Source organism: Anastrepha ludens, chromosome 6, assembly GCF_028408465.1.
Source record: "Anastrepha ludens isolate Willacy chromosome 6, idAnaLude1.1, whole genome shotgun sequence".
Taxonomy (NCBI): Eukaryota; Metazoa; Arthropoda; class Insecta; order Diptera; family Tephritidae; genus Anastrepha; species Anastrepha ludens.
In genome coordinates, this window is record NC_071502.1 from 33,493,716 (window position 1) to 33,546,688 (window position 52,973).

General features: G+C 40.5%; 2 protein-coding genes across 3 annotated transcripts; one reads left to right on the top strand and one right to left on the bottom strand.

Moving 5' to 3' along the window:
* The first annotated feature begins 3,071 nt into the window (after nt 1–3,071).
* LOC128868058 (uncharacterized) lies at nt 3,072–29,204 on the top strand. Its single transcript, XM_054109787.1, has 6 exons — nt 3,072–3,329; nt 3,474–5,244; nt 12,794–13,060; nt 13,125–13,198; nt 18,548–18,603; nt 18,670–29,204. The coding sequence occupies exons 2-6, from the start codon at nt 3,544–3,546 to the stop codon at nt 28,965–28,967; spliced, it is 12,396 nt and encodes a 4,131-aa protein (XP_053965762.1). The 5' UTR covers nt 3,072–3,329; nt 3,474–3,543; the 3' UTR covers nt 28,968–29,204.
* Nucleotides 29,205–36,329: 7,125 nt separating this feature from the next.
* LOC128868059 (vesicular inhibitory amino acid transporter) lies at nt 36,330–45,548 on the bottom strand. Of its 2 annotated transcripts, none has more exons than XM_054109789.1 (4): nt 45,448–45,548; nt 44,745–44,937; nt 39,357–39,513; nt 36,330–38,301 (listed from the first exon to the last, which is right to left on the bottom strand). In XM_054109789.1, exons 2-4 carry the CDS (start codon nt 44,887–44,889, stop codon nt 37,005–37,007), a joined length of 1,599 nt encoding a protein of 532 aa, XP_053965764.1. In that variant the 5' UTR covers nt 44,890–44,937; nt 45,448–45,548; the 3' UTR covers nt 36,330–37,004. The 2 variants fall into 2 exon arrangements, with proteins under 2 accessions (XP_053965764.1, XP_053965763.1); XM_054109788.1 differs by having other exon boundaries at nt 44,745–45,298.
* Between the last annotated feature and the right edge of the window lie 7,425 nt (nt 45,549–52,973).

The window sequence follows — 52,973 nt, forward strand, 5'->3', positions numbered from 1 at the left end:
ATTATGGATTTAGTTTTGCGCCTGATCGCTGTATACTTTTTTGTTGTTGTTTTTTTTTTTACGAGGAGTAAGCATTGAAAGTCTGACCCCGGACTTTAATCCAAACTAAACCTCCTACCGTCAAAGTACCGATCCCCCTATTGAGTGATCCCGCTGTGTATGTGTGTGTTTTTTAGAGTAGGAAGCATCGAAAGTCTGACCCCGTCAGCCTGGGACTTATAAGCCGAACTAAACATCCTATCGTCAAAGTACCGATCCCCCGGTACTACGCTCAAGTATTTTGTTGGGAGGCGGTTGGAGCAATACATTCAACGTCAACTACTGTCCTGATGCAATACGTGAGAAGTTGCATCTATCTGTTACCACCCACGTAAAATCATTTCAGGAGAGAGCCATTCTTGTCGGATCTGTCAGACCATGTCTCTGTACATACCACAGAGAAGGTAGTTTCTAAAAGTGGTATCGTCAGTTTACCTGCATTTTCACCTCTGTGTAGGCTTCCTGGTTTATGTACTTACTTGGCGTTCGCGCATCCGCCTTGTCTGCTCGCTGTACCGCCGGTGCTGCATTATTTCGGCAGCCATGTGTGGTACTTTGTTCCATGTATCCTAGCTCATCAAAATCAGTGGCACTAGATTCTCGTGCATGACGCTGCAGCCGAGGCTATATTCCAGTTTAGTCTTCAGACTTCTGAGGCCGAGACACACAAAAAGCACATGTTCCCTCAACTGCTGGTGTAGACTGCTCGCAATATGGAATCTCTTCGTATCCAAAGCGGTAAACGTACGCTTTAAAACAGCCGTGATCACTTAAGATTTGGGGCTTCATCTCTCCGTGCATTATCTGGGGAGAAGCTTCAACTTTGGAGAGGAGGCGGTGGTCTATCAGCGCTGGCTTATGGCTTTTCTGTGTGCCAACTGATAGCTTTGAGCTTGATTGGGTTTCATTGTTCGTACTGCATACATCTCTATGGAGGATAGTAAGAGGATAGACTTCACTACTCTTGTCTGCTATCTTGGTCCTCCAATGTTTGTCATTATTCTGGTGTGTGGCGTCGCCCTTGCGCAATTTATTCGGGAGTTGTTCGTGTAATTTCTCCTTCTTATTCTTGCATTCCTGTTTGCCCTTTCACATCTCTCTCTCTCATGCAACTGCAGCAATGTGACGTCATGCACTTTCTGATGGGCGCAATCGAGTTTCCTTCATTCTTGTGTAATCAGTCGTTGTTCAGGCGCAACGAATTAACCGGAGCAAGAGTTGTGTAGACTTTTTTCTTACATCACCAACACGCTCTCAGTTTTGTCGTAAACAAATCGCTGTCACATCCCCTGTTGGGTCGGCAAATCAGTTGATTCCTTCCGCGATGTACAGAATGCAGAGGTTCGGCCAAAATCAGACCGTTAACCGGACCTTGGCGATTTTGTTTCTCCATTTTTCGTCAACAAACCTCTGTCATGACCCCTGTTACGTCTACCAATTTGTTGATACTTTCAAATTTGTTGAGAGCCTCTAAAATCGCTCTAAAATCTTCTCACCATGCAGATAGAACTTACTTTTTCACTTTACAAGAGGCTGGCATTTTCGGTTAAAGAAATAATAGACCTCTTCTATTCGCCATTTCTTTGCTCGCTATCTCTATGCTCGATTAACTTAACGAGAAATTTGCATGCGAAAGCAACAACAAAGTTATCGAGTAAGATTTGCCGCTATCGAGTATGGCTATAGCTCATTAGACCGCACTGCCTTACCAGCACATGCACTTTAAAGTAGATCTCTTCTCGTTGTTCATTGCTTCATCTATTTCACACTTGCTAAGTCTTGGCGAAAAAAAGAGGCTCAATAATTAAAAAAAATATGTTCCCAAACGAAACTTCCCCAAAATATCAATCCCATTAAATAGGTAATAATAAAAGGGCGGCGCATGCATTAGAGACTTAGACCAAAATTCATCTCCGACTGGCGAAGCTCGCGCTTGTCTATGGCGGGATAATAAAGATTATAGATGTTATTGACATCGGAAGAGTGGTGGTGAAATGGTTAAATGACACTAAAAACGCCCTTATACCAAATTGTATTCACTTCTATTGTAGATGTACAACTTTCAAAATTATTTTTCAGAAAATATTTCTTTAGGATATTGAATCGGTGTGACCTATAATTGTGCAAGCCTTGTAAGTGTCAACAAAATTTATTATATCGCTATGGGGTTGGGAATACAATCAAACTACTGGACCTTCTGCTGGTAGGACTTTGAAGATATAATCAGTTGTGAAAGCTTTCCCGTTTTAAATTCTTTTTTTGTGATTTAGTTTAAAACCTTATTCACAATTTTGATAGGTGTTACTACTTAGATATATTAACAGAACTACATTAAACAAAGAAAAAATGTATTATTTAATATGTTAATATATAAAAATATGAAAGTAATTTTAAATTTTGACATTGTCGAATCCACCGAATCATCTACCAAGAAGGGCAAAAAGTCCTAAAAAAAACGGCATCACTGCACCTGATTGCCAAAATATTTATTGCATTATTAAATTTCGTATCATTTGCATGGATGATTTATTGGGGTTAACTTGAGATTGGACACTTTTAGTGTAGGTGATGCAAATGTTATTTGCTAAAAATTAAAGATTTTGGTTACATATTGGCAAGTAATATAAATTACCATAACAGAGAACAGTGAGCAAAAAGCAGCGACGGCAGTATAAAACGCGTTTTAAGATATTCGACAATAGACTGAGGTGTGTAGGCAAAGCTCTGGCAATTCGACGCACAGACAGAGATGCAAACGTTCGTACATTTATAGGTATATTCTTATGTACATATGTTTGTATGCACATGTGTGTATTAGGTGTGTAATCAAGTTGAGCTGCTGCCTACACTTGTTGTTTTCTACCTACATACGTACGTATGTACGTGAGGGGACATAACGATCGTGCTTTTAGACATAGTGTTGCTCGTAACGCAGCACATGTAGGGGAGGGGAATGCAATTTTGAAGCCCACTATGCTTTCTAAACCCGACGCTTTGCGCTGGTTGAGTTGACGAGGTCGAAAGTTGTTCCAGCCACAAATTGAATGATCAGTTCGCTTTGAGCATTGCTACGCGTTGGACGCGATCTTCGGAAAATTGTGATTTCTAAACGAAAAACGAAACGACTGACACACTACCACATTCAACAAGGCATTAACCAGCAAACCAACAATTAAAAAATAGCCATATAAAAAAAGAGAAGAAAAGAGCAAATACAAAAAACGAAGAGCTAAAAAAACATTGAATATTTTTTATAGCGTTAGTTTCAGATTCTGTGCTTGTGTGTTTTGGTATGAATTTACTTGGAATACAAGTTTTTTGCTAGTGTTTTGTGCTATTTTTTATTTATTAAAAAAAAGTTTTATACTAACAAAATTGGCGTGCTCGGTGAATTGTTTTGCGTGAAACTCCTTGAATCGATTTTTTTTTTCCAGAAATATCGACTGCATTCTAATAAATCATTCAGTTAATTTGTTATAAATTCCCCATTAAAACCTTGATAAAATGGTCTCGAAAGGCAGCAAAAAGAAACAGCAGCAAGTAAGTGGTCATAGCAGCAGAGACAGTAAAAATGCTGCCAGCAGCAGCAGTATCACCTCTACCTCCTCGACCACTGTGGTGCGTACGGCTGACACCGGCGCAGAGACAGCGTCAAACAGTAAGACGGTGTTGGAGGCGACTCCTACAACATCGCAGTCGATACAGTTGCCTGCGTGGACGAAAACTTCTCAGCAAGTAAAAAACTCTGAGTCGGCGACAAGCGGCAAATCGACACTGTCAACAACGTACGCAGGTACGCAATCGCAAACACAGTTGTTCAAGAGCAGCAGCAGCAGCAGCCACATTGAATCGAGGTCAGAACAGCAACAGCAACTGCAGCAAGGTGGGCAGCAGGAACAGCTATTTCAGTTAGTCAGCAACACAGGCGGCGGTGATACTGCGCCAATTGTTTCCATAATGACAGACACCTTAAAATCGACGAATGCATCATCCTCATCATCCTCATTTCAACAGAAATCAGAATACTATGAAGAGATATCAGGCGATTTTTCGAATTCCAAAGTTATATCATCCATCGATCTGCTTGAAAGTGATAAAAAGGAGCCGGTTTTCTCAGTGCCGATCGATGTCATTGAGGTAGTTGGAGGCGGTAGTAGCACCAACATTGGCAGTTTCAACACAGCATATTCGTCATCGTCCCAGTCACAAACCGGTGCAATCACCAGCATCAGCAGCTCTAACTTTGCACAAATGCAGTCCACGAGCAGCAGCAGTAAGGTCATTGATGGAGGAATTACGTTTTCCAACATGTCCACTGAAAACTCAAAGTCGTCGTTGTCTACCTCGAAAACAGCAAAGTCGGGCAAAGTCACATCAACTAATGTTGAAATGACATCATCGTCAAACAAGTTTTCAGCAAATGATGTGAACAGCAGTAGCTATACGTCGTACTCGACGACTGATGGTCATGTTATTAATGGTGGTACAACAACACCAGCAATAGAGCCGCCAAACAAAACTTCAACGGTATACACAAAAGACACACAGAAAGCAATCAATGACGACACTTATTCCACCACCTCCGCTGCAATTCAGAGCTACTCAACACAAGCTAATACGTCACAGAGTAGCATAGATAAGAAAATAAAGAGTGACGTCGTTAATAGCAAACAATTAGCGTCCAAAAAGTCAACGAAAACGTCTTCGGAAATTGAGCAAAATATCTCTGAGCAAACAATCGAACAAAGCTCGCTCAAGAAAAGTAAGTCCACGTCAAAGAAAGAGGTGTACGATGTGAAAACTAAAAGATGGACAGAGTTGAACGAAAAAACCGGCATTAGCGCCACGAACAAAAAGCATCCAACTATTGAGCGCTACGTTAGTCGCGAATCGGATGGGACATACAAAATTACGTATAAGAAAAAAATATTCGATCAGCGTGCGAACAAGTGGAAAATCATCGAAGAGAAGACGGTGGACAGTGCTCATGATACACACTACCCTGAAATAGTTGATGATGTCATCAATACAACGACGACCACATACACAACCAAAGTGTATGACACCACAAGTGGGGAGTGGAAAGTTGTTGAAGAGAAATCGTTTGTGGATGCAAAAGCTTTCGTGCCAAACGACATTGTGCGCGAAATCGAAAAAGACAATACTGATGTGGCGAACATAACAACAACGACCGAAGTAACAAAGGTAATTATTACTTATGTATAAGTATGTTCGTATATACAATTTGCGCATTCATTAGGGTACCCCTTGGATTTTTATAAGAAACATTTGGATTTTTGGAAAAATTGTATGGCTATCTATTACTAGATTTCTTTAGATAGATCATTTTCTTTATTATGGTAATATACATAAATATCTTAAAACCTATTTATAATGAATAACGACATCGACTCAAGTGGTCGTCTGTCGGAAAAACACAATTCAATTGGCTTTGAAAAGCAAATTTGTTGCAAATAAAATGCGCAAAGCTGAATTATATTCGTTTACACTGCAGTTCACGAATTTTTCTTTTTTTTGGTTTTAAAGCACTAGTGACAAACCAAACTAGATTATTCCATTCGCCTGAACGAATTCCATTTAATGTATTATTAACTTCATCTTGGTCTACATATGTAAGTAAAATTACCCAAAGCACCGACGCCTGGTTTATTTCAAAGTAGGGCACCTTCCTAAGAAGTGTGCTATGTTTTCTAATTCGTTTAAGTTACAAATAGAGCCGTTTAAATTTGTATGGCCTCCGAGGTAAATAAGAACGCATTTGGTCTTCAAAATCCACGATATTTTATAATTTTGAACCGCATCGTTGAAATAGCTTTTACCAAAATTATGATCTACGATATGCGAGTACTTTTCAAGGTTTTGTCGAGCTAATAATTAAAAGAAGTACATCTATGTTAGTATTCCACAGCCTCCTAACTGATATGTCGTAAATCAGATTTAGGTTTAATTTTCTTTCTAAGTCCTGAACTACTTTTGCTCATAACATTTGTCTTTATAGCAGAATTTCTGGGAATTTATGTGGCAATCCATTAGCATCATACTCAAATAATGTCTTATGAATATGTTTTAGGTGAAGTTGTAAGTAACGGCGGCCGAATTGGTTGGTGCCTGACTACCATTCGGAATTCAGAGAGAACATAGGTTCGAATCTCGGTGAAACACAAAAATTGAAGAAAAAGTTTTTCCGAATAGCGGTCGTCCCTCGAGAGGCAATGGCAAACTGCCGAGTGTATTTCTACCATAAAAAAGCGTAAAAAATATTTCCCGTTCGGAGTCGTCTTGAAACTGTAGGTCCCTCCATTTGTGGAATAACATCAAGACGCACACAGCACATAGGAGGAGGAGCTCGGCCAAACACCCAAACAAGGTTGTACGCGCGAGTTATATATATATATGTAATTAATTCAAAGGACAAATTAGAAAGCCAGTTTCTAAAAGGACACAATAAGACACAAAGTACACAATAGATGGTGTAATAGGTCTATTTATAAGTTCGTGCGGTTTTACAACAGATGGCGTAACTTGATTATTATTCCATCGATCCACATTTCCAAACATTCATTGGAGAGCTACTGTCGTAAGGCACAAACGTCAGTATAAGTTTTTTATTTGAAGCGTAAACAACAATATTTTTACCACACTTGAAAATGTCGAATTTCGTGCCAAATAATGTGTTTTTGCGGGGAATTCTTCTTCATTATTTTAATATGAAGAAAAAAGCAGCCGAAAGTCATCGTATCTTGGTGGAAGTTTATGGTGAGCATGCTCTATCTGAGCGAACGTGCCAGAAGTGGTTTGCACGCTTTAAAAGTGGTGATTTTGGCTTGGAAGACGAAGAACGCGAGGGTGCGCCGCCAAAGTTCATGGATACCGAATTGGAGGAATTGCTCGATCAAGATCCGGCTCAAACGCAAGAAGAGGTTGCAAAAACTTTGGGAGTTGATCAATCAACCATTTCCAAACGTTTAAAAGCCATGGGAATGATCCGAAAGGTAGGCCATTGGGTGCCGTATGAATTGAAGCCAAGAGACGTTGAACGCCGTTTTATGGCATGCGAACAACTGCTTCAACGGCACAAAAGAAAGGGTTTTTTGCATCGAATTGTGACTGGCGATGAAAAGTGGGTCCATTACGACAATCCAAAACGTCGGGCAACGTATGGATACCCTGGCCATGCTTCAACATCGACGTCGGCGCAGAATATTCATGGCCTGAAGGTTATGCTGTGTATCTGGTGGGACCAGCTGGGTGTTGTGTATTATGAGCTACTGAAACCGAATGAAACGATTACGGGGGATGTCTACCGACGACAATTGATGCGTTTGAGCCGAGCACTGCGAGAAAAACGGCCGCAATACGCCGATAGACACGACAAAGTTATTTTGCAACATGACAATGCTCGGCCACATGTTGCACAAGTGGTCAAAACATACTTAGAAACGCTCAAATGGGATGTCCTACCCCACCCGCCGTATAGTCCAGACCTTGCGCCATCCGATTACTATCTCTTCCGATCGATGCAACATGGCCTGGCTGACCAGCACTTCCGTAATTACGATGAAGTCAAAAAATGGATCGATTCGTGGATTGCGGCAAAACCGACCAAATTTTTCACAAAGGGAATCCGTGAATTGCCAGAAAGATGGGAAAAAGTAGTAGTAAGCGATGGACAATATTTTGAATATTAAATTTGTAACCATTTTACGTCAATAAAGTTTCAAATTTCGAAAAAAAACCGCACGAACTTATTCATAGTCCTATTATTTGTAGGCAAGTTCAAAATTCTTTTTAAAAAATACAACTAAGCTTGATTTACTTCATCAAGTAACATCCATTTAGTAGTAATATTTAGTTAGATATCATCGATCCTTGTTCACAAATAAAACACCAAAATAAAGGAAAAGGCAAGGCATAATACACAAATTATTTAAAAAAAAAATATATGCGGTTTGATGTTGTCATACAGTTTTAAGATGCTCGCTCAATATGAGCTTGCTTTGCTCGCTTCGCTTTGCTTTACTTCGAAAGCTTCTAAGGCCAATTAGTAGCTTTGAATCAGGAACAAACACGCAAATGCAAAAACAAAAAAAAAGAATATATTTTGGGAAGAATGGCTTTGAACAAACTAATTATATGTCTCGAAATAATACTCTAGGCCACAGCGGCAGCAAAATATAATATAATAATAATATTATAATAGCCAGGAGCATACACATTTGGCTTCCTTAGGTCTACTTCTTCCTCCCGCAAATCATGGTGTGTATCATAATTTATTCTCACAAATGGAGGCATATACGAGGCATAAAAAATAAAAGACACCCTAATGTACTTATGTATGCATGTATCAATAGGCAGCTTTTTGCCTCAGAGACAAATAAATTCTTACTACTACTTGTTTCAAGAGAATTGTTTCATACCTGTTCACAGAGCAGGTGAGCGTCAACTTGGTTATGCTCTCATAAAGAAGCAAGTTAAAGCTTAATAATAGAGAGCTAAATACAAATACGCGCACTTACTTACATATATAAAATATTGTTATTGTATAAACATTTTCACATTCCATGCAGTGCTGTCGCTTTGATCCGTATACGAGTACTTCAAAAGTGATACGTTTTCTGCGAATTTTTGCCAATTTGCGAAAGTATGGTACTTAATTTTTCGCTCATTTCGCTAGATGCTTAATTTTAGGTATAGCATAAGTTTTGATGTATTTTAAAGAAGCACAAAAAGTGAAAATTCGTGTAATTTGATTTTGATTTTAAAATTTGAAGCAAACATTCAATTCATTAATCCATCGAAATTTTGAAGCAGTTTAGGGTCAAATAAGTCTAACAGAAATGCATTAAACGAACTGTTGTGAGCAGATTGCATACGTTTTTAATTTATTATGCTTACCTCATAGCTTTGCGGCTACAGGGCCCAAATTCGCGAATTTAAATTAAATAAAAATTAATAAAGGAATAAACTTTGAGTTAGAAACTGTTCAAAATATAATGCTTTCAAATTGTATACAAAAACGAGTTTAGTAGTAGTGGAAAAGTAAAGCTTTTTCTTTCGTATAACGAAATTACAGCGGACACAGAAAAGTCGTAGCACCTCTGCACAAAAAAAAAAAATTGCCAAAAATCAGCGGTATTTTGTAGTCACTCAAAAGGTTCACTTTGTTATACTAAAATTCACTTTGTTATAGAAAAATTCTGCATTGAAAGTTGAAAGCTTTGATGAACATTTAAAATATTTAGTAGAAACATAGTTCTTTGTTTATAATTTTGTAGGTCGGTGTGTATTAGAAGAAATCGTAGGGGTAGGAATTAATAGTAGTTTGGGCGAGTAATGATTCTTGCCCCTACGAAATTTGTGCAAAATCTATGTGAAATCGGCACCCAATACTAAAAACAAATATTTATTCAATCGGACTATTTTTTGTGTTTTCCTTGTTGACAAAATAATGAAAAACACGATAATATCGGTGCAAAAATCCAAATCACATTTTTGTTTTTAATTTTGACAGTGTTCTTCAAAATTCATATTTTGATTAGCATAAACAAATTAAGTGATACATTTGATCCATTTTTCGTTTTCTCTATCGCATATTTTTTCTAGCCGTCTCGGCAACACTAATTCCATGTTATATAAGGAATGCCGTTTTGGGCCTTATCTCTCACTTTGTTTGAGCAGAGGGGCCGAAGCCACCGGTATTTAAGCATATTCACATGCTTTCGTGACATACTCGCACATAGTTAAACATATGTATGTATGTAGTCAGGCAAGTAAACGCACACACATCCATATGTACGTTATGTTGTCATACATTTGAGTCACAAAATTGTTTTGGAATGCAGCAGCGGCAATGATAAAATTTTTGAGCATTTTGAGAAGTATTAAAGATGTGTGTAGATTTGTATGTGCATACATACTTGTACTTAAATTTATACTATTCGTTAATACAGGGTGGCACAAAATTAGTCACTCTATCGGAAGATTAGTAATTTTTGGAAATGGCGTCGTACGCCAGTAATATTTGGCACTTGTGAACTAAACAGCTGCAGTACACAAACAGACAAGCAATGGAGCCAAGATAAAGATTTCTATTACACAAAATATTTTTCTTTGAAATAAGGTATGTATTTAAAAACAAAACGATTATTAATTTTGCGCCACCTTGTATAAGGCCGAGCGAAAGGCCTAAAGCCATGTTTCGAAGTCTATTAGGTTAGGTTTGGCAACCGCATCGCACATAGAGACAGTGATGCCACTTAGACCACGAAATGGGTCTTTACGTATTGAACCACCCTGAGCTTTTGACAAAGCATAAAAGCGTGTTGATACCTAAAGTGTATAGATTATCTATATTCATTAAGAAGTAGGATTTTAAAAATCGGTTCCTGCTTCTGGCTAGAGCTGGGTATGTGCAAAAAAGGTGTTGAATTGTTTCCAACTCCTCCTCATTTCTGCAGCTACGACAGAAATCAAGCATGTAAACGCCTAATCTCCTTGCATGATTTCCTATGAAACAATGTCCCGTGAGGGCCCCTTCTAAGGTCCTAATTTGAAGTCTACTCAATTTCATAATATTCTTGGAGAGACGTAGATTTAGCCTTGGCCATGTTTGCCTAGCAATTCTACAGGGATTGGCACTAATCCATCTTTGATTTACAGAACAGATTAGTGCGTCCTTAATAAGAAGCTTATAAGTTGCGAGGGGTACCCTCATAAAATTACTTATGTTTGGCACACAGGTACCTTCTCTTGCAAGTTGGTCAGCCCTACAGTTCCCTGGTGTATCTCTGTGGCAAGGAGACCAGCATAAGATAATACGATATTGTTTGGCCATCTCATTTAGAGATTAGCGACAATGTAAGACGATCCTTGATGTTATTTGGATTGCATCCAGGGCTCATAGTGCAGCCTGGCTGTCTGATAGAATGCAGATATCTGTTGATGATATTCTGTTTATCTCTTACTGTTTTAAGGCTTCATGAATAGCGTTGAGTCGGATAAAACCCCTGACTGCAAGCCACCCAACAGGCACGGGTCGCATGACACCTTGGATTAGGGAAATTTTTTAACAGGGTTTACTCCCTCCGCCCGATCTGTCTTAGCCAATTGTACATCAGACAGGCCTCATGACCTATTTGAGGAACAAGCCGCGCCTATGTCCAATACACAATTGTTTCCAGCCGTCACCGCGTGGAGGAAATAGATCTGACTTCCACAAAACTCAATTACGGCATGAGCCAAGAAGGAACATCCCTTTGGGTAACTAGTGGGACAACGGCCTAAAGAGTATAGGAATTTAAGATTAATTTTAGTCCATCTCAATTTGTTTTAGGCTAATTGCGAAAAACCTAGTTTTCCGTTTGCGTGTGGCCACGAGCAAATTAATAATTAAGAATGACGTTATCCAAGAGGCCAATAGGGCATGGAGAAATGAAGATACATGCGTAACAGCTAGGCTACTATGGCTGCAAATAAATAAGAAAAAGGCGTAGCCTTTCAAGAGAGGGTATCTCAAAGGTTGTGGCTTGTATAACCGGTCATTGGCTATTTAGCAGGCATTCTTTTGAGATTAGGGTTTTTACTCCCATGAATATTGTAGAAGTTGTAGAGATGAGGAGGAGGAAGTAACAGTTGAGCACTTACTTTGCAATTGTCCAGCCTTAGCTAAAATCAGAGTAGGTTTTCTAGGTAAATATTTTTTTCAATTCTCTTACACAACAGTCTGGACCAATCCCGCGCTTCAGAAGGGCCATAAAATGGTTCTACAATGAAAAATAAATTAGGTTCCCGCGACGAACAGTGGTATTACAAGGGACCCGTAAGGTCTAAGTGAGTTGGTCGTACAGACCGACTACCAACATAACCTAAAAAAGGTTGACAGGTTGAAATGAGACTTCACAAACGTTCATATGTAGAGTGTACCAAAATAAGAAAAAAAAAATAAAAATACTTATTGAACTTCCTAGTAATTATCAATTGCCCCTAATATTGATCTTATTTCATCTGTTCATTTTGGCCTTTTTTCCTATTATTTCAAATTGAATTCGTACCAAAGTTCACTCTTTAGTTTATAAAATATACGTCTTTAGCAATAGAACGAATTTGTATTTGAAAAATCGATAAAATTTGGAAAGACTTTTAACTCATAAAATAAATAACTATTTGTGGCGTGCGTCTTGATGTTGTTCCACAAATGGAAGGACCTACAGTTTTAATCCGACTCCGAAGGGTAAAAAGCTTTCATGAGGAGCTTTTTCATAGCAGATCTACACTCGGCGGCTTGCCATTGCCTGCCGAGGGGCGACTACTATTAGGAATATGTTATTTTAATGTTTCATGCTCGGAAATTCGAATCTACGCACTCCCGATTGGTAGTCACCCACCAACTAATACCTTTAGAAGATCCCCAATAATTGCAATATTTCTCATAATCGAATAACTTAATCAAAAGATGGGTGTATGTAAATGTCAGGTCCTACCAATCTCAATATCTTTTGTAACCTCAGATTTTTATAAAATGTTATGTTAACCGTTGAAAGCAGTGTTTAATATAATGGGAGGCCATCTAGAGGTCCAGTGTTCTTTGGAAAACGATAAAAAAATATTTTTTCTTATAGCAATTAAAAAGGCATTAATAGATCCGGATTACAATTACCAATTTCCTAAACTTCTTTAACTCTGCTTTGTTTACTCCAAATACTAATCTTAAGCCTTTCTCGATTTCTTCTTTCAGATATTTGATGCTAGCCTGAATGACTGGCGGGTACTAGACGAAAAAACCCACACTGATGTTATTGAGCGAATAGTTGAAGCGCCTAAAAAGACAATATTTATAGACGAATATGTAGAAATCGAAAAGAATGTGGAAATAACAGAAGACAGTGAAAATATAACCAATGAACGTACTAACACATCAAAAAGGAAGGATGTTGTCACAAATGTTTACGACGAAGTTGATGAGGTTAGGAAAGAGAGGCTGACTTCAAATGACTCAAGAATCGTAAGACTTACATAGAAAACTACTATAGTAACTATATCAAACTACTAACCATTTATTTTAACAGCGTGGAGTCGATCAAAAGGGATCGTTTGGTTCAAAGCATACGGAAATGTGTATTTGCGAAATTTGCACCTGCGGGTAAGTTAAGTTCTTAAGTTTTCTTCTGCATACATTTGTATATAAATATGTACTTCAGCTCACTAATTCAAGTAGCGTAACGAACTGCGGCGGAAGTTGGGTGTTATAAATTATTTACATTCAAATTGGGGCGATTAAATGCATAACTCAGGAGTAAGAATTTTTTTAGAACGCGAATATTTGTATGCTTAGTTGTTCTATTTATATTTATTTATTTATATAGAAACTCTATGCAAAAGCAACAACAAACATAAATATAACAAAAACTATTGTCTTTTTGGCCGTTCATAAATTAAATACTCCTTAATTTGGCTGAAAATAAACAAAGTGCGCCAGTTTTTTCTTACTCCAGTTAGTTTTCGCTAAATAGGGATATTAAAAGAAGTCAAATCCTTCTATGCTTGGTAGGTAGGTAGGTGAGATGGTTAAAGTACCTGTCTAGCATTCCCCAAGTAGCACTAAAGCGCCATTTTGATACTATTATGAGACCTCCAACGGGCAGATATCTAGAACCAGCCAGAGCTGGTTATGTAATGGGAAGATTGATAGGATTTAGGTTGGCGCACTGCCACAGGCTGTCGAAGAACAGAGCACCCAGTGACCTTAACCGCCTGGCTGCCAAACCCGGACATTTACAGAGAAAGTGCTCAACAATCTCCTTTTCTGAAAGGTCTCCACAGCTTCTGCAATGGGGATTAAAGAGTAAACCCAGCTTTTCTGCTTGAGTGCCAATTGTCCAATGATCGGTAAACACAGCTATGAGTCCGTGAATTGAATGGCGAGGAGTCCTCCGAACTTCCTGTGTCCTGCATTTTTTGTACGGGGGCCAAAGGGTTTTCAAAATACCAAACGAAGAAATGGAGCTCCATCCGATTTGTGCTTTCCTGAGAAATAAGTTGTGCAATGCGCCTTTAAAAAGAGTTTAGGGGAATGACGATGGCCGCGTGGGAGACCTCTGAAACCATTTCCGTCAACCCTTTCCTAGCAAACTTCATCAGTGATTTGATTTCCCTCTAGTTTCTATATCCTGGAACTCAGATCAGAGAGATGTTACCTGCACACCCAAGAAATTTAATCTTCTCCTTACACGAGTTAACAAATTTGGATCTGCACCATGGCGTCGTTAGTGCTTTGATCGCAGCTTGATTAGCGAAAAAAAGATTGATATCTGCCTGGCTTCCGTGTTCCCTAAGCGTTCTGCATGCCTGCAGAAGTCTTTACTGCCTAAAAAACACCAACAGTTTTCGGCAGTTTTTAAGGAAATTTATAAATTGTCTATTTTAAGAAAACCCCTGATCCGACTCCCGATTCCATCTTGGAGCCATCAGTGAGGACAGAGGTAACAGCCTCGTTATAATTCTGCCTTCTTGGAAAGATTGCCCTGGCACGCCCCTCAAACACCAGTGTGCGTGTAGAGAGTTCTGTATAAAGTTCACTTCACTTCACTCGTGATTTGATCCCATTAGTAACAATATTTGATGGTTCCATGTGTAGAAGTCCACGCAAGTGGGGAAAGTTACTGATCGCCATTCACTTGGGAGTGGCCAGGACGATTCTTCTACATATGGTCCAAGCAGCTCACAACGTCCGGGATTAGCCCACGTATCCTCTGGTTAGCTTCCGAACACCCGTCCGGGAGTGAGCTAAAGTGAGAAGGCGAAGCATCCCAGCATAGCTGGTTGTGCGCTGGGTTTGGCACCCGCCACTTAAAAAGCCCCCCCAATGAAAACAGCAACAAAGCCTCGGATGAGAACTTCCAACACTGATGACGACCCCTGCAAACGAAATAAGGAATACGATTTGAGGGCATGCACCTGGAATGTCCGGTCCCTTAATGGGGAAGGTGCCTCTGCCCGGCTGGTTGATGTCCTCGTGAGAGTAAAGGCTGACATCACTGCCATCCAAGAGATGCGATGGACGGGGCAAGGTAAGAAAAACATAGGACCTTGCGACGTCTACTACAGCTGCCATGTAAAGGAGCGCAAATTCGGTGTCGGATTTGTTGTGGGAGAGAGACTTCGTCGCCAAGTACTGTCGTTCACTCCGGTGGACGAGCGTCTCGCAATAATCCGCATCAAAGTGCGATTTTTTAACATCTCGCTAATTTGCGCCCACGCCCCGACGGAAGAGAAGGACGATGCGACCAAGGATTCTTTCTATGAGCGCTTGGAACGTTCCTATGAGCGCTGCCCCCGCCACGACATTAAAATCGTGCTTGGCGACTTCAACGCCAGGGTGGGCAAGGAGGGAATTTTTGGTCCCACAGACGGAAAATTCAGCCTGCACAACGAAACATCCGGTAACGGACAGAGGCTGATCGACTTCGCCGGGGCCCGAAACATGGTAGTCTGCAGCACCAGATTCCAGCATAAAAAGATACACCAAGCTACCTGGCTGTCTCCTGATCGAAAAACGCGAAACCAGATCGATCATGTTGTGATAGATGGAAGACACGCTTCTAGTGTATTAGATGGACGTACGATCCGAGGAGCCAACATCGACTCGGATCATTACCTTGTTGCAGCTAAACTGCGCACACGCCTCTGTGCAGCAAAAAACGTACATCTACCTACGCAAAGAATGTTCGACATCGAAAAGCTGCAATCACAACAGACAGCCAGAAGATTCGCCACTCGACTCTCACTCCTGCTCTCGGAGAGCACTGCCCAACACACCGGCATGCGCGAGCAATGGAGCAACATTTCTCGTTCCCTACGTACCGCCGCCGAAGAAGAAATCGGATTCCGGCGAGCCCGAAAAAACAATTGGTACGACGAGGAATGTCATGCTGCCGCCGAAAGAAAAGATGCCGCCTATAGAGCCACGCTGCGATCGGGCGCAACGCGAGCCATGTGAGATCGCTACAGAGAGCTGAAAAAGGAAGAGAGACGTATTATCCGACAGAAGAAACGAGAGGCCGAAATACGTGAGTGCGAGGAGCTTGAGATGCTGGCCAATAGGAACAACGCCCGAAAATTCTACCAGAAAGTTCGGCGGCTTACAGAAGGTTTTAAGACCGGGGCGTTGTCCTGTAAGAACAAAGACGGCGATCTGGTGACTGACGTACAGAGCAATCTTAAATTATGGAGGGAACACTACTCGAACCTGTTAAACGGTGACAGCTGCGCATGTCATAGAGAATGTGAAGATCCCGATACCCCAATCGTTGACGACGGAATTGTCGTTCCGTTACCCGACCATGACGAGGTGAGAATAGCGATAACGCGGCTAAAGAACAACAAAGCCGCGGGCGCCGACGGACTGCCGGCTGAGCTATTCAAACATGGCGGCGAGGAGCTGGTAAGGTGCATGCATCAGCTCCTATGCAAAATATGGTCGGATGAAAGCATGCCTGCCGATTGGAATTTAAGTATGCTCTGCCCAATCCATAAGAAGGGCGATCCTGCAATTTGTGCCAATTACCGCGGGATTAGTCTTCTAAATATCGCCTATAAGGTTCTAGCGAGCGTATTGTGTGAAAGGCTGAAGCCCACCGTCAACCAGCTGATTGGACCTTATCAGTGTGGCTTCAGACCTGGAAAGTCTACCATCGACCAAATATTCACAATACGCCAAATCTTGGAAAAGACCCATGAAAGGAGAATCGACACACCATCTTTTCGTCGACTACAAAGCTGCATTCGACAGTACGGAAAGGAGTTACCTGTATGCCGCTATGTCTGAATTTGGTATCCCCGCAAAACTAATACGGCTATGTAAGATGACGTTGCTCAACACCAGCAGCGCCGTCAGAATTGGGAAGGACCTCTCCGAGCCGTTTGATACCAAACGAGGTTTCAGACAGGGTGACTCGCTGTCGTGTGACTTCTTTAACCTGATGTTGGAGAGCATCGTACGAGCCGCAGAACTTAATCGCTCAGGCACAATATTTTATAAGAGCGTACAATTGTTGGCGTATGCCGATGATATTGATATCATCGGCCTTAACAACCGCGCTGTTAGTTCTGCCTTCTCCAAACTGGATAAAGAGGCAAAGCGAATGGGTTTGGTGGTGAACGAGGACAAAACGAAGTACCTCCTGTCTTCAAACAAACAGTCGGCGCACTCGCGTATCGGCACCCACGTCACTGTAGACAGTTATAATTTCGAGGTTGTAAAAGACTTCGTTTATTTAGGAACCAGCATTAACACCGATAACAATGTCAGCCTTGAAATCCAACGTAGAATCTCTCTTGCCAACAAGTGCTACTTTGGACTAAGTAGGCAACTGAGCAGTAAAGTCCTCTCTCGACGAACAAAACTAACACTCTACAAGACTCTCATCATGCCCGTCCTAACTTATGGCGCAGAAGCTTGGACGATGACAACATCCGATGAAGCGACGCTTGGAGTGTTCGAGAGAAAGATTCTGCGTAAGGTTTTTGGACCTTTGCACGTTGGCAACGGCGAATATCGCAGGCGATGGAACGATGAGCTGTATGAGCTTTACGACGACATAGACATAGCGCAGCGAATAAAGATCCAGCGGCTTCGTTGGCTGGGTCATGTCGTCCGAATGGATTCAAACGCTCCGGCTTTGAAAGTATTCGATGCGGTACCAGCTGGTGGTAGCAGAGGAAGAGGGCGGCCTCCTCTGCGTTGGAAAGATCAGGTGGAGAAGGACTTGGCTTCACTTGGTGTGTCCAATTGGCGCCGGTTAGCACGAGAGAGAAACGACTGGCGCGCTTTGTTAAGCTCGGCCAAAATCGCGTAAGCGGTTATCGCGCCAATTAAGAAGAAGAAGAGTAACAATATTTCATTTTTCCATTTTCCATTAAGTGTGATGTGGTTGAAAAAAAGGACTCTTATTATTGAATCATTCATTCAATGCGAAGCACAATCGTTCAAAAGGCCTCCACGGCTTTTATGGCTGAAACCAATCCGACGAAACCGAGTTTCGAGTACTTCTTCCGCTAAATCAAGTTGTATGCCATATAGCGCGTTGGATATTGCCTTTTAAAGCAATTAAAGCTTATTCACATGGAACAGTGACTTCCAATAACTCTACAAGAAGTAGTCCAATAGTGTTAAATCTGCATATATGTATATCTTTTAATGATGATGATGAAATTGTAGACAATACTGAGAAAATTGGAAGCCCCATGACAGATCATAACATATTAGATATATCCGAAATGCCTTGGAGAACATAAGAAACACAATCATCCAATAAGCGAGTTTGAAATGGCTGCTGTTTTTAGCATTTTTTTTTTGTCATATCTAGAGCTTCAGTCTTCATGAACCGTTAGAAATACTCCCGATACAAACCAAACCAGTTTCTTATGCGAAAATTTTTACTTTAATTGCTTTTACTACACAAATTGAATATTTGTAATTTTTTCATTTCAGTCGCCATCATTGCGCTTCAAGTGTAAAGCAAACAGATACAATCTTGGAAACAATAGGTGAGTCAATCAAATATACAAACAACCTATTGCCTGGAGTTAAGACAACCACTTCAATATTTACAGACTTGTTGGATGAATCTCAAACACGAATACGTTCTAACACTTGGTCTAAAAAAGACCTAGAAGAATCTCGTTTAAAACTATTATATGACCATGTAGGCCCAGCCACTTTAGTGAAACCCGTGGACAATTTAAAACCTGAAGGGGAATTTGTGATTCCCGAGAAAATTCCATTCCAGCCAACAGAGAGAAGAACACTTGTAACTCGAAAAGACAATCTACGTACTGAAGGAGAAATGACCTTTACAGAAGTAGAAGAGTACCAGTATGCAACTAGACCTCAACAAGTTAAACCCATCGACAATCTCAAACCTGAAGGTGAATTTTATGTGCCAGAAAAACCAAAATACCAACCAGTTGAACAGCCCACTCAAGTAAAACATAAAGACAATTTAAAGCCTGAGGGAGACTTTTACACACCTGAAAAAGTCGGCTACCAGCCATCGGAACGCCCAATACAAAAGCGACCAGAAGACAATTTAAAACCGGAGGGCGAATTTACGATACCTGAAAAGACTCCTTACGAGCCAGCAGAGCGGCCGACTCAAACAACAAGACGAGATAATCTTCGAACAGAGGGCGAAATGACATTCGAATCAAAAGAAACATATCAGTTCGTATCTAGACCTGAGCAAGTTAAGCCCACCGATAATCTAAGACCGGAAGGAGAATTTTATACACCAGAGAAACCTGGTTACAAACCGGCAGAACGACCAACTCAGAAAAAACCGGAAGACAATTTGAAACCTGAGGGTGAATTCTATTCCCCAGAGAAATCGAAGTTCCAGCCAGGTGAGCGCCCAACTCAAGTACGGCATGCAGATAACTTGCGACCAGAAGGTGAGTTTTACACTCCCGAAAAAGCAGGATTCACGCCGGCAGAACGCCCAACTCAGAAAAAGCCAGAAGATAATCTTCGACCAGAGGGTGAGTTTTACACTCCCGATAAACCAGGATACAAACCAGCAGAACGCCCAACTCAGAAAAAACCAGAAGATAATCTTCGACCAGAGGGTGAATTTTACTCCCCTGAAAAACCAGGATATAGACCAGCAGAACGACCGACACAGAAGAAACCAGAGGATAATTTGAGACCAGAGGGTGAATTTTATTCTCCAGAGAAACCGAAGTTCCAGCCAGGAGAACGTCCAACTCAAGTTAGGCACGCCGATAACTTGCGACCGGAAGGAGAGTTTTATACTCCGGAAAAACCAGGTTTCAAGCCGGCAGAGCGACCGGCTCAGAAGAAACCAGAAGACAACCTCCGACCAGAGGGTGAATTTTACACTCCCGAGAAACCAGGATTCAAGCCGGCAGAGCGCCCAACTCAGAAAAGGCCACAAGATAATCTTCGACCAGAGGGGGAATTCTATTCTCCAGACAAACCTAAGTTCCAGCCTGGGGAACGGCCAACTCAAGTAAGACACGCAGATAACTTACGACCGGAAGGTGAGTTTTACTCTCCGGAAAAGCCAGGTTTCAAGCCGGCAGAACGACCGACTCAGACGAGGCCGGAAGATAATTTGAGACCGGAGGGCGAATTTTACACTCCCGAGAAACCAGGATTTAGACCAGCAGAACGCCCAACTCAGAAAAAACCGGAGGATAATTTGAGGCCTGAGGGAGAATTTTACTCCCCTGAAAAACCAGGGTATAGGCCAGCAGAACGACCAACACAGAAGAAACCAGAGGATAATTTGAGACCAGAGGGTGAATTTTATTCTCCAGAGAAACCGAAGTTCCAGCCAGGAGAACGTCCAACTCAAGTAAGGCATGCAGATAACTTGCGACCGGAAGGTGAGTTCTACACTCCCGAGAAACCAGGATTCAAGCCGACAGAGCGACCGACTCAGAAGAAGCCAGAAGATAATCTTCGACCAGAGGGAGAATTTTACACTCCCGAGAAACCAGGATTTAGACCAGCAGAACGCCCAACTCAGAAAAGGCCAGAAGATAACTTGAGACCAGAGGGTGAATTCTATTCTCCAGAGAAACCGAAATTCCAGCCTGGTGAGCGGCCGACTCAAGTAAGACACGCAGATAACTTGCGACCGGAAGGTGAGTTTTATACTCCGGAAAAGCCAGGTTTCACGCCGGCAGAGCGACCGACTCAGAAGAAACCAGAAGATAACCTTCGACCAGAGGGAGAATTTTACACTCCCGAGAAACCAGGATTCAAGCCGGCCGAACGCCCAACTCAGAAAAGACCAGAAGATAACTTGAGACCAGAGGGCGAATTCTATTCTCCAGAGAAACCGAAATTCCAGCCTGGTGAGCGGCCGACTCAAGTAAGACACGAAGATAACTTGCGACCGGAAGGTGAGTTTTATACTCCCGAAAAGCCAGGTTTCAAGCCGGCAGAGCGACCGACTCAGAAGAGGCCAGAAGATAATCTTCGACCAGAGGGAGAATTTTACACTCCCGAAAAACCAGGATTTAGACCAGCAGAACGCCCAACTCAGAAAAGGCCAGAAGATAACTTGAGACCAGAGGGTGAATTCTATTCTCCAGAGAAACCGAAATTCCAGCCTGGTGAGCGGCCGACTCAAGTAAGACACGCAGATAACTTGCGACCGGAAGGTGAGTTTTATACTCCGGAAAAGCCAGGTTTCACGCCGGCAGAGCGACCGACTCAGAAGAAACCAGAAGATAACCTTCGACCAGAGGGAGAATTTTACACTCCCGAGAAACCAGGATTCAAGCCGGCCGAACGCCCAACTCAGAAAAGACCAGAAGATAACTTGAGACCAGAGGGCGAATTCTATTCTCCAGAGAAACCGAAATTCCAGCCTGGTGAGCGGCCGACTCAAGTAAGACACGAAGATAACTTGCGACCGGAAGGTGAGTTTTATACTACCGAAAAGCCAGGCTTCAAGCCGGCAGAGCGACCGACTCAGAAGAGGCCAGAAGATAATCTTCGACCAGAGGGAGAATTTTACACTCCCGAAAAACCAGGATTTAGACCAGCAGAACGCCCAACTCAGAAACGACCAGAAGATAACTTGAGACCAGAGGGTGAATTCTATTCTCCAGAGAAACCGAAATTCCAGCCTGGTGAGCGGCCGACTCAAGTAAGACACGCAGATAACTTGCGACCGGAAGGTGAGTTTTATACTCCGGAAAAGCCAGGTTTCACGCCGGCAGAGCGACCGAGTCAGAAGAAACCAGAAGATAACCTTCGACCAGAGGGAGAATTTTACACTCCCGAGAAACCAGGATTCAAGCCGGCCGAACGCCCAACTCAGAAAAGGCCAGAAGATAACTTGAGACCAGAGGGCGAATTCTATTCTCCAGAGAAACCGAAATTCCAGCCTGGTGAGCGGCCGACTCAAGTCAGACACGCAGATAACTTGCGACCGGAAGGTGAGTTTTATACTCCGGAAAAGCCAGGTTTCAAGCCGGCAGAGCGACCAACTCAGAAGAGGCCAGAAGATAATTTGAGACCAGAGGGCGAATTTTACACTCCCGAAAAACCAGGATTTAGACCAGCAGAACGCCCAACTCAGAAAAAGCCAGAAGATAATTTAAGACCAGAGGGTGAATTCATGGTGCCAGAAAAGAGTCCATTTAAACCAGCTGAAAGAACGGAACGAATAATACGGAAAGATAATTTACGATCAGAAGGAGAAATGATTTTCGAAACTAAAGAAGAATATCAATTTGTAGTCAGACCCGATCAAGTTAAGCCTTCCGATAACCTTAAGCCGGAAGGAGAATTTTATACTCCCGAGAAGCCGAAATATCAACCAGCAGAGAAACCATTACAAATCAGGCGGGAAGATAACTTAAAACCAGAAGGCGAATTCTATACTCCTGAGAAACCAGGATATAGGCCAGCAGAACGCCCAACTCAGAAAAAGCCAGAAGATAACCTTCGACCAGAGGGAGAATTTTACACTCCCGAAAAACCAGGATTTAGACCAGCAGAACGCCCAACTCAGAAACGACCAGAAGATAACTTGAGACCAGAGGGTGAATTCTATTCTCCAGAGAAACCGAAATTCCAGCCTGGTGAGCGGCCGACTCAAGTAAGACACGCAGATAACTTGCGACCGGAAGGTGAGTTTTATACTCCGGAAAAGCCAGGTTTCACGCCGGCAGAGCGACCGACTCAGAAGAAACCAGAAGATAACCTTCGACCAGAGGGAGAATTTTACACTCCCGAGAAACCAGGATTCAAGCCGGCCGAACGCCCAACTCAGAAAAGACCAGAAGATAATCTTCGACCAGAAGGGGAATTCTATTCTCCAGACAAACCTAAGTTCCAGCCTGGTGAGCGGCCAACTCAAGTAAGACACGCAGATAACTTACGACCGGAAGGTGAGTTTTACACTCCGGAAAAGCCAGGTTTCAAGCCGGCAGAGCGACCAACTCAGAAGAGGCCAGAAGATAATTTGAGACCAGAGGGCGAATTTTACACTCCCGAAAAACCAGGATTTAGACCAGCAGAACGCCCAACTCAGAAAAAGCCAGAAGATAACCTTCGACCAGAGGGAGAATTTTACACTCCCGAAAAACCAGGATTTAGACCAGCAGAACGCCCAACTCAGAAACGACCAGAAGATAACTTGAGACCAGAGGGCGAATTTTACACTCCCGAAAAACCAGGATTTAGACCAGCAGAACGCCCAACTCAGAAACGACCAGAAGATAACTTGAGACCAGAGGGTGAATTCTATTCTCCAGAGAAACCGAAATTCCAGCCTGGTGAGCGGCCGTCTCAAGTAAGACACGCAGATAACTTGCGACCAGAAGGTGAGTTTTATACTCCGGAAAAGCCAGGATTCAAGCCGGCAGAGCGACCGACTCAGAAGAAGCCGGAAGATAATTTGAGACCAGAGGGCGAATTTTACACTCCCGAAAAACCAGGATATAGACCAGCAGAACGCCCAACTCAGAAAAGGCCAGAAGATAATCTTCGACCAGAGGGAGAATTTTACACTCCTGATAAGACAGGTTTCAAGCCGGCAGAGCGGCCGACTCAGAAGAGGCCAGAAGATAATTTAAGACCAGAGGGAGAATTTTACACTCCCGAAAAACCAGGATATATACCAGCAGACCGTCCAACTCAGAAAAAGCCAGAAGATAATTTAAGACCAGAGGGTGAATTCATGGTGCCAGAAAAGAGTCCGTTTAAACCAGCTGAAAGAACGGAACGAATAATACGGAAAGATAATTTACGATCAGAAGGAGAGATGATTTTCGAAACTAAAAAAGAATATCAATTTGTAGTCAGACCCGATCAAGTTAAGCCCTCCGATAACCTTAAGCCGGAAGGAGAGTTCTATGCTCCCGAGAAGCCGAAATATCAACCAGCAGAGAAACCAATACAAATCAGGCGGGAAGATAACTTAAAACCAGAAGGCGAATTCTATACTCCCGAGAAACCAGGATATAGGCCAGCAGAACGTCCAACTCAGAAAAAGCCAGAAGATAACTTGAGACCAGAGGGTGAATTCATGGTGCCAGAAAAGAGTACGTATAAACCAGCTGAAAGAACGGAACGAATAATACGGAAAGATAATTTACGATCAGAAGGAGAGATGATTTTCGAAACTAAAGAAGAATATCAATTTGTAGTCAGACCCGATCAAGTTAAGCCCTCCGATAACCTTAAGCCGGAAGGAGAGTTCTATACTCCCGAGAAGCCGAAATATCAACCAGCAGAGAAACCAATACAAATCAGGCGGGAGGATAACTTAAAACCAGAGGGCGAATTCTATACTCCTGAGAAACCAGGATATAGGCCAGCAGAACGTCCAACTCAGAAAAAGCCAGAAGACAACTTGAGACCAGAGGGTGAATTCATGGTGCCAGAAAAGAGTTCATTTAAGCCAGCTGAAAGAACGGAACGAATAATACGGAAAGATAATTTACGATCAGAAGGAGAAATGATTTTCGAAACTAAAGAAGAATATCAGTTTGTAGTTAGACCCGATCAAGTTAAGCCCTCCGATAACCTTAAGCCGGAAGGAGAGTTCTATACTCCCGAGAAGCCGAAATATCAACCAGCAGAGAAACCATTACAAATCAGGCGGGAAGATAACTTAAAACCAGAAGGCGAATTCTATACTCCAGAGAAACCAGGATATAGGCCAGCAGAACGCCCAACTCAGAAAAAGCCAGAAGATAACCTTCGACCAGAGGGCGAATTTTACACTCCAGAGAAACCCGGATACAAACCGGCAGAGCGCCCAACCCAGAAAAAGCCGGAGGATAACTTGAGACCAGAAGGCGAATTCTATTCCCCAGAAAAACCGAAGTTCCAGCCAGGGGAGCGCCCAACTCAAGTAAGACACGTAGACAACTTGCGGCCGGAAGGTGAGTTTTACACTCCTGATAAGCCAGGATTCCAGCCGGCAGAGCGACCGACTCAGAAGAAACCAGAAGATAATCTTCGACCAGAGGGCGAATTTTACACTCCTGAGAAACCAGGATATAGACCAGCAGAACGTCCAACTCAGAAGAAGCCAGAAGATAATTTGAGATCAGAGGGTGAATTCTATTCTCCAGAGAAACCGAAGTTCCAGCCAGGCGAGCGCGCAAATCAAGTAAGACACGAAGACAACTTGCGACCGGAAGGTGAGTTTTACACTCCTGATAAGCCAGGATTCATGCCGGCAGAGCGACCGATTCAAAAGAAGCCGGAAGATAACCTTCGACCAGAGGGCGAATTTTACACTCCTGAGAAACCAGGATACAAACCGGCAGAACGACCGACTCAGAAGAAGCCAGAAGATAACCTTCGACCAGAGGGGGAATTCTATTCCCCAGAAAAAGCGAAGTTCCAGCCAGGGGAGCGCCCAACTCAAGTAAGACACGCAGATAACTTGCGACCGGAAGGTGAGTTTTACACTCCTGATAAGGCAGGATTCAAGCCGGCAGAGCGACCGATTCAAAAGAAGCCGGAAGATAATCTTCGACCAGAAGGCGAATTTTACACTCCTGAGAAACCAGGATACAAACCGGCCGAACGCCCAACTCAGAAAAGGCCAGAAGATAATTTGAGACCAGAGGGTGAATTCTATTCTCCAGAGAAACCAAAGTTCCAGCCAGGGGAGCGCCCAACTCAAGTAAGACACGCAGACAACTTGCGACCGGAAGGTGAGTTCTACACTCCTGATAAGCCAGGATTCAAGCCTGCAGAGCGACCGACTCAGAAAAAGCCGGAAGATAACCTTCGACCAGAGGGAGACTTTTACACTCCTGAGAAACAGGGATACAAACCGGCTGAACGCCCTACACAGAAGAAGCCAGAAGATAATTTGAGACCAGAGGGTGAATTCTATTCTCCAGATAAACCGAAGTTCCAGCCAGGCGAGCGCCCAACTCAAGTAAGACACGCAGACAACTTGCGACCGGAAGGTGAGTTTTACACTCCTGATAAGCCAGGATTCAAGCCGGCAGAGCGACCGACTCAGAAGAAGCCGGAAGATAATTTGAGACCAGAGGGAGAATTTTACACTCCTGAGAAACAGGGATACAAACCGGCTGAACGCCCTACACAGAAGAAGCCAGAAGATAATTTGAGACCAGAGGGTGAATTCTATTCTCCAGAGAAACATAAGTTCAGGCCAGGCGAGCGCCCAACTCAAGTAAGACACGCAGACAACTTGCGACCGGAAGGTGAGTTTTACACTCCTGATAAGCCAGGTTTCAAGCCGGCAGAGCGACCGACTCAGAAGAAGCCGGAAGATAACCTTCGACCAGAAGGCGAATTTTACACTCCTGAGAAACCGGGATACATGCCGGGAGAACGCCCTACACAGAAGAAGCCAGAAGATAATTTGAGACCAGAGGGTGAATTCTATTCTCCAGAGAAACATAAGTTCAGGCCAGGCGAGCGCCCAACTCAAGTAAGACACGCAGACAACTTGCGGCCGGAAGGTGAGTTTTACACTCCTGAAAAGCGAGAATATAAGCCGGCTGAACGCCCTACGCAGAAGAAGCCAGAGGATAACCTTAAACCAGAAGGAGAGTTAATTTTGCCAGGGAAAACTGTGTTTAGACCAGCTGAAAAGGTACAGCGCGTTATAAGGAAAGACAATCTTCGAACTGAAGGGGAGTTTATATTTAATGAGAAACAAAGATATGAGTTTGTGAAAAGACCTGATCAAATAAAACCAATAGATAACTTGAAACCGGAAGGAGAATTTTATAAAGTAGAGAAGCCGTCGTACAAGCCAGGTGAACGCCCACTAGTCAAAAAGCCTGAAGATAATTTAAGAATGGAGGGTGAGTTTACCGTACCAGAAAAAGTTTCATTTAAGCCTGCTGAAAAAACAAAACGTATCACGAGAAAAGATAATTTGCATATGGAAGGTGAAATGACATTTTCGGAAACGGAAAAATACGAATATGTCAGTAGGCCTGAACAAATTAAGCCCTCTGATAATCTAAAGCCAGAGGGTGTATTCCATACTCCGAAGAAACCGAAGTTCCAACCTGCCGACAAGTCATCCCCAGTTAAATATGAAGATAATTTGAGACCAGAGGGAGAATTCTACGTCCCAGATAAGCCAGGATACAAACCAGCTGATAAAGTGACACGAGTCATTCATAAAGATAATCTTCGAATGGAGGGCGAGATGACTTTTACAGAAAAGCAAAAACACATAAATGTCAAAAGACCGGAAAAGGTTGTACCGCGAGGCAACCTTAAAGTTGAAGGTGATTTTTACACTAAAGAAAGGCCGAAATATCAGACTTCAGAGCGTCCGAAGCAAGTGAAACCGGAAGATAATCTCAAACCGGAAGGACAAATGTACATTTCATCTACAGACAAGACAGATTCTAAACATATTAAAACTAGTATTGAAAAGGTGGTTGTCAAACGCCCAGTAGACAATCTTAAACTTGAGGGAAATCTTCAAATTTCAAGAAGGGATGACTATAACGAAAAGCAAAGTTCTACATTGGACACTTCCAAAGTTGTGCAGAAGACTTCGAGAACAAAGTACACACATAACAAATCGTCAATATCTCTTGGAGAGGATAATACCATTTTGAAGACAACAAATCAAATGAGCTTTGTATCTGGCAAACAAGCTGTCCCTGCTGATAAATTAAATTCAGAAAAACCTGTTGATGGTTTGGTGGTTGTATCTACGAAAAAGGTGACTACGGTAATAGGAGGTAGGGTCAAAAAAGAACCAGAAACCGAATATGTTAGGCGGCAAGGAAGAGTTAACGTTATTGAAAATATTGCAAAAACCAATAATGTTAAAAATATTGTCAATATTGAAAACAAACATGACGAAGCTATTTCTGTAAAAGAAAATCGTTTCACGAAACAAAACAAATTTACGGATTCCGCTATCCTTAATACTTCCGATCAAAGGTCCTCTTCCAAACAAATTGAAAACAAACATGACGAAGCTGTTTCAGTAAAAGAAAATCGTTTCACGAAACAAAACCAATTTACGGATTCTGCTATCCTTAATACTTCCGATCAAAGGTACTCTTCCACACAAAGCAAATCCACTAAATTAGGAAGCGCATCAGAAAGAATACTATCAACTGCAGTTGGAGAAAATGTCACTGGTCAAACACATTCCACGCAGTGTAAGCTTGGAATGCATGGAGGTACATTAAGCAACTTGAACTCTGTCTCCTCGGTTAAGAATATTTCGGACCAAGCACATTCTACAAATCATCAGTCCACGACTGTTGAAAGTGCATCAACAAAAACTTCATCAAGTTCTTCAGCTGCCTCTGTATCCAAACATTTTCATCATCGCAGAAGCGACTTCACTGCCGACACAAACATTACGAATTCAGTATTTCACAGGAAAAATATTTCAAATGAATCAAATCAATTGGGTAGCTTGACTTCGAATGGTAAAATTCATAGGAAAAGTATTTTGAATTTGCACGAGGAGCCGTCCAGTTCTGTTTTCCCCAGCGAACGTCAAAGTTACAGTAGCATACACAGACAGAATAGAGAGCAAGACAGCAGCTCATTAATGGCGAGTGAACGTCGCCACTACAGCACAATTGGCCAATCACAAAGCAGAGATCAGGCTTCGAAGTCTTGCAGTGTTCACAAAATGTCGTCGACTGGCGGTGGCATCGAGTTTCCCTCATACAGTAAACATTCCGAGAGAAGTGTAACCCGCAGGAATGTGAATCAATCGTCTATTTCTCTAGGAATGGATGGAGCTTCATCCACAACCCTATACCGTAGTGAATATAAAACGGTTCCAACCACAACTTGTGCTATACACAAAATCAAAGAAGGTGCATTCCAACACACAAGAAACACGAACGAACATAAATTTTTTAAAACTGTCAAAAACTAACTACGCTTGCAAATTGTAAAGGCATGCCAAAATACGTATGTATACGTACATAAGTATGTATGTATGTATATAAAAGAATGCAATATTTTTTTCTTACATATCATTGAGGCATATCAATGTTTTATCTCTAATATTATGTGTATGTATATCTATAATAAGCATGCGTAATTGCCACATATATTTAATAAATCTACCATTATATACTATATAATTTTTTAACACATACATATGTACATATATTCGGAGTTTCTATTTATAAAAGTGGGTGAAGTGTGGTGGGTATAATGGGGTGCATTCCAGGCATGCAACTAATATCACAATATGGAACACTGAACTAAAGAAGACCACAAAACAATAACCCAAACGATCTTTAGGACGAAGTGTCGGCCAAAGGGCACACTACAGATACAAAATTGAATAGCAACACATCATAAAAGTACGTTCACATCAAGGCGTATTCTAACTTCGGGACACAGAGAAATCTTTAAGTTGCTATCCGAGCAGTATCCACTGTTTTTGGCACCTAAAGACGACCTGATACCCACAATTTCATTTGGAAGGAAATTTGATGACAGATTTCCATTGCGTCAACAATGGAGCAATCCAAAATGCATTCAGGGAGGTTTGACGGATATTTTCTTTACTGATGGGTCCAAGAATGAAATAAGGTCTGGAGCTGGATGGTACTTAAACGATACTAATAAGTATCACTATGCTATGGGGGAAATGACAACTGTTTTCCAAACGGAAGTTTTTGCCATCCTGAAAGTAGCCGAATCGACAATCGAGAGGAGGTAAAGCGGGAAACAGATTGGAGTTTTCAGTGACAGTCAGGCTGCACTGAAGGCCTTGGAGAACGTGAAGCAAACCTCAAAGATTGTTCAAGAATGTAAGAAGAAGCTTAATTCTGTCGCAAGACAAAACAGGCTAGTATTTACTTATATGGGTTCCAGGATACTCACGTTCGGTTGATGGTATCGGTATCATTACAGGACACAACCATGGGGTCAGCATATGACCACCATTGGAATCATTGAGGACCCAATGTGCTTGTCGTGCTTGGAGGAGGCGGATAACACTGAGCACTTTCTGTGTGAGTGTTCTTTCTGTCTTTGCTAGAGGACGGCTACGCGTTTTGGGTTTCGATGTCGTGAGAATGAGTAATATTCGTTCTCTAAAACTGATATTTACGGATTTGCCAAAGAATCTGGAAAATTTTGCAAGACTAACTATCTCTATCTCTGTCTCTATTCTTTCCTATCTCTTTCTCAGATACTTTTCTCCTTCCCTCCTTGACTATCTACCCTCTTTCCAGTGCATTAAATACAATGGGCTTTTTAGCCTATGTGTTTTAGGAGCAACTAAATCTCCTGGTGCTCGTTGGCTCCACCTCTTCAAATTTAAATTTAAATTTCAAGGCGTATTCATTAAAGGTGGTGGCACTAGACAGACAACAATGTTCTGTACGTGTGGTTGTTAAAGCAAAGTATTGGGAAACTAGAAAACAAATAATGAATTCGTCTTGTTTCATTCTGAGCTGACAGCCATATGGACAGGTCGAAAAAAAAACAAATCAGCTTATTTACCAACACCACCTTTAATAGATTCGCCTTGGCTCACATATGGCAGATTAGCTGCAAAATTGGCAATCAGCTGTCAGGACTGTCAAAAAGTTTTTCTTTATAAAAATTGGTTTGGCGGAATATTTTATTTATTTTGTATTTTTGCTTTGTTTAATTGTTATTAACGATATGAAGAAAATCGAAAGAGAAGTAGTAGATAATTGAATTGCGCAATTTGCTGCTAGTAATAGGCAATTGGAGAGTGGCTCCGGGTGTAAAAGTCCACGCAAGTGGGGAAAGTACTTGATTGCAATTTACTTGGGAGTGGCCAGAATGATTCTCAAGCAGCACACAACTTCCGTGCCACGCCCAAGTATCCTCTGGATAGCTTCCGAACATCCGCTTGAAAATTTTGCCCGAAATGAAAAACCAAACAAAGCCTCTGATGAGAACTGCTTATTCTGATGACGACCCCTGCAAACGAACTGAGCACTATGATTTGAGGGCATGCACCTGAAATGTCCGGTCCCTTAATGGGGCAGGCGCATCTGCAAGGCTGGTTGATGTCCCCGTGAGAGCAAATGCTGACATCACTGCCATTCAAGAAATGCGATGGACGTGGCAAGTGTAGAAGAACATTGGACCTTGCGCTGTCTGTCATGTAAGGGAGTGTAAATTCGGTGTTGGATTTACAGTGGGAGAAAGGCTTCGTTGCCAAGTACTGTCGTTCACTCCGGAGGACGAGCGTCTCGCAATAATCCGCATCAAAGCGCGATTTTTTAACATCTCGCTAATTTGCGCCCACGCCCCGACGGAAGAGAAGGACGATGCGACCAAAGATTCTTTCTATGAGCGCTTGGAACGTTCCTATGAGCGCTGCCCCCGCCACGACATAAAAATCGTGCTTGGCGACTTCAACGCCAGGGTGGGCAAGGAGGGAATTTTTGGACCCACAGACGGAAAATTCAGCCTGCACAACGAAACATCCGGTAATGGACAGAGGCTGATCGACTTCACCGGGGCCCGAAACATGGTAGTCTGCAGCACCAGATTTCAGCATAAAAGGATCCACCGAGCTACCTGGCTGTCCCCTGATCGAGAAACGCGAAGCCAGATCAATCATGTTGCGATAGATGGAAGACACGCTTCTAGTGTATTAGATGTACGTACGATCTGAGGACCCAACATCGACTCGGATCATTAACTCGTTGCAGCCAAATTACGCACACGCCCACGCATCTGTGCAGCAAAAAACGTAGATCTATCTACGCAAAGAATGTTCGACATCGGAAGGCAACAATCGCTACAGACAGCCAGAAGATTCGCCACTCGACTCTCACTCCTGCTCTCAGAGAGTACTGCCCAACAATCCAGCATGCACGAGCAATGGATCAACATTTCTCGCTCTTTACGTCTCGGACTTGGTTTCATTTGGTGCTTCCAACTGGCGCCGGTTAGCGCGGGAAAGAAACGTCTGGCGCGCTTTGTTATACTCGGTCAAAATCGCGTTAGTGACTATGGCTCCAAACAAGAAGATGAAGAATATATAGTTGGAGGAAATCCGTAAACGAGGTCTACTGAGGTTGCAAAAGCACACGCTTGTTTCTGCAATATGAATGCATAATTTATTAAATCTAACGAAAATTTTATTAGAATTATACGAACAAATCTCTTTTATTTGCCGGCGTTCTTTTTATATAGTTTTTACTTCGACATCCTGACGTCTCACATTCATAATAATATAATAATTATCGATAACACAGAAAACACAGGGTTGCACGTAAAAAATTATCTTTATAATCTAAGATTATTCTATAATTGCGGATTTCTTGAGAGAAATACGGTTAAGCTCGAAAAAGTAGATAATCCAGTTAGTTATAGCATCATGAAAATTCAATAGCGATCCCCATACTAATATCGTTGCTTTGGCAGTTCGGCAAATGTATTTCGCTGTGAGCGACCTTTTTGACTGAACTTATACAGTATTAACCATGTTTGTATTATCTGTGACTTGTGCTTAGGGTCGTTGTATTGATAAAAGCGAAAGTCATTTTCAATTTGAAATTTTCGAGCGCTTTGAAAAAAATTTTCTTGCAGAAGTTTTAAGGGGTTACACACGTCCAGTAGCGTCAAAGAGAAACTGTTTTTAGAAGGGATAATAAGAGAAATACATATAAAAAAATTGTATACATTGTTGATAAGTATTTATTTAAACTTCATAAAAAAATTTATTTAAATTTTTCTTTATAAAAATTAGTACATAAAAAATCATGTGACCCAAAGTACAGTGAAAAAAAGTTGCTCCACGGTCTGGATCATAACTCCTATGCGTTTTACGACATAAATGCCACACTTTAATTATGTTTATTAAATTTTTTAATACAAATATCAAAAATCTGGCTCGGCAGACTATAAAGAAAAAACTTTCGAATATTAAAAAAAAACTGCATAAAAAATATTAAAAACTGTATGAGTTATCATGCAGACCCTGCCGGGAAAAGTAGTTTCGAGAAAAACGGGTTGCAACTTTCAAGTGCATTTCCGCTGCCTCAAACGAGGGACTGCTACCTGTGCGCATCAAACTCTCGTCAGGCAGTTACATTTTCTACCATAACTTTGAATCCATGGGGAATTTTTACAATCGACTTCAACAGATATACGCCTAAAACTCTAAAGAATAATAATCTGTAAAAAAATCGATTTTTTTTTTAATTCTGGACGTTTGTAACCCCTTAAATAACCATATTTGCTCATTGTTTCTTTGATAAAGGTCAAACTTCCAACTCCATTTGAAGACACGCATGCCCAAACCATAGCGTCGTCACCCTCGTGTTTGTAGCAGCTCGCATATTTGGGGTTCGACCTCCGGAGTGGACTCGCGCCATATATAAGGTCCGCCATCTGGTCCAAATAAGTTTAATTTTACCTCGTCTGCAAAAAGTACGGTCATCCAAAATGTTGGGGTGAAAAGGTGAAGTCCAAAATAAACAAGACTGAGCTAAAATAGAAATGACAGGTGCTTTGTTCTGATAACTTCGAGTTTATTTATACAAAATAGTCCCCTCTGGCCTTGTTACATTATTTTGCGCTATCTAAAAGCTTTTCGAAAGAGTGTTTCAGGTCATTGTCCGGAATGTCCTTCAGGATTTCGGTACAAGCCTTTTGGATGTTCTCTACGGACGCAAAACGTTTTCCTTTCATGGCAAAATGCAATTTTCCGAATGGGTACAAGTCACAGGGAGCCATATCAGGTGAATACACTTAGTGATTGATGGTTGAAATGCGATTTCTAGTCAAAAAATAAGTCACAAGAGTGGATCGATGAGATGGTGCATAATCATGCAATAAGCGCCAGCTTCCTCCTTCGCGGTATTCAGGGCGAATTCGACAAATGCGATGCCACAAACGCTTCAAAACGCTAAGATAGAAAATTTCATTGACGGTTTGGCCCGTTGGCACGAACTCCTTGTGGACAATTCCCTTGGAATCGTATACTCAAATGAGCATCGACATGATTATTGACGCTCAGTTTCAGTTTCATGTTGGAAACACCAAGTTTCATCACCAGTTACAATGTTGTGAAGGAAGTGCTCGTATTTTCTCGCCTCTTTAATGAGGTCTTTCGAATGTTGAATTCTGAGCAATTTTTGGCCCTCAGTTAACTTGTGCGCAAAGAAACATGCACAGACCTTTCGTAAGCCCAAATAATCAGTTAAAATGCGATAAATCGATGGTTTGGAGATATTCAACATCGATTCCATGAATTTCAACTATGATTTCGATTAATTTTTGAGAATTTACGAACAATTTCGATGGAGTTTTCGCTGTTTACTGATTTTGGGCGGCCCATATGTTTATTGTCATTTATGTCTTCACAACTACCTCTGAAACGTGTAAAGCACTCATGAACTCTGGCACGAGATTGACAATCATCGCCATCAACTTTTTCCACGAATTCAAATGCTTCGGTAAACGTTTTACCGATTTTAAAACAAAATTTGATATTAGCTCTTTGTTCGAAACTCATTTTTGCTCCCTTTCAATTTGCTTCCTTTGTTATTTTTCGAACAGTTTCTGGTAGCTTGGTATTTTTCGAACAGTCTTACCTAAATCCTTTTGGGTCATTCCAGTTAACTTTGGGCGCTTGTTGCTGAACTTTTCTTCACTTAGCGCACTAACCACTGACCCTCTTTCTCTGTGAAAGTTTTATTTAGGGCCAAACGATTTTCATGCGTAAGACGTTCAATAAAGTGGTGAATTATTGACGAACTTAAATGTACAATTTCAGCTATTTTACGATGCGACATTCCTTTTTTGAAATGCTCAAAAACTAACTCAGGTTTTTCTATCGAAGTGCGCGGTCCCATGGTTGAAAAACAAGCGTACATAAAATTTCATATCGTCTTTTTTCAAACGTACTCTACCAACTCGCGCATACTAAAAATACAATTTCACCGGGAATACCAGTACCTTCAAATGCATCATTTAAGCTGCGGCGTGAATTCTCTGCATTACGTTTTTTTTTGTGCATTACAAAAATTCAGTGGACACTTTTTTGTATTTTGTTTTTATATAAAGCAAAATAAATAAGATTGCTATTGAGTTTTTTCATTTCCGTAAAATGTTACAGGGTCCGGCACTCGAAGTGTAACCAATTGAAAAGGCTATAAATTTAGTTTGAACAATTATTTTTATTCAATTCTAAGTAAAAACTAATACAAAATTAAGAATCAATTTACTTTTGCTCGATATGACCACCTTTTGCCTTGACTATGGCCTTCAGACGGTTCAGAAACGAATGTCAAGCTGCCCGAATGTGGCTTGCAGGTATCTTGGCTAACTCGCGGACAATGACTTTTTTCAGCGCCTCGAGGCTGGTGAATCTTTTCGTTCGGGCCTTGCTCTCCAAAATAGCCCAAGGAGGATAGTCCATCGGATTCGCGTCTAGTGAATTTGAGAGCCATTTTGTGGAAGTTATGAAATTTGGAGCATTGTTTTTTAGCCATTCTTGGTTCACTCGAGCTTTGTGAGACGGTGCTGAGTCCTGATGAGGCGTCTATGGTCTGCCACCGAAATATTTGTCTGCCCACGACTTCAAAGCAACCTTCAGAATACTTTCCCGATAATATTTCGCATTTATCTTGGCGCCAGACTCGTTAGAAAACACAATGTTCGGAAACTGACCGCTTTCGGCCAAGCGAAACAACTCCTTCGCTCCCTCTAGTCTGACTTGTTGCTGCTTTGGTGTGAGATCATGCGCCTTTGGTATTTTGAATCTTGTAAGGCTTGACTTTGTATGCATTTTTCAGTATGCGGCGGATGCTACGGTCAGATATTTTCAGTTATTTCACCATTTGATTGGCACTTCGTCGGGGATTTCGCTCAAGTCGCTTCTTCACTTTTTGAACCATTTCACGTGACGTAGCAGTCTTTTGATGACCACCTCCATGATGTTTCGCGATGCTACCAGTATCGTTGTAACGAGTAATAGTACGATTAACAAAAAAACTTTATTTATTTTAAGGTGCTCGAGCTCACGAACAATAGCGGGTTGTGATTTTCCAGCCAAATGTAATGCAATCTCATTATTACGTTTCAATTCCATTACTGATTTTCTTTTTTCGCGTTTACTTTAGCCAACTAAAAGACAGCGGTCTGAAGTTGGTAACACTTCGAGTGCTGGACCCTGCATGAAATATAGAACACTTTGCAAAAAATTCGTATCTGTATCAAATAAGATGTGTGTGTCTGTATGTACGTGTAAGTAAATAAAACAACGCCCTTAAAGCTATATGTTCTAATGTATTTGAACATTAAAAAAATTACCCATACAATATAATACATGTACATGTATGTATATAAGTATCTATCTATTATATTTATTTGATATACAGACGTAAGTATCTTGGAAGACATGTTTCAACATTATTCTTAAACTACGCACAGATATAAGTATGCAAGAGTGTGCACGCGTATTGTCCTTATGTAAATATTATTTATATACTTAATTAAAACGTTTTGGAAGACATTTTTCACATTACACTTTTTCATATTATGAAGTATAGGGTGGATACACCCCACCTGCATATACAGTATAATATTGTAGACTGTTGTTTGTAGAATGCCACGCACATTCTTTTGGAAGACATCATTTTCACTTCATATTTTCAATACTTAAACATCTAAAGTATGCAACAAAATTTGCAAAAATGTATATGAATCAACTGAATCGCATAATATTTGGTATTATAATTACATGAAATACAAAAACGACTGTTATTTATCCTTTTTCTTTAACGCCAAAACTGCCATAATCGTAGACTGTAGTATTTGTTTGTGGTTCCTAACATCCGTATTTGCCTGCTCTGCTTATGTTAAATGATCTACTTATTTGTTCACGTACTTTTGAGCCTACAGAATCTGGATGTGTCGCCGCCATGCGCTCCTGCTACATTTTTCCTTAATAGTTTCCCCTTTAAAATGGTAATCCGATTTGAAAGGCATTGACTAATGCATTGCCAGAATCGTAAATGCCTATTACGCCGAAACCGACACCGAGACCGATGATGAGTTTGTCTTTTATAACTTGCTTTTGGGTCAATAGATGACCCTTCAGTTTCAAATGGAAATAGCACGGCCAAATAAAGCTCAGCATCGTTCCCGTAAAACTGCCAATAAATCCCATCAAAATAGAGAAATGCGGTATGAAAATCGCCATCAAAACTGTGGAAATTATCACGCCTTCTCGAAACACCAGTCCCCAAACTTTTAGTTCCCCATCCAGGTGCCATATTGTGGGATATTTCGTTTTGGGTGGTCCGCGGAAAAAGTTTCGTTCGAGTAGTTCGCATGCAGCATAGTATGGCAATGGGTAGCTCAGCAATGCCTTTATTACCAAAAAGAAATTCACTAATCCCTTAAAACCTTGCGAGTGCAAGTTGTTTGTAATTACTTGTTGTGTGTCATCTTGGAAAGTTAGAAAACAAATATACCCAAAACCGGCTTTGAAAATCGCTGCTGCTATATGCGACCAATCTAACATCCAGCTGAACTTCGAACGATCGGTCATACTTCCTTCGAGAGACGGTAAAAATATCTGGGAAGTATATGAAAAGACAATGACACCTAATGAAATGGGAAAATTCTCCATATCAATGCTCCATCGTACTTTCGACCAACCCCATTCTGTAATCTGTAATATGCAGTAACCTAGAATTACAGCATTGATCACAATGTGAGACATGGTGCACCAGAACGAAAGAGTGGATACCATTTTCAATGATTTCAGAAAGCCCATGGGCAACAAGAATATGCCTACGAACAACATCCAAGATCGCGAATCAAACGAGCCCTGTGGATAAGTGCCTGCCAATAAATCACCACACACAACCACATAAAGAATGCAAGTCATAAGTAGTTCGATCAGTTGCGCGATGCTAACAGCACGAGCGCCTAGTTTTGGGCCAAAACAGACCTTTGCAATCGAAACGTAGCTGTCGCGCACGCGTATCATTTGACCGGTGTTGGGGTCGGGTTCGTATAAGCACTCCACTAGAATTTTTCCCGTATAACAGCAGATGTAAGCAATGCCGACCATTGCTATGATGGCCCAATAACCTCCGTGCAGCACTGAAAACGGCAATGAGACGATAAACATTCCCTGAATGGCATTAGTAACATTCCATGCGGCCTGATATTCGTCGATATTTGTGCCACCGCCACCTTCGCCTTCACACACAAATGAGCTGCCGTCCGAAGCAACACTTGCTTGCCTGAAAGAGAAGAGCAAATTTGAAATTTCGTAAATATATTTTCTATTACATGTAAAAACTAATATATTAAAAATTGCAAAGTTATAATTAAAATCAAAATTCAAAGTACTTTTAAATAAACCCTATTTCAAACTAATAATTTCATGCATGTGTTGGGTTGGGTTCGCAAGTTCGTAGCGTTTTTATCGTTTAAATGCAAAACAATAATTATATCAATAAGTTAAGATTCATTATATACAAATTTTAAAAATCAGCGTATATTATTCAATTTATTAAGGGGCTATATACAGTTAGAATTTTGCAAAAATCTTTTTTTAATGTACATATATTTAAAAATACACACAGAAAAGTTAATATCGTTCCGGTGAATATTTTCGAAGTTACACACAAATTTGAAAAGGCATTTCAAAGTGCTTGAAAGTGATTTTCAAACTTTAAACGCGTTTTTCTCAAAATAGTGTTTTCAAAGTCGGTGACGAACGTTACTCGAAAACGGCTAAACCGATTAGTCTCAAATTTTAACACAAGCTCCTGAAATATATTTTTTAGTAATTAATGGAAGATTTTTTCTCACCGATAAATATTTTTTTATAAGCAATTTAAGGCCGAAATTTGGTAAAAAATCAATTTTTGTTTTTGCGAAACCGCCATTTTGTCAAAAAAAAATTGTCTGCTTCTTTCTTCGATTAATTACTAGATTTAATATTACCTTAACGAAATCTGTTTAATTTTTTAATTTCAGAGGATCCAGTTCAGAGACGTAGTGGTCACCGCAAAACGTCTTTTTTGAGAGGAGCTCCCGGAGATCAGCTGTAGCTCCTTTCCAAATAAATATTTTTACTAAAACTAAGTCTTAAAATAGAGTTAAAGGCAACATAATTTGTGTACAAATTTTTAGATCTTATTGATTATTGCAAAGTTTTCTCAGAAAAAATTCTGGAAAATTCGCTTTTTTTCGGCCTTCTAACTGTATATAACCCCTTAATGTGTAGAGCTGCGCTACAAAACGGATAACCCAATGCATTAGCAATTTATAGTTGTTGCTTTTTAATTACCTAAATCCATCTGTTTGTTGATATCTTCCGTCATATTCGTTTGCAATAAAGGAGGTATTCTGATATTCCTCATTCTTGCATTCGCCATTGTCTGTGTCCATCCATCCATTTGGATTGCGAAAAGGATTCAGTTCGGTCGGGTTTTCAGCAATTTGGGCTAAACAAAAAAATTAATGTAATTAAAATTTTTAAAATTCAAACGAAATGGATTAGATAATTCAAGAATTTACTACCAAATATTTATTTATGCTACTAAAATTTGTAGTATCCGCATTTGGAACGCAGCGCAAATACTTTTTACCGCATAACCCATATTTTACAACAAATCTAAGTTATATGGATTCATGCTGTTTGAATATACGCACTCGTTTCAGTGAAATGTAATTTACAAAATATCGCATAAAAAGCTCCCGGATTCATTATCGTGTTTTAATAAGACCCAACATAAAATTTTACAAAGCTTGATTGATAAATTAGTTTCACATTTTCTTACGAGTATACCCAATGGACAATTTCCTAAATAAAAAAAAGGTGTGTGTGTCAGCTCCGACACCCGACTGGAGTTTACTCCTTAAGAACGATTACCGTGATATTTAAAAATATATTTAATATGCAAAAGGAGTAAATGAAGACCTTTTCTATATTACTGGAAAAATATAAATTTATTTATTCTATTTGCTATAGTAAGCCACCTGGAATGAACAATTTTTTTGGGGTTTTTCTTTTTTAAGCTGTTGTTGCAATGTCCACTTATAATAGCACTACAAATATCAAATAGGTATTTTTGATCCGTACTTAAATCTTTTTCACTGGATATATCTGGTAGTGTGAATATAATTGGTATATAATTGACGAAAGAAAGCTTCTCACAATCCTTCAATTTTTTCTCTATATCACCGTTAAAGCTTTCAGAAGTAGAGCCATCAAAATATTCAAGCAAATGTCTAAGCGGTAGTTCATTGGCGTGGAATTGGCAGATGAACCATTGTAAGGGTTTTTGAAGACAATCTCCTCCAAAGGTTCAGACGATATCACTGGTATATGTAGGTTCTCAACGAACGCACAAGCACTAGATAGGAAACGGAAATAAGCACCAAAATGTGGGCAGTGTTATTTCTGACTAGAAATTAGCAACCACAAGGAAATATATATTTCCTACAAGTTTGCTCCAACAAACCAGCGCGACAAGGTATGCAGTGCCTTTTCTCACTAGAAATTCGCACCCACAAGGAAAATATATTTCCTACGAGTTTGCACCAACAAACAAGCGCCACAAGGTAGGCAGTGCTTTTTCGCACTAGAATATAGAAAAAGGGCAACGCGTCACTTCCGTCAGCGTACACTTCCGGGGATTCACACGATTTTACTACCCATATTTTTCATACCATGGGCCTTATATATCGTTTCTTAAGGAGTAAACTCCAAAAAGTTCTTCTGAAGCTATTCCATATACAATTTTTTCTTAGTTACTTCAATTATTTGGCTGGGTTAGGTTAACTACGTTGATTAAGAGAGGCCTCATCTAGGACAGAACTAGTCTATAGTAAGGCCAAGATATTGTATGGAGGCGTGGACTTTAAATCCCAAACTAAATTAAATTCCCGTTCATTTGGGCCGCCCGTTTGAGTGGAGCATTCATAGAAATGTTATTGAAGGTTCCCTTATGTCAAGGAAAACATACCATATATGTAATAACGGCATATTCACCGGAAGGTAGAGCCTTTCTATCTGCGATATAGCACTATTGAGAGTCATCTCTGTCGACAGTTCAGTCAGAAAAGTAGGCTTCTAGTAGTACTATATTATGAATGTTTTTTGCTGCCTTTGGTCCATTCACCAATTGCCTTTCGGATAACTGAAGGAATCGTCAGAGAGTTCCTTTTATATAAAGAAATCTGTTATCTTTATTAGTTATTTAGTGACTTAAAGATCTCTTTTTTGTGCAACATTTAATCGTCTTTTATATGGAATGTGAAACTAGTCTATGGATGATTTGGGCAACATTTTTATGAGAAACCTGCAAATTTAAATGACAGAAGCAGAAGCTTTCGCTTGTTAGTAATGCTTAAGGAGATTTGGCATTGCTAGCCGAGTGGTGATTACTATTTGTTTTTTTTCGAAAAATCTTAAAGATTACAACCATACCAACGTCTGGTGCCAATGGAATCCCTTTAAATGATGGAGGCCCAATGGTAAGTTTAGTATTTTGTTCATAGTTGCATAGAGAGTGCTGCAGAGTATGAAGGCAGTGTAAAAGGAGTAGTAAAGCGCTTCAACTCAACATTATATTTCAAAATTCAAACGATTCACGCTAAGTGCATGAAAAACAGCAGCAACTCCAGAAATCGTAAAAAAAAATTCAAGATATCGTATTAGAAAATCATCGAGTGACTAGAAGAGATTTCGTAGAAGGTCTAGGCATTTCATGGGGCTGTTTAAGCAATATTTTGACTGAAGTATTGAGTTTAAGAAAGGAAAGGAACAAAAACACATTCGAATGATACTTTCACAGCAACATTTAGAGCGTTTTCGAATGGATAAAGCGGATTTTGTGCATGGACTCATCACTATCGATGAGACTTGTGCCCATCACTATGATCCTAAATCAAAACAAGAAGCTGAAGAGTGGTGCGAACCTGGTTCTTCGGCTCCGAAAAATGTTGGCATCCAGAAATCGGCCAAGAAGTTGTTAGCATCAGTTTTTGCGATGCGATGGAACTATAAATTCTGAATATTATTGTAATCTTTTAGACCAGCTGAATAAAAAATTTCGAGAAAAAATACCCAGTTGGCAAAAGACAAAAATTATTTTCCATCAGGATAATGGACTGCGTCACAAAGCGTTTTGACAATGGCTAAAACCCAATCCGAACTAAAGTTCGGATTGCTGGAGCATCCATCGTTTTCACCAGATTTGGCCCCTAGCGACTTCCATCTGATTCCATACCTATAAAACTTTGTGGAAAGCGTTTTTCATCAAATGATGAGGTCATAACAGCAGCCCTTCCAGATTCTCATTCCAGGGATGGAATTCATAAGCTGGAATCTTGTTGGAACAAGTGCTGTTGTGAAGTTCAGATAGACTATACTGAATAATGAAGGGTATTTCAAACCATAAAATTGTGTTTTTCTTATCGAACCGCAAAACTTATTGAACAATCTAGTACTTTACCAAACCTTTCGGCGCTTTTAATTTAATTATAGTAATTTTAGTAGGTCTCAAGCAGACCTTGTGCCCTAATTTAGTTAAGCGAAAGTTGTGTACCGAGGTTTTCGGAGAAGTGACGGTTGACTAAAGATTAAAAAAAAAAAAAATTTCAGCAAAACTTCAGTCCATAAAGGGTGTTCCTCGTATTGGTGAGAATATTAAAAATAATTTGCCTTTAGAAGTTAAATGTTATGACTTTACTTTCAGAATTTCAAATTGTTTTTCATTTTGCAAAACTTATATTGTGAAGATTTTTTTAATATTTTTACCATCTATTTTTGCTATGCAGCCTTCAAATAAATAAACTTCCATTCATCCGCTTAACATGCTTGCTTCCAATTCTTGACCGCCTTAAGGAATATTGAAAGTGCCACGCTGCTTGTATCTTAATGGTAGGGCTTTACAAATAGCAGCTCGTGCGCTCCCTATAAGCCAACCCTCTATTACAAGGTGCGCTCTCGAGTCACAACCTTATGAAATTAATTGTGTTGTTGGCTTTCTATTTATTTATATGGGTTTATATCTGAACTATATAAATAAACAAAAGTGTATCAAAAACCCGAACTATAATTACACACTCATCTGAGAGGTGTTAACCTCTCACTTCAACAACTAGCTAAATAATTTTATATAAAGCTGCACGCACACGGACTCCTAAGGCAGCTTGTTCAATTTATAAATGCGCGTCTTTTGCAAAAGTCTATGGACTGTCATTGAGATTATTATCGACGAGACATGGCTATCATCCGCCATGAGTGCTGAAAAATCATCTTTTATAAACGACTTAAGTTACATGCAAAAATCGAATACAACGTCAGCAGAGTATTGCGCACGTTTCTCATATCAAGATTAAACGCTCCAATTATCAGTTAATCTTCACCGATGCTCCAAAGCGAATTAAAGTTTTTTTGCTGTCGTGAAAGAAAGTGGAGAGCCTATATCGTACGGACTACTACCTCCGTTCTGCTCAATTTTCAACGCCTAAGCAACAGCAGTTCCCAACGCCATGCAGTATTCGTCAAAATCCAAGTGGAAGTTCTTCAAATGCACAGACGGCATGTCCGGTTTTCAAGTCATAAAAAAACTATTACAATATTGGCACCATAAGAAATAACCTGATTTCTCACCCTCATAAAATCAGAATCATGTGGGTAACAGGACATCAGGCATCAACGACAATACAATCGTTGTTACTGCTGCCACGGATATGAGCATAACTCTTACTATCATATCAAATCTTATATGTAAAAATTATGTTTATCGACTTATAGGGCAGCAGAGGCAAACAAAACTAGTAGCTGACTGGGTTCACTTTAGCCATCGCTGCTCCAGAATTTATCCTAATCGTACTAAACCAAGTTACCTATCATATCTCCCATCTAACTATACTACGCCCCACATTCGCCTACACATTGGTCGCAGTGTAATCAGTAATGCACATCGACTACAAGGAAGGCAACCAAGTCTGTGTCCATTTTGTAATATTCCAGTCAGTTTACTGCACTTATTGTCGTTTTGCCCTGGATTAGATAGGCAAAGACAGTAGCATTTTGACGCCATAATGCACTATCCCTACTAATTACCCCATCCGATTCGAACATTTCCTAAATCTATAAATTTCTAGAGGATTCCGATCTTCTATGACGTAAATAAACCAGGAATTCTTTACCAGCCAGCTGAAAGCCTTCGTTGCTAGAGCTGCGTTTCTTTTTGCTTATTTGACAATTTTATTGGTATTTAAGCTTCTAAAAACTAAAAAATAAATACATTTTATATAATTTACTTGGAGGCTACACGAGTTCGCCATGAGCGATAGGAAAATCTTTTAAGAACAAATCTACTCGCACTCGACAATAACCGAACCTGCCCACATGTGTTTGTGTGTGTGTGTATGTGCGTATATGTTACTGATTTCACGTGCTACGAACTTATTTTATAACTTGACAGAGAGCTTATTTTTTTACACATTTTTATCAATTTCTCAGCAGTCGCACATACATACGTACATAGTATTCGGCTTCGTATTTACGTTGATGTGAGAGAAAATAACTGCAAATTTTATTCATTGGTTAGTGTGTATATGCACTTATAAAGGCATGTGTGTCAAAATATGTTTAGATTAATGTATGTACATATGTATATGTGGCACAATACATACATCTACTTAGGTACATACATACCTTGGTATTGGCCTTCGCCCGCTCCTGCAGGAATCATTCCTTGCGGATGGGAATTGAAATTTTGCTGCGCTGTTGCTCTTGTTGTATTGCTGCCTGGCTGCTCGTAATCCTTTTTCTCCGGAATGTGTTGACGAGCTGTCTGCATGGCCACGTTTAATATATTTTTGATTGGCGGCAATGGTGTTGCCTTTAACTTATTAATGAATGACATTTTGAACAAAAACAATTAATTGGCGAATTGGTGGTTTTGGTGGTGATTGCGATGGTCGCTGCTGATGGTGAAGGTGACGACGGTGACGGTGGCGATAGTGAAAATGTAAAAATACAATTACACTATCAATACGAATTGATGTGTCTATCGATTTTGTGTGATACACAAAAAACACTGCAAATTTTTATTGAGCTCAATTTCAAGGGTAATTCATAAAGATGACCGGAGGTAACTATTCCCACAAATGGACTGGGTGTAGTGATTCCAGTTTGCCAATAAATTTATGTAATCAACTCCAATGCTCATCTCAAGTCTCGATGCATGGATGGGATCTTCATTTCAGCTTCACAAATAAAGCGAAAATGAAAGTAAAAATATGAATTCAGTGAAATAAGCACATATGAGAACTTTTCTGCGTACAATTCATGTGAGTATTAATGTATGCTGTTCAACTGTTTAATTTATGTATATTCACGTTTTTAAAACATTTACTTGCAGTGCTGTCACGACAGTCTTATTTGGCGAAAAAAAATTAAAATGAAACCACTACGAATTTATATAACACAAATCTTATTACAATAACTAACTGCTGTAGGGTCCAAACCGAATTGATGACTTGTGCAGTGCACGAATAAAAAAATTAATTTTGCGCACGCGCCAAAAATTGTATGTATTTGGTAGATCCTGACAATCTGTTGTGTCGGTGACATTTCATGTGGATGCTGTCCGCATCCCGTTTATTTGTGGATTTTCTGTCCTTTCATTGCTACTAAAAAGTGTTTTAATTGAGGCGTTTTGAGGCTTGAAAGTCACTTTCTCCAAAAACTTAGTAAATAACAAAAATGTTTAAATAATTAGTTGATGACAAAAAAGTTTAAATTTTAATGCTTAAAAGATATGAAACTAATGTCATGACTTATATCCATATTTTTTAAATATTCAAGTTCAAAATTTTAAATACATATCTCCAAATAAAATAAAATGTACTTACTCCACTTTAATAGAAAACGGCTCAATTGATTAATTATTTTTACATATAAATATTTACTGAAATATATATTAAAATAATAGTTTGATAAAATGTTATAATATAACACCTTTTTAATTAAAGATTAAAAGATTTAATAAGAGTCTATAATTAAACTTAGGTAGGTAGGTTAATTAAACTTAAATACCACCGTACAGCACTCGGCTGGGTATTGGAATAAACCAATTTTTTAAGAGATTGAGTCGTAAGTACAAATTAATTCTCTCCCTTTCCGAAGTTAGTCTCCGAAATCAAGATACTCGATTTTTGAAATTAGTGCTAATTAACTATAAAAGTTGCTATCTGAGTAGTATCCACTGTGTTTGGCACGTAAAGACTACCTGGAAAATTGATGTCGGAGCAATCCAGAATGCATTCAGGTTTGCTGGATATTTTCCTTACTAATGGGTCCAAGAATGAAATAGGGTCTCAAGGTAAACGAACTTGCCGATGAATTGGCCAACCGTAGATCAGCGCTTCTCCCACAAGGGCCAGAACCAATAATCGGAATCAGTTCCACAGGAATAAAGAAGTGGATTCGGGATTATATATGCAATTTACATAAAGAGCGATGGTCCGGTCTAGAACGCCGCAGAACTGCAAAGTGATTTGTGACAAGTTCGAATAGAAAACTTGTAAACTTTCTACAAAAACTTGGCAGGAAAGACGTTCGCTTGACGGTCGGTATTATTACAGGACACAACCCATGGGGTCAACATATGACCACCATTGGAATCATTGAGGACCCAATGTGACTGTCTTGCTTGGAGGAGGCGGATAGCACTGAGCACTTTCTCTATGAGTGTCCTGCCTTTGCTAGAGCAAGACTACGAGTTTTGGGTTCCAATGTCGAGAGAATGAGTAATATTCGTTCTCTAAAACCGGAGAATATTTACAGATTTACCAACGAATCTGAAAAATTCTCACAGGACTAACTACATACCTCTGTCTCAGTCTCTATTCTTTCCGTCTACCCCCTTTCCAGAGCTCTAAATAAAATGGGCATTTCAGCCTGAGCCAAATCTCTTGGTGGCTCGACCAATTCAAATTTCATTTCAACTAAAAAAGTAATTATATGGAGCCGGGTGAGGTTCAAGAGAAGACAGAAAAACAGGATGTACTGCTTTTCTTCGGATCGTGTACGTGAGAAGATAGTGGATGGCGATTGGAACAAAAAAGAGCGTATGGGAGCGAAAGAGTGAAATGCTTCGTTTCAGAGGCAGGAAGGATTTTGTAATTTTAGGTACTGTTTTTCCTAACACCCTATAATTTTCTTGATTTAGAGTCTATGAAGGTTATATTTATCTCTCATGATAGCTTATGGTCTAGACTTTCCAACAAATGCTTCGGAAGACTTTTCTTAAATTGTTAAAATTTTTACGATTTTTTTGCCATGATGCCCTATAACGGTTACATTTTCTTGCAAGTTTTGATAAGCTCAGAATGCTAGACCTTGCAAAGAATGATTAGGCGTCACAAAAGAAGAACTGAAAAATACAACCCTGTACAATTTTAGCAGAAACAAAAGAATCTAATTTTATTTGATTCGATATTAAACTAACGGGGTCAAAAGTAGATCTTCGACAAATGGAAATGTAATATTATATATTGATTTCTGCTCGAGCTATTGTCCGGACATGCGGTACATGCCTATAACGATCCTTCTCCTCATTCTAAGCAAATTAGTATATCTACTTAGTCCTGCCATAAGTTCTGTCAGAAGTTAAGTCCGTTCTAGATATGAAATTATAATACTTTTTTCAATGAAGTTAGTTTTATTTAATCATGGAAATATTAAAAACAAACTTTAAAATTTCATTCGAAATAGTCACCATTTGCTTTTACACAAACCTTCACACGATTAGGCCTTTCAGCTAGTGCAGCACGTACGGTTTCCATGGATATTGACGTCGCAGCTCGAACCCTAGATTATTTGAGACTCTTCAAATTTCTGTGAGGCCTTCGGCATGTCATGCCCCACAATTTTGACCACAAACTGTACTCCAATGTGGACTTCCAGAGCTAATCTTCTGCGGCTATCAACCCGGGAAAATTTATTTTTTAGCCACTGCTGGGTGGTTTTTGCCTTATGGGCTGGAGCAAAATCTTCCTGGAAGATTCAACGCTCTTCATTGAAGAGAGTACTGCTCAATTGCTTTACAATCGCAAGATTTGACGTTGCACGTTGCCAACGGCGAATATTGTAGGCGAGGGAACTATGAGCTGTATGAGCATTACGACGACGTAGTCATAGCGCAGCGAATAGAGATCCAGCGGCAGTTAGCTGGGTGTTGTTGTCCGAATGAATACCAACGCTCCGGGTCTGAAAGTATTCGATGCGGTACCAGCAGGTGGTAGCAGAGGAAGGAGAAGACCTCCTCGGCGTTGGAAAGATCAGTTGGAGATGGACTTCGATTCACTTGGTGTGTCCAACAGCCATCGGCTGGTACGAGAAAGAAACGACAATTAGACAATTAAGAAGAAGGAGAAGAACGCATTTACAAGACACTGCCCACCAAACCATAACGGAGGCTGGATGGTGGCCACGCTGAAGCTTTGAATTAACATATTTTGCGTCTTTAGAAGTTTTAGCTTTGACTTTGTCGTTTTGCTTATTAAAAACATCTTCAACAGTGAATCTTTTCCGACTACTTCAGGCCCGGCATTAGATGTTCTGGTTGGTCTACCCCCACTGGATGCTTTCATCCAAGGAGAGGCCGTCAAAGCCATCTGCAGGATGAAACACAATGGGAACTGGTGCGGCCCCTGCCCGGCATTGGGAGCGGGACAAAACTGCACTTTGCTCTTGAAATGCATGCATATGTGTTTCAAGCGGAGGTGTATGCTGTTCAAGAAGCGATGAACTTTATTGTGGAAAACAGATGGCGAGGTAGATCCATATGTGTCTACAGCGACAGCCAAGCTGCGCTCATGGCCTTAGACATCCCCCTAACCACATCAGGGGTAGTCGAGTCCTGTAAATCCAGGCTAAATTATGTCGGTAGACATAATAGCCTGACGCTAATATGGGCCCCGGGACACGTGGGTGTCGTGGGTAACGAGACATCAAAGCCACGGTTAGTAAATAGGTTACTACAACCCACAAACGAGCTTGGCAGGCTGTCATGTCCGGCCAACAGTCGCAAATCATCCATTCATCAGTCATTAAGCAGAAGGGACTGCAGACAGTTGGTTGAACTGATGACGGGCCACTTTCTGTGGGCGAAGCACATGGAAAAGGCATCTAAGACATGTACTCTACCCAGCTTGTGGAAAAGAAGATGAGACGGCTTACCACTTTCTGTGCGTCTGTTCCGCCTTCACTGGAATCAGGCTTGAGGTCTTTGGCACTGATGTGTTAAGATCAGATTTCTTCGGAGGCTGAGTAGATTTAAAGAAAATTAAAAGGGAAGCCGAATGCAGTACAATGGACTTAATTGTGTCTGAGTGCTCTACTTGCTAGTTGTCCCCACAAAAAAAAAAAATGCTTTGTGGAACCTGTCACAGAATTTATGGCAAGCCTAAGTACATATATTGAAGGAAATGATAAATAATAATTGTAAAATCAACAGAAAATTTTTTAAAGTCTCGTTATTTAATAGCCATACCCCGTAAGTTGATACCGCTCTGCTACGGGTATTGCTCTAACTTTTTACGTTCCATAGACGGGCGCTTCACAGTAGCAATAAAAATGCAGTAAATATAATTTTTTACTGTTATTGCAATTTAGTTTGTATTGCCAGAATGCTGTAAAAATATGTTTACGGTTTCCTGGAAGAAATTGCACTAAAAATAGTTTTTTCCCGATTACTAAAAAAATTGCAGTAAAAATATTTTTTCTCAAAATAGAAACCTTTAATTTATAAAAAAATTAGAAATCGTATAGAAATTGGCGAAGTTAGGAGTGATTGTTCACATCAAACCAACTGAAAAACGGTTTTTTGGGCATAAAATTAGATTTTGGGGGTGTATTGGAAATTTCTCCTATACCATTTTTTTTAGTTTTTCTATACCTACAAGCTGTGCTAGGTCTCCATAAAAGTATGTTTAGTTTCTGTTACACAGTGTTATCAGTATTTTATTAGAATTGAAAAATCTGTACGTCTTCTTAATGCCTGCACTGTCTTCCAAGCGGGAGTATTAGCAATTGGGGAAGCTTGTAGGTTATTAATCGCAGATTTCTCTTTTAAGGGCAATATTGCTATTCTTTTGGATAGCAAAACGGGAGGAACAAAGGCTATTTCTGCGCCTTACCACCTTGAGTGAAAACCATAACGTCACCTTAACTTGGTTTCCGGGATATCGGAAGATTGAAGGTAACGAAAAAGCAGATGAACTGGCAAGAGGGGGATCTGCCAAAGGTAACATTCTTGCAGAATCGGTATACACACCACTGGGTGCAATCAATAATAAAATTTCTTTAGAATCCCTTCGAATCGCGTATTGTAGATGGAGAGACAAGACAACATGCAAAGTTAGCAGAAGATTATGGCCCACGTACCACCACAAACAAACGTCAATACTGACAAACATGAAACGACGGACGCCTGAAGACTTACGACAATCATAACTGGCTTCTGGTATGTCGCGGAGCAAGTAGCCAAAATGGGCATCCCTCACAAGACACACTGTCACAGTTGTAAAAAGTAACCAATTTTCCATTTCCTCTGTGGAGAGAATGTCAACTCTGAGCAAACCACTGTTCCAGAGCCTCCAACAACTGTCTGGCTTAGACGTCAACAGCCTAATGAGGTTCTTAAACCGCACAAGCTGGATATAGTCATGCTGTAAATAACCCTTAAACCAGTTGGTAACAGAGATGTTGCAAAAAAGTGGTGCGGAAGCGCTAGTTGGGTTCTGGATGAATCAATTCTTCAACAAACCAACCCAACAACTGATATTTGAAATGCAATAAATCTACAAATACAGTGTGCCCATCTATGTTACCTACACGCTAGGATTTAGTTTTTAAGATCGTCTTAAATTCCACCCTTCTCTTGGTTTGAGTAACTGATTACGTTTTGTTCTACCAAACAGACTCAAAGTTGGTTCAGCAGCATCTCTTGAGGAATTATGTTTGCCTGTATGTGGAGAGAAGCATGTTGCGCTACTTTAGAACTTTTCCACAACACTCATACTTTGGCAAACAAGATGGAACTCTAAACAGTACGGTAGATGGGCATCGAGATGATAGATGGACTCGATTTAAAAAAGTGGGTAGAAAAAAAGCAAGTTCAGGTTAACTATTACCTCAAACAGTTTTTGACCAGACACGGGTCCTTTCGCAAGTATTTCTGGTGAATGGGAAAGGTGAACCTACCAAATTGTATTTATGGAGATACTGAATACGATGATGCGGAACACACCTGCTTCAAGTGTGAGAGGTGGCGCACAGAGAGAACAGCTCTGTAACGAGCTGTATGTACACCTGAAGAAATAATCGAGAAAATGATGATAGATGAAGAAAAATGGAATGCCGTAGCAAATTTCGTTGAGGATATTATTCGAAAAAAGAGCAGTGAAATGGAAACTTATGCTGAAGCGCATTAAGAATAAGTTTTTTTTTTTCAAAATAAGCGACCCCGAACGCAGGGTGAGTAAATTAATGTGTTCTTCTTAAGACGCCGTCATAGACTTTTAACTCGAAGCAATGCGGAAGCAAGGAAAGGTTCGGATTTAGGGAAAGGTTCTAGAGAACAGGAGAACACCGCCACAAAAACAAAAAACTACGTCGTGGAAGGGCGTCCAGTGGCGTTATGTAGAGCAGATTCTACCTTTACATGCATGTTGTGGAAACAACTCTATTAGTTACATATTTAGAGAATCATTTCCTTGTTTTTCAAAAAACGACCGAAATCACGCAGCACTACTCCGCGATGGATACTTACGTATTTACCTTAAGGCATACCCTTTTATGTGTGACTATTCATTATTTACATTCTGTCAAAAAGTACCGGGAACTGTTCAATAAAACGCAAAAAAAATGTTTAATCATCAAAATCTATTTTGTTGCTTTCAAAAAAGAATCCATTCGAAACAATACAAATATGCCAACGATTAGTCCAGTCATCAGAATACCTTTTAAGCGCGTTTGAAGAGATCTTCTTCAGCTTCTTCAGCGAATTCTCCTTAATGGCCTCTATCGACTCAAAGCGGCGTCCGCGGAGTGGCTATTTATGTCTTCGGAAAAGGAAAAAGTCACAGGGAACAAAATCCGATGAATATGTCGGTTGCTCGATGATATTTGTCGAGGCTTTGGTCAAAAAAGTTTTCACAATATGAGCCTTGTGAGACGATCCATGAGTTTTCTTTCCACAAATTGGGCCGTTTCCTACGCACATTGTCTCTCAAACGTCGCATAACTTCCAATTAATATTCCTTATTTACCGTATAACCATTTGAAATGAATTCAGAGTGCACAAAACCATGAAAATCAAAGAAAACGTGTTCACTTTTGACCGACGTTGACGTGGTTTCTTGGGTCTCGGCTCATGTGGATAGCGCCATTCAGCCGCCTGTTGACTGGTATACCCACGTCTCTTCAATAAACCTGGATAAACGTTGGGTCCGAATTCACTTGCTCAAGCATGTCTTCAGCCACCTTCTTCCGATGAATTTTTTGAAAGAAATTCAACTCTCTTGGAACGAGTCGAGCAGCCACTCGTCTCATGCCCAATTGCTGGGTGTAAAATGTTGCGAATTGATTCGTGAGACACGCTAAGGTCACGAGCTACCTGCCTCAAACTTAAATGATGGTTTTCCATTTCTTTGACTTTGTCGACGTTTTCATCCGTTGAAGACGTTGACGTTGATGGGCGACCAGATCGGGGCAAATCTTCCACGACTTCTCGGCCCTGTGCGAAAGCCTTAAACCACTCGTAGACCCGTGGTTTTGATAAAGCACACTCCCCAGAGGCTTTCTGCAACATTTTAAACGAAATCTCGTTCAAAACACAAAATTTAGGACAAATTCTTTCTTGGATATTTGCCA

Excerpts from the sequence above, each read along its gene's own strand:
- LOC128868058 (XM_054109787.1), top strand. The coding sequence starts at position 3,544 with ATGGTCTCGAAAGGCAGCAAAAAGAAACAGCAGCAAGTAAGTGGTCAT. Across the intron at positions 5,245-12,793 it reads CAACGACCGAAGTAACAAAG|ATATTTGATGCTAGCCTGAA; the intron begins GTAATTATTACT and ends TTCTTCTTTCAG. Across the intron at positions 13,199-18,547 it reads TGCGAAATTTGCACCTGCGG|TCGCCATCATTGCGCTTCAA; the intron begins GTAAGTTAAGTT and ends TTTTCATTTCAG.
- LOC128868059 (XM_054109788.1), bottom strand. The coding sequence starts at position 44,955 with ATGTCATTCATTAATAAGTTAAAGGCAACACCATTGCCGCCAATCAAA. Across the intron at positions 39,514-44,744 it reads GGGCGAAGGCCAATACCAAG|CCCAAATTGCTGAAAACCCG; the intron begins GTATGTATGTAC and ends TTTTTTGTTTAG. Across the intron at positions 38,302-39,356 it reads CAACAAACAGATGGATTTAG|GCAAGCAAGTGTTGCTTCGG; the intron begins GTAATTAAAAAG and ends CTTCTCTTTCAG.